At 36.1% G+C, this 72,089-nt stretch overlaps 1 long non-coding RNA gene across 1 annotated transcript; it reads left to right on the top strand.

Moving 5' to 3' along the window:
• The first annotated feature begins 14,666 nt into the window (after positions 1-14,666).
• Positions 14,667-51,011, top strand: LOC131830439 (uncharacterized). The gene is made up of 3 exons (XR_009353164.1): positions 14,667-14,893; positions 50,057-50,199; positions 50,837-51,011. It is a non-coding gene; the product is annotated as an uncharacterized LOC131830439 (long non-coding RNA).
• The last annotated feature ends 21,078 nt before the right edge of the window (positions 51,012-72,089 follow it).

Here is a 72,089-nt window from a genome sequence, read left to right on the forward strand (position 1 = left end):
CTGGGTTTCAACATGGGTTGTCATGACAAAAAAAGGATTGAAGACTTGGCCACAATACTTTTTGGTTATTGAACTATGTTTGTTAACATAGATATGAGACAATTTGTCAACTGGAACAAAAGGACAGCTATCTTAGAGTGATACCATTAAAAGCTTGAGTTATGTAACTCTTCTTCCTCAAATTTCATGGTCTCCAAGCATGTCCATGATTTCCATGTTGATCTATCTACAGCTCATTCAATATATAGAAAGAACAACCTAGCAAGAGAGAATGTATTGATTCTCCTGTATTTCCACACCTCCTGCCTATAATTTCTCTTGATAAATAAAAATAGCAACCACTTATTTTTTTCCAAAGTGCCCAAGAGCAGGGAGTATTGTTGTGAATATTCCCAAAACGTTTATCTGTTTATTCATAATTGGGCTTTCTGGATTCTGCCTCAATGAAATGTGAATCTGATCTGGCCACCCCCCCACATTCTAAAAGAGGAAGTCTTTAGGGTCTTCAAAGCAGTGATTGAGTCCCAAGCACCCTTGTTTGAAATCATAATGCTCCATGAAATCCAAGTTTATTCCTTTATTTATTTGCATGGAATAACATTTCTATGTTATTTACTAGCTGTGTGATTTTAGGAAAGTTATCTAGACTTCGTCAGGCCATTTTTCCTTAATCCTAAATGAAACCAATAATTAGTACCTTGTAGAGATATTGTTTGGATTAATTGTAATACTTAGAAAGTATATATCACATTTCTTTGGGTACATAATAAAAAATAAGTCACAGTAAAAATAAAATATAACAAGTTCAACATAATTAATGTTTTTGTAACAAATCTATCACCTTTCACTGTGAAGACAAATCTAAGAGCATAGCCTCAAAAAAATCTACATTGGAATATCATCTTAAGCAAATACATCTTATTTGCTTTACTGAAGTCATATTTCCCAAGCCTGAACACTGAAAGCAATGTTACTGGTCATCTGGTCCAACTTCATCACAAACCAATCCCTACTAGAAATTCACCTAGATTATTAAAAACCTTTCAGTGATTGAGAATAGACCTCTTTAAAAAATCCATCCCATACTCTAATTTTGGGTAAACCTGCCCATGAAGATGAAATGTGTCTTTGTAACATCTGTCTTTTGATTTCATTAGTCTCTGAGTAACAAATGATACCATAATTCCTCTTTAAAAACTCCTACCCACATTTCTGTTAATTTTTTTCCCAGGTTTAACATTCAAAACTTCTTTATGTTTTGTATTTCATAGTTTCTAAGTTCTTTACCATCTTTATTTTTTAATTTAAATTCAATTAACATATAATGTATTATTAGTTTCAGAGGTAGAGTTCAGTGATTCATTCATATTATACCCAGTGTTCATTACATCATGTGCCCTCCTTAATGTCCATTATCCAAGTACCCCATTCCCCTACTTCCTTCCCTCTAGCAACCCTCAAATACCTTTGTTTCCTGTGATTATGAATCTCTTATGGTTTGTCTCCTTGATTTTATTTTTCCCTCTCTTCCTCTATGATCCTCTGTTTTGTTTCTTTAATTCCACATATGCGTGAGATCATATGATAATTGTCTTTCTCTGGCTGACATATTTCACTTAGCATAATACCCTCTTTTTCCATCCATATCACTGCAAATGGCAAGATTTCATTTTTTTTTTTGATGGCTGAGTAGTATTCTATTGTGTGTGTGTGTATATATTTATCACATCTTCTTTACCCAGTCATCTGTCAAGGAACATCTGGGCTCTTTCCATAGTTTGGCTATTGTGGCCTCCAATCCTATACACACTGGGGTGCAGGTGATCTTCAGATCATTACATTTATATCTTTGTGGTAAATACCTAGTAGTGAAATTGCTGGGTTGTAGGGTAGTTCTATTTTCAACTTTTTGAGGAAACTCCATATTGTTTTCCAAAGTGGCTGTATCAGCTTGCGTTCCCACCAACAGTTCTTTACTATCTTTTAAAATGTAAGATGAACCAACTCCTTGTGAATAGTCCATAAGTGGTCTGACCATGGCAGTGAACAATAGGAAAATGGGCCTATTGTCTTCATAGACCCAAAGACTACTCCTTACTCTTGCAACTTCATAATAAATGAATGTGCATTCCCTTGTTTTAAGCATCCAATCACAATTTTTTTGTTCACACTGAGCTTAGGAATAAACATGGTCTTTTTTTTTTTTTTTTTTTTTTAACAATAACTGCTATCTGAGTAGACCTTCTCCAAGCACATTATCTGAGTATGATAATTTTAAACCATGACTACAGGCCTCCATATTCTTCTTAAACATAATCTTGGGGTTTTTTTGGTCCAATATAATAATCATTTTCAGACTTATTCAGACATAGGTATGATACTCATTGTATTATCAAGCAATTCACAAATATTAAACAGAATAGGAAAGTTGGTGTGATAACCACCAAGCTGTACAACGGGCCCACCATATAACGTTTTGTCTTCCCCACTAGTTGCAACATCTTTAAGGGCAGAGATCCTGAATCATTCATCTTTGTGTCTGTATGGTATAATACAGTGCCCAGCAAGTGAAAGGTGCTTAATGAATCTGAATGAATGGAAAGCAAAATGTGATGTTCAATGGTAAAATCAGAGCACTGGAGAAGTCCAAAAGAGAGAGAAATGAATTGTGAATTTGAAATAGATCTTGAAAGAAAAACCAATTTGGAATGGTACCGTGATATAAGATGAAAGGATTGTGCATTTCAGAAGAGAGATTTAATAAGCCATGACTAAAGATCAAAGAGTTTCATTGCAAGAATGCATCCAAAATTAAATTAATGAAGTAGAACCTGGTAGAGTAAGAGAGAATAAAGTATTCTTTAACTTCTAACATGGATAATAGGTCTCAGAGGATAATCAAGAGGACCTGATTAGCTGAGCAAAAGGATGTTTTTGTGATTGAAAAAGAAACATTATCTTTTGCATTCGTGGAAGACACATAAGAATACTGAATCCAAAAATTCTTCTAGAAGAAAAGATTTTTTAAAGATTATCTATTTATTTATTTATTTGACAGAGATTACAAGTAGGCAGAGAGAGGGGGAAGCAGGCTCCCCGCTGAGCAGAGAACCAGATGTAGGGCTCCATCCCAGGGCCCTGAGATCATGACCTGAGCGGAAGGCAGAGGCTTAACCCACTGAACCACTCAGGTGTCCCAGAAAAGAGTTTTTGAAAAATTTCAAATAATATATTGCAAATATCAGTAGTATTAATTGTATTTTTGTGTTGGTAAACAGATGGATAGATGCATCATGTGTAAATGACTAAAAAATATTAACAAATATGAAGATACTGAAAACTGGGAAATGCTGGTCAAGCAACAGTTATTGAGGTACTTCTTTTTTATTACTTTGGAAGATAGAACTGAAGCAGAAAATAAGACACTTTATCTTACAAAGCTTAAAATCCAATTAGGGGCACCTGGGTGGCTCAGTTGATTGAGCTTTTGGTTTTGTCTCAGGGTCATGAGACTGAGCCCCAGGTTGGGCTCTGCACTTAGCATGGAGTCTGTTTGAGATTGATTCCTATCTGCCCTAACCACTGCCCTGCTCTAATCTTCCCTCTACTTGCACTCTCTCTAAAAATAAATGAAATCTTAAAAAAAAAAAAAAAAGTAGTAAGTATAAAAAAATAGAAAGTAAAAATAATAGATTCTAATAAGTAAAACCTAAAAATCTGATTTTTTTAAAAGGATATTCCCCGAAAAAAGTTATTCCAGGAAAGGCAGAAGTCAACCTGGATTTGAGTTAAAATGCTACCTTTAACAGAGGCATAGATCTTCTGTCATGTATGAGAGATGCACAGAATGGCAAGGATGGCAGAAGAGCTAAAGTGACTAGTCTGTAACAGCAAGTTAGTCACTACAGTGAAGAGAATCAGGAAGAAGACTGCAAGATTCAGAGTATTTTAAATTAATAATGTGAAGGTACTATAAGCTTCTGAAGACAGAAATCACATGAGAAAAATCACACCAGTATCTAAGGTTAACTGGGCCAAACATTAAATAATAATAAAAAGCCCATAGAGTATTGCTAATAACCGTTACTTCATTCCTTTATCCCTGTTCCCTCTTCTCCATACATACCCAAGTGTGCACACTTTTACACAATCATATGTTTTTTACATATTAATTAATTAATTAATGGCCTTACAGTTCATTAATTCCTAGCATCTCTAGTCTAACATATGGGACACAAGGAACTGTCTTAATTTCTTTGTTGTTGGTAACTAAAGCAAAGAAAAACAAAAAAGATAAAGGAAAAAGAGAAGAAGAATTGATAGGTAATACAGTGCAACTACAAACAACAAGTACAATTTATTGATTCACTGCTACATGCCAGACACTCTGAAAAAAACCTTACCCCTTTATTTAACCATCCTAATGATCTTAGAAAATAGGCACATTATTACTCTCAGTTCACAACTGAGGAACCAGGGGATTGAGATGTGAAATAACCCATCAAAGGTCACACTGGCTTCTGGACTTCAAAACCCCTGCTTTCAACTACTACACTAAACTGTCTCAGCCTAGACTTGCGTCTTCTCCAACTCCATCAATCAGCATTTTTAAAGAGTATACAAAACTAAAATTAATCAAAGATTTCCTTTTCAAAATGTTATTTGAATAAAGCTATGAGGGATGCCTGGGTGGCTCAGTTGATTAAGCTTCTGCCTTCAGCTCAGTTCATGAACCCAGGGTTCTGTGTTGCTTAGCAGGGAGCCTTCTTCTCTCTGTGACTATTGCTCCCCCTTCTTGTGCACTCTCTTTGACAAATAAATAAATAAAATAAAAAAATAAAGCTATGAAATTATAATGATTTCCATTGTCTATGTATCTTACAGAAGAGGATAGAGTTAAAAAAAGAAAAAAACCCTCCCAGAAACACTCAAAATATTTTTTTCTGCTTTAAATTGTGTGACGGATATGACAGAAATTTTCAGAAAAGCATTCGGATAGATAAGGATGTTTTGTTTAACCCACTCATTCAAAAGGGCCTTTAGGTCAGGAAAGGAAGGAGGATGAGGAGGGAGGAGAAAAAGAAGTGATGAAGGAGGAGGAGGAGGAAGAGAGGAGAGAAGGAAGGGGGGGGAAGGAAGGACGGAAGGAAAGGAAAAGAAAGAAAAGGAAAGATACAGGAGTGTGGGTAGGAGGGAAGGAAGGGAGGCAGGGAGGGAGGAAGGAAAGACATGGAGAAAAAAAGGGAGCAGGAGGAGAAGGGGAGGGGGAAGGAAGAGGCCTACTTAAAAAGAAATGAATTGGGGGGCGCCTGGGTGGCTCAGTGGGTTAAGCCGCTGCCTTCGGCTCAGGTCATGATCTCAGGGTCCTGGGATCGAGCCCCGCATCGGACTCTCTGCTCAGTGGGAAGCCTGCTTCCCTCTCTCTCTCTCTGCCTGCCTCTCCATCTACTTGTGATTTCTCTCTGTCAAATAAATAAATAAAATCTCTAAAAAAAAAAAAAAAAAAAAAAAAAGAAATGAATTGGTTAAATGACTACATGTAAATAACAAAATAGTATGAGATGAAGATAAACGTAATAGAAAGCTTCAGGAAAAAAATTAAACTCAGAATCATAGCTGATTAAAAAAGAAATAGACCTGTATGAGGAGCAAGAGTCCCCTTCAAAGTCTTTCTAGAACCGGACTAAGAATCAAATTGCCATGAGGCAGATTAACAGTGAGAAAATCAAATTCAATTTTGTATGTACAGAGAATCCACATAGTCATGGAAATTCCAAAGAGAGTCAGACAAAATGAGGTATGTTTGTCATCCTGAACCAAGAACTGGGTATGCATTTCACAGGAAGGAGAAGGATGCATTTCACAGGAAGATGAAAGAGAGTAAATGTTTGGTAAACAATGGGACCAGCAGAAATAATGGGGCTCAGGGGACTTTGATCTAAGAGGCCTCTCTAGATTTCCTCCCTCCCTACCAAGCCAGTTCACAGCAGAACATAGTTTTATACAGTGATAACTCTCTTCTAGGATCAGGTCCCTTATCTAAATTGTTTTCAGGCAATTGTGCGGGGGAGGTAAAGAGCTTTCCGGAACCTGTTGTGCTTTGACTGCTTTTTTCACTCAAAATCATCTTTATGCCAACATGGCTTATCTTGGGATGGCCTGCCCTTGGCCCTTACACATGTGTGGAGCTTTGCAGTATAATGCACTGGGGTATCTGGTATGTTCAGTGAAATGTACTGGGGATAAACAGTAAGATTTCAGAAGAATACAGAATACAGAATAAATAAAATTACTAGAAGCCTGGCCTTTTGCTATTTTCTAACTTTACCAAAGTCTAAATATTCTGAATAAATCTATTTCCCCCATACTTCTCAATAGTCCTTCAGTCAGTCAATAGTTTCCATTTTAGGATAATCTAGCTCGCTTTCCTCTCCCTTTGCTCAAAAAGGTGTGTCCTCCAGGTAGATGGAACAGGAGGGTATTATATGCTAAGTGAAATAAGTCAATTAGAAAAAGAATTGTCATATGATCTTACTGATATGTGGAACTGAAGAAATAGGACAGAGGATCATAGGGGAAGGGAGGAAAAAAAATGAATCAAGGCAAAACGAGAGAGGGAGACACACCTAAGAGACTCGTAATCATAGGAAACAAATGGAGTTGCTTGAGGGAAAGGGTGTGGGGGATGGAATAATTGGGTGATGGACACTGGGGAGAATATGTGTTGTGATGAGCACTGAGAGTTATATAAGACTGATGAATCACAGACCTGTACCCCTGAAACAAATAATATATTATATGTTAATTAACTGAATTTAAATTAAAAATAAATAAAAAATAAATAATATGAAAAATATGAAAGTAAATAATACTAAAATAAATAGCATCTCTAAAAAAAAAAAAAGAAAAAGAAGAAGATGTGTCCTGATTGTACTGACAGGACCTGCTTAAAACTCATGGCCACTGTCCAGTCCAGCAAGAAAGATTGTCTTCCTTGCCAGCTTTGCGTTTTGTATTTACCACCTGAAAGGGTGGGAGCTGTGTGGTGTAGCTGTTTTTCTTTCACTGAGGCCTGGCATATAATATGTAGCAGGAGTTCTACTCTTGAGAATAGGAGGAAGGATGGAAAGTTGCATTATGGCTTTCTTAAAATCCTCAGCAACTCATGGGAATAAGCAAGAGACTAAAAGTGGATGGTACACTTTGCAGGAAATGACTTATATTTTTGTTGAAAGGCTCTGCTGCATAAACAGGGTACAAATGCCCTGGAGAAGCAGAGAAAGACCCCAAAGAGATAACCAGGAATAACAGCCCCAAAGGTTAATTCATGCAGAAGGGCTAGAAAACATCATATTTTGTAATGTCAGTTTCTATTATGTCATAAACTGAATAATGTCAAAATACAGCATAATCAAATAAAAACTCAAAGCTTAAAATTATTTAAATGACACCCAAGTCTAAGTCATTCTAAAATCTCCCAGAAATCGTGTTACTCTCTTGGGTTTTCTATCCTCTTTCTTTTAGAAATCTCAAAATATATTAGTTTCAGAACATTTTGCAAGAAAGTACACAGTGATCCTTTGACCCCATTTAACATGTGGGGAATCTGAATCACAAGGAAATGAAATACTTTATCCAGCCACAACAAAATGTCACCTGATGAACTGAAGACAATTTCAGGATCTGACTTCCTTCTACTGGATTATAAAGTTCATGCAGCATGAAGAGAGCAGGGAATTTCTACAAATTGGAAGACAAACCCTGAGTGAAGTCTCCATTATCGTCAAAATCTATTTCTTTGCCCCAAACCTGTTTCCTCATCCATTTTGAGATGTACTAACTTTTAAAGAAATATTGGGATTGAAAAAATAAATATATATTTCCTGAAAGGAAGTAACTCCTAAACTTTTGGAGCTACAATGCCTTTTCTCTGATTTGTACGACACTCTATATCTTCTTAAAGTTCTGCAGAGATGACATTTGTTTTAAAGGTATGTGTCACCTGTTGGCTGGGGTTCTAGGTTTAAGTAACTTATTCTACAGTTTATATTTCCCCTGGGGCATAATAATTTATTTTTTAACTCATTCACTCTCTTTTTTACCTCCTCCTAACTACTTTTGTTTGACTATTATTCTTGTCCCTAATGCCCCCCAAAGCACAATGTAGACAGTTTATTTTTAGTTTTGAAGCAGACTGATGTTAGCTGAATTTCCTATGACAGTCAGCATTGCATCGTGGTTAATTTGTCCACACTCTGGAGTCAGACTCCCCAAGTCTGATTCCCTGTTTCCCCATTTATTAGCTGGACAACATAAGTCTTGCATAATAAGCAACACCTTTCTTTGCCTCAGTCTCCTCATCTATAAAATGAGTGTAATAACAGTACCAATACCACAGGATTGGGTTTAGAATTAAATCAATTAAGACACAGAAGCCCTTAGAGCAGTGCTTGGAATCTATTATTCACTGTGTAAGTATTAGCTAGTACTGTTTTTGTTTCCCCATTTCATCATCTTGCTAACTGGTTAGGTGTTGTTCAAAAGTGCAAAGCTGCTTATGGTCATCATCTATATTCATGTCATTCACAGAATGATGCCCTACCAGGTTCTAACCCAGAAAATCTGACTCCTTGAGACACGGGTTTTCTGGCAACCAACCACACATGCATGGTCTTGGCTCATCTGAAGACCCCTTGTTGATTTTGCATCTGGACGTAGTGGGCCAACATTGTATGATGTACAAGGTGTCAGTAAAGCCTGCAGGGGGTCCTTCGATCATAAGAAAATGACAAGTCTCATTGTTCCGGTGGTGGAGCAGACACTGAGACCAAATGATTTAACTCTTTCAAGTGAGTGATACCCTAATTTGGATTCTGCCTCGGGAGATGAGCTTCCCTGAGCTACATATAATCAAGTAAAACTTATTTTCAGTAAAAACCCCTTCAGCCCCTCATCTCTTCTCTACCGTAACAAGCAAACAAGCATAACTTTCTCCATGTAGCACCTACATCATGGTTAAGATTACAGTTAAGTCTTTGTTATCCTCACAAAATAAGTTTATATTATTAGCTGCTTTGAAGTTTCTTTTGAATCATTGCCTTAAAATATTTATGTTCTCAGATCACCTTAGAAAGTGATATTCCAAGTCTTTTCTTATTTGTTGTTTGTTTTACCCTATGCCCACTGATGTGTTATATAGAAAAAGCAAATTGTTATTGTATTGGAACAACATTTTTCCATTGATGAAGCTCCAGTGAGAAATTATATGCAGATTTTACCATCCAGATCCATGCAAAAGCATAGGTTTTGGGGGTTTTTTGGTGATTTTTAAAAAGGCACTATCATTATCATAACAAAACAACCAGATAAGTTTCCTATACATATAAAACACAATGATATATGAAGCTTATATTCCATTTTCAAGCAATTTTTATATGCTTAAAAACAAAATAAAAAATGTTTATTTACAGAAGCACCCTCTTCCCTGCAAGAGTTTGTTGAGTCCTCACCAGGACGTAGTTAATAGTACTATTTTGCAAATTTAGGAAAGAGACTCTCATATTCATACTTGTATCTTCAAGAGGAAGTGTCTGAAATAATCTATATGTTCAACAAATGCTTATGAAATAAACAAGTGAATAAATATCTAGGTATTAATATTCAGCTATATTTAGCACCACTGGTCTTAGACACTTAATGCTCTCTCTTACAAATTGTAAGCAACACTCCTGTTAAAAGAATTTCCGTATGTATATTTCTCCTGAAATTAAAAAAAAAACAAACAATTTTTAGAGATATTTTCCAATGACTATATGCTAGATTATACAGAAGCCACTTCCTCAACCAGATCATAGCAAAGCACAATTGTCTATTGTCAGTTCTCATCTGGGAGAGATACAAAAATAATATCTAAGATAAATTAGGGAGAGAAAGATAGCATAAAATGTGCTGCAAGTTAGTTTGTGGATTTAAAAAAGAAAATTGCTTTGTCATGAGTTAGAAACACTTTGGCTTCTTTTAAAAAAAATGATTTGAAACATTTTGACTAATGTCAGAGTTTCCAATGAAGAAGGATCTCATAAATATGCTGATTTAGATGAAAGATAAAAACAGAATAAGAACCACAGGATGAATCATTTGTATCTATAATGCATACTGATTTCTTGTTTTAAACATGTACATGTAGGGGTATCAAGGGAACTCATTTGATATAGAGGAGATAATGTTATTTCTCTCAAGTTCCTGTATCCTGTTTGAAAGAACTATTTTGTATTACATTGTTAAAACCAAATAAACATTTTAATGCCATAATCAAAGCCCCAAATAATGGTAACTGCAAGATAATTTTTGAAGAGCCACTGTAAACTGATATATCTCCTTCAAGAATATGTGTGAACAGAATGAGTAAGGAAAAGGAGATGGAAAGAAAAGGAATCTCTAAATTATAACATCCATATTATAATAAAGGTTTAATTAATTTGCAATACAATCTGCTGGAATTTTTTGAAGTTTTGCTAAAAATTATAAAACCAAGCATTCTCCAGTTTTGGACAACTGCCATCAGTGGCCTGGCCCACATTTTAACTTTGGAAACTTAGTGATTTGTGTTGTGTCATATAAAAACAGATAACTTTCCCAACCTTCTCCAGCTATGAGAGGGTTGGTGGTGGTTTCAGGATACCATGAAGAAATATGGAGGAAGAATGATTGTCAAGTTACTCTTCACCTCCATCTAAGGTGGTGTTCTTGACATTGACTGAATCACATAAAGAGTTTTAAATATTACTGATGATTGAGTCTCATCCTCAAATTTTTCATTTAATTGATCTAGTTGTGGCCTGGGCATAAAAATCTTTCAAAATTCCCCCAAATAATCCTAAGTGCATCCCATTTCAAGAACCAGTAATCCAAAGTAAGTAGGAAGGAAAATGTAAGGAATTTTTCTAACAGTTTCTAACAGTTAAAAAGTTTTCTTTTAGAGGTGCTTCACTGGCTTAGTCTGTAGACATGTGACTCTTGGGTCGTAAGTTCAAAGCCCCACATTGGGTGTAGAGTTTACTTAAAAAAAAAATCTTCTTTAAACAAACTTAAATTATTTGGTTTCTCTTGCATTGGCAGAAGCCAGAATCTGCTTCTTGTGCTCATTTTGGGCTTAAGGCAATAGAATTGAACTAAAAGCAGTGTTTCCGTAACTTATTAAAATGATCTATTCAATTTTATTTAATTCAATTTAATAAAGTGACTAAGTACCTATTAGGTGCAAAGAACTGACCCAGTGTTGTAGACATTCAAAGATGAGTAAGATCCGATCTCCCTTCTCAAATAGCATACAGACAAGTAGAATATTAGCAAAATCGAGTCAGATATTTGCAAATAAATCAGACTTGGTAAAGAGCCTAATGGCTTCTTGAATAGCAAATGAATATCCTATAAGTTCTGACACCAAAATTACAAAATCAATTTTAAAAAGAGCATTAGCCCATAGACATCAGCACTATGTCTGATTATGCCTAAGAGAGTGGAGAAATGAGCCATTAGCTGATGAATTAGAGCTATTTGGGGTTTTTTGTTTTGTTTTGTTTTGTTTTTGCCAACCTGGGAGGCTGAGGGGGTATGTTGTTTCCAAGCACAAAGTTTGAGGTATGAAATACTCACTTAAAAGTCTTAACAATCCACTGGACTTACCTGTGAAAGTGCTTCCTAGGTACTCACTCGATTTTTTTTTTCTCAATTCAAATTAAGGGTGTAATTATGCATAAACAATTGAATAAGTTGTTTTTAGATTTGCCTGGAGCTTGTCAGATGAGTGCTACCCAGGAAAATCTGGCCCTCTTTGTATGCATTATTTTCTGATTTGTAATGCAGAGATCCCTAATGTATGTATGTGTCTATATGCTTGTTTATGTGGCACAAGTTAGCTTGTTTAGTGACACTATATATTGCGAGAGAAAGCAAATGAATGGTCATATGGGTTCCATGTGTGGTGTGTCAGAAGGCAGGGTTATGAAGGGGCATTAATAAACTTTTGGGGCAGATAATATGTTTAATTGTCTTGACTATGGTGTTTCAATTTATTACACACTTTATTATGTGTAGTTTACTATTGATCTATTATACCTCAATAAAACTTTTAAAAAGTCATAAAATATAAACAGGTGTACTTTATTATCATAAAATGCTTCTCTCCTCTAACAACATAGAAATATCTTATACAGAACCTTTATGTTTAAGATCTTAATCTATTTGGGGATATGTTTGGTGCGTGAATGGTGGACTTAAGGATATAATTTTATTTTTTCATATAATGACAATTCTATAGGGCACCTGGGTGGCTCAGTCAGCTAAGCACCTGACTCTTAATTTTGATTCAGGTTGTGGTCTCAGGATCCTGAGATCAAACCCCTGGTTTGGGCTCTGTGGTCAGCAGGGTGTCTGCTTGAGATACTCTCTCTCCATCTCCCTTTGCTCTTCCTCCCACCTCCAGCATTCTCTCCTTTCTTCTCTAAAAATAAATAAATCAACCTTAAAAAACAAAACAAAACAAAATTAACTAAAACAATTCTATCAGTCTCACTTAAAAAAAAAATAACCCAGTTTCCCCCAACAATTTGCCATGCCTCCTCAATCATATATCCAGGTTCCATACATGCTTGAGTCAGTCTTGGGGCTCTTAGTTCCACTTGACTGCTCGATTTGCTTCTCTCTACATCAGAACCACACTCTCACATTGACTACTGATTTAGAGTGAGTCTGTCTGTTGATCAAGTCCCCCTTCCTGTTCTATTTGAGTATTGTCTTTGTTATTCTTGAAGTTTTGCCCTTTGACATGAATATAGAATCTGTGTAAACAAATTCCTTTTGCACTGAGTTTAGAAAAAATTGTGTTGGCTATACTGCTGACAATTATCACCCATAGGATAATACTATCTTTTGCAAAGCTTGTTTTCAAAATACTAAAAATCGTGCCAGTTCTGTGCAATAAGGAATATATCACTGAATGTGTACTAAATGCAAAAGCAGCTCATGGATTCTCCTACAGACTGCAGACCAGGGTGGCAGAAACACCAAAAAAGAAAAACAAAAACGACTTCAGAGCTTTATCAAGGATGAGAAAACAATAGAAAATTTTATTTCAGGTATGCCTCCAAAGAGTATGCTTTCGAAACTGTCAAGAGATAAAATGAAATGATTTTGCTAATTAAGATTGCCCTTTGCCTGTGAAAAGCTTTTTTCCCATTTTGTGATCTCTGGCCCCCATCACACTTCCAAATTTTATGGAAATCACCCATATAAAAGAGATCAAATATGCGCCTGTACCTTTTATTCTTGTCTCACAAGAGAACTGCCAAGGGGATCAGAAGGGTAAGAAAAAAATGGTAATTTGGTGTTTGGAAACCACTCCACCTGCTGCTGATCCAGGGCCTCCGGAAGCGGCTCTGAGAGCTCATGGCCTTGTTTCTTTCACTCCATGAAAAGATTTAGATATTTCTGGCTCTAAAAATACCATAAACAAATCTGTACTCCCTTCCCCTCAGCTAGGAAGTGCTGAGAGACATAATCAGGGGCTTTACAAGTAATTTTAAAATTGTCATGTCTAAATGAGTAAGTTTTCAACAAACAGCAGCTCTTACGAACTTGTTTTCTACGGCAGAAAATGAAAAAGCACAGGAAGCTTTGACAGGGTACTTGCAAGGCTTCATTAGAATATAGGAATATTCTGAATTCTAAGGTCAGATGGATAGCAAGCTGATAGCCAAGTCAAGTAGGTTTGAGTGGAGAAAAGTCCATGGAATCTTCTGCACTCGTTTCCCCTCCACCAAATCAATATATGCAAAAAACCAATGCACTTTCACTATCACCATCACTTGAACATTAAAGAGGTAACACAGTTACTGTACTACAAGGTAGAAATCAGGTAACCATGAGTACAAAAAGTCGGACTGCCTGGATTCAAATTCTAGCTCTAACACTATTAGAATGATTCAGTCTCTCTGTGCCTTCATTCCCTCATTGGTAATACATGAAATCTACATTACAGGGTTATTATAAGTTACTATAAACACTAAATCAGCTAATACATAGAAAGTGTTTAAACAAAGTATGCTTTATGTGTTTGTTTTTATCATGATTATTAGTAGTAATACTATTACAACTATCAGGACTCTTAGGGGTGAAAGGAATGGAAGCCGAGTTTACAATTGTTAACAGTTTTGGATTTAAAATTCATTGAACCTTAACTTACTAGTGATGCTGCAAGCCATATAAGCCACAAGTGATGACAGAATGAAGTTCTCTATGTTATGAGATCAAAACATTAAAAAAAAAGAAAACCAGCACCATACCTATTTCAATAGTTTCATATGGCAACTCTAATTTTTACACTGTGATTAATTTGGGTCCTGATTCATATCTATTTATTCACTCATTTATTCAACAAATAATTCACCCAATATTATTTATTCAGCAAATAGTTACCAGTTGCTTAAAATCCAATATGTGCCAGTCATTGTGTTTGTTTATGTAAAGATATATCCAATACTTCTCTGCTACAGAAGACTTACACAAAAATTTTTATTTATTATGACAGCATAATGGAATGACAAATAGCAAGGGAGACCCGGGACATCTTCATAAGGGCAGTGACATTTGATCTAGATTTTGAAGAGTAGGTAGGGAGAACATTCCATGAAGAAAGCAAAGCAAAGTATGTGATATGGTTCAATAATGAGAGTGTGTCTTACTCTACTCTGGGCACAGACATTTAATGTGCTTGAAGGGAAAGGTTTGTGTTGGGGGAAAAGCTGGAAACAAGGAGGCTGCGAAAGCCATTTGTGACTTCCTGGTGAAGAATCTCACCAAGGACCATTGACTAGATTCTGGAGACAGAGTGAAGGTAAGAGTCCTTCAAGGATGAAATACTTCTACTTCACAGACTGTGTGTTCTTTACTGTGCAACAAATTACCAAAAACTCAACAACTTAAAACAATACAAATAACTCACAGTATCACGGGTCCGGAGTCCAGCATATTTTGGTTAGATCTTCTGTGCCATGCTGAAATCAATAAATCCATTAGATCCATCTTTATCTAAAGCTCAACAAGGGAAACATCCACTTCCATATTCCTTAGGATTGTTGGCAGAATTCATTTCTTGCATGTATGACTGCAATGTTTACTTGCTGGCTTTTGGCTGGAACCACTGCCAGCTGCCAAGGCCTGCCTCAGGTTCTTGTCAACTTGACCCCCTCACGCCACAGAAGCTACTCCTCAAAAACAACAAAAGAATTTCTTTGATGCTTTCAGTTACTTTCATTAGAAAGAACTTAATTCCTTTTAAAGGTACATCTGATTAGATCAGGCCCACTCAAGATTATCTTTTTATTGAGGTGTAACTGGCAAATAGAATTGTTATATATTTGAAGTATTATAATGTGATTTGATATGCCTACATGTTGTGAGAGGATCCCCCACCATGAACTTAATTAACATAGCCATCACTTTACGTATTTACCTTTTTTGGTTTGTTTTTGGTGTGAATGCTTACGTTGTAGTCTCCTACGTGATATCTCCAGCTGTGTTCTTTCACAAGATTGAGTTGGCCATATGGGAGCTTTTGTGATTCCACATGAATTTTAGGATTGTCTATGAAAAATGCCATTAGAATTTTGAAGGGGATTACCTCAGCTTAGTAGATCACTTTAGGTAGTACATTTTAACAATATTGATTTGTGCAATCTATGAACATAGAATATCTATTAGTGTCTTCTTCAATTTCTTTCATCAACATCTGACATTTTTCAGTGTAGACAGCTTTTACTTCTTGGTTAAATGTATTCCTAAGTATTATCTTGTTTTAGATGTTATTGTAAATGGTGTTATTTCCTTAATTTTCCTTTCCAATAGTTATTAGGTATAGAAATATCACAGATTTTTTGTTTGTTGATTTTGTATCCTGCAATATTACTGAATTCATTTATTCTAACAGTGTTTTGATAGAGTCATTAGGATTTTCTATATATAAAATCATGTCATGTGCAAACAGGGATAATTTTGCTCTTTCCTTTTTGATTTGGGTGCCTTTTATTTCTTCTTCTTGCATAATTACTCTAGCTAAGATTCCTAGTACTGTGTTGACTAGAAGTGGTGACAGTGGGCATCCTGGTGTTGTTTCTGATCTTAGAGGAAAACCTTCTGGCTTTTCAACATTGAGTATTATTAGCTGCTGCACATGGCCTTTATTATGCTGAGGTACATTCTTTTTATCAGTTTGCTGAGTTTTTATCATGAAATAATTTTTAATTTTGTCAAATTAATTTTTCTGCACAAATTGAAATGATTGTATGACTTTTATCTTTAATTTTGTTAATGGGGTGCATCACAGTGATTAATTTGTAGATGTTGAACCATTCTTGCCCCTGCAATAAATCCCATTTGGTCACACAGTGTATGATCCTTTTGATGTAATGTAGAATTTGGTTTGCTAATATATTTTTTAAATTTTATTTTATTCTTTCAGTATTCCAAGATTCATTATTTATATACCAATACCCAATTCTCCGTGCAATGGGTCCTCCTTAATACCCACCACCAGGCTCATCCATCCCTGCACGCTCCTCCCTTCTAAACCCTTAGTTTGTTTCTTAGAGTCCACAGTCTCTCATGGTTCATCTCCTCCTCCAATATCCCTCAATTCACTTTTCCTAATGTCGTCCATGTTATTCCTTATGCTCCACACATAAGTGAAAACATGTGATAATTGACTCTCTCTGCTTGTCTTATTTCACTCAGCATAATCTCCTCCAATTCTGTCCATGTTGATACAAAAGTTGAGTATTCATCCTTTCTGATGGCTGAGTAACATTCCATTGTCTATATGGACCACATCTTCTTTATCTATTCATCTGTTGAAGGGCATCTTGGCTCTTTCCACAGTTTGACTATTGTGGACGTTGCTGCTCTGAACATTGGGGTGCATATGGCCCATCTTTTCACTACATCTGTGTCTTTGGGGTAAATACCCTGTAGCGCAATTGCTGCATCATAGGGTAACTCTATTTTTAATTTTCTGAGGAATCTCCACACTGTTTTCCAAAGTGGCTGTACCAACTTGCATTCCCACCAATAGTGTAAGAGGTTTCCCCTTTCTCCACATCCTCTCCAACATTTGTTGTTTCCTGTCTTGTTAATCTTTGCCATTCTAACTGGTGTAAGGTGGTATCTCAATGTGGTTGCTAATATTTTGATGAAGAATTTCTCATTTGTGTTCAACAGGTATACTGGCCTGTAATTTTCTTTCTTTGTAGTGTCTTTGTCTGGTTTTGGTACCAGGGTAATGCTGGCCTTATAAAATGAGTTTGGAAGTGCTCCCTCATCCTCAAATTTTTGGGGAATATTTGAAAAGGTTTGGCATTAATTCTTCTTTATATGTCTGGCAGAATTCACCAGTGAAGCCATCTGGTCCTGCATTTTTCTTTCTTGGGAGACTTTTGATTACTGATTCAAACTCCTTACTAGTGATTGGTATATTCAGATTTTCTATTTCTTTTTAATTCAATCTTGGTAGGTTGCATATTTCTAGGAATTTATCTATTTTTTCTCTAGGTTACCTAATTTGTCAGCATATGATTGTTCATAATAGTTTCTTATGACCTTTAATATTTCTGTGTTATAAGTTGTAATGTTTCCCCCTTTCATTTGTGATTTTATGTATGAGTCATCTCTTTTCTTGTGAGTTTAATCTAAAGATTTGTCAATTTTGTTTATCTTTAAAGAAAACCCACTCTTACTTTCACCCATCTTTTCTACTATCTTTTAAACTTCTATTTCATTGGGGCACCTGGGTGGCTCAGTCTGTTAGGCATCTGCTTTTGACTTGGGTCATGATCCCAGGGTCCTGGGATTGAGTCCCACACACTGGCCTCCCTGCTCCATGGGGAGCCTGCTTCCCCCTCTCCCTCTGCCCCTCATCCCCTGCTTATGCTCACAGGCTGTCTCTTTCTATCAAATAAAGAAATAAAATCTTAAAAAAAATAAATTTCTATTTCATTTATTTCTTCCCTTACCATTGTTATCTTCTACCTTCATTCTGTTTTGATTATCTCAAAGTCAAATGATTTGGGACTTTAATTATATCTTTCAAAAGTCTTTCACATTTATCATCTAGTCTAATCAAGTGAGTGATTATTGTATCATATTCATAGGTCTGCCCACGTACAAGGGGAGAGGAAAACATATATTCTATACATCATAGGCTGGGAAACTTGGGAGTCCATCTTAGAATTCTACCTACAACATAGACTCTCTGCTTTTGTGGGTTAAATGGGATGATTTTGACCTCGATAATGTCTTCTGAAAAGACTTACTTAAGGGGCCTACAGTAATCATTTTTTCTTTTCCTCAATCATTTTCCACACATTTCCATCATGTCAAATAGGATATGTGCTGAACTGACTTGTACCCTGCAGTAAATTTTACTTATATTTTCAGTAGTGATTAGCTGTGATTAGCTATATTACTAAAGTCATTTTCTAGTCATATCAAGAATGCACTAATATGCATGTTGAAATGATTTACTGAGTTAAAGCAAATATAAGTCAAAATTCAAAAAACAAGAACAAAATATTTTAAAACTCCTAATAAGCTCAATGGATAAAACAGCTTTTAATACTGCTCATTAGATACTTTGTTATCTGTGCATGAAACACAAACATGTAGACACATTTTCCTAAGTATTGGGCTGGGGGTTGGGTAGGAAACTCAGTAAAATGTGTTTAAAGATTTATAAGCTGAAGCTGTTTGAAAAGTGGTGGCATCTATTCTTGGCCAGATATAAACCCAGGCACACAATATAGGACAAGGCTAAGCTCTACTGTTCTGACATCAATGAGAATCTTGTGGAGACAGCTTCCCCCAAAGGCAATGGAGCAAAATGAAAATAATCAGCTTCCTTGAGAGCTGCTTTGTGACTTTCTTGTTGCCATTGAAGGGATCTATGTGGGAGTAATTAAGTGTTCCAAAGTAACACAAAGGACTAGAAGAGGCCTGAGCAACATGAGAGAACTTTGGTGTACAAGGCAGACAATTAAATATATTGGTGGGGCATTACATCGTATCTAATAGCTAATCCTCAGAAAACTAAAGTGAAAGAAGAAAGAAAAGATCAGCATTTGTGGATTACTTGCATGAAGACAGAACAAGATTGAGGTCACAAACGTGTTCTGTGTTTCATTCACTGGAGGTGGGGCTCTTCTTCCCAGGCAGCCATTCCTCATAGTTATTACGTCTGCGCGTTTTTCTTAAAGTGAATCAGTTATAAAGACTCCTCCCTGTCCCTTGGCTGTGCTTGCTTGAATTTTATATCAGAGAATCTGGCTTGAAAGAATATAATGTGGTATATACCTTTTGTAGTCATTTCATAATTCTTGGATATTTCGTTTTGAGTTTTCAGTCTTTTTTCACATTCTTCTCAGTTTTATAGATTTTTATTGAGAGATCCTCAAGCTTAGAGGTTTAGTTCTCTGCCCTGTCTTGTCTACTAATAAGTCCATCAAAGGTATTCTTCATTTCTGTTACAGTGTTTTTAAATTCATAATTTAAAAAATTATTTATTGAGATTTCCATTTGCCTATTGACATTATCCATCTGTTCTTGCATGTTGTCTACTTTTTTCTATTAATACCCTTAGCATATTAATTATATTTTTGAAAAATCCCTGGTCTAATAATTCCACATTCCTGCCATATTAGACTCAGGATCTGATGTTTGTTCTATCTCTTCAAACTATAATTTTTGCTTTTTGGTGTATCTTATAATTTTTGTTCTATACTGGATAAAATAATTTGTAGCAAATAGGCCTGTATATAATTTAAGGTTTGCTGGTGGAGAATGTGTTCTATCTGTGATTAGGTCCATCTTTTCGGAAGTCTGTGCTGCTGAACTGCAAATTTCATCGGGTACTTCTCAGAATTTTTTCTTTCATTATGTGGGACAAGTGGGCTACAGAGTGCTGGAGTGGTATATTTTCCTTCCCCCAGATAGGTTAGGCTCTGGGAAGTCATATTATATTAGTCTTCGGTAAAATAGCTTCTCCCGAGATCAGGAAAAACTTATCCTCATTAAGAAGACAAGATTGCCCAGGCAAACATCAAAATGGTTCCTTCTCTTCTCTGACAGAAGTCTGAGGGAATTTTTCTCCAGTACTTACTAGGAAGGTCCTACAGGTGAAATGCATAGAAGTGTGGAGGCTCCCCAGTGACGAAGTTCTGCTGGAGTTGTTAACTTTCAGTCTTGTCCACACTACACAGTGCCTTTAGCAATTCATCAGTTACAGTTTTCTACCCCAGTAGTAATTCCTACAAAGGTGCCTGCTTGAGGTTTTCTACTCCAGCAAGTCCGATTCTCTACCTGATGGTCTCTCCAGTTTGGAGGATAGCAGTTTTCCCTATGACATCATTTTTTTTTTTTAAAGATTTTTACTTATTTACTTGATAGACAGAGAGAGATCACAAGTAGGCAGAGAGGCAGGCAGAGAGAGAGGGGGAAGCAGGCTCCCCGCTGAGCAGAGAGCCCAATGTGGGGCTCCATCCCAGGACCCCGAGATCATGAGCCGAGCTGAAGGCAGAGGCCCAAACCACTAAGCCACCGAGGCGCCCCCCCATGACATCATTTTTTGATGAATCTAAGAAGAATTATTGATTTTTTTTCAGTTTTTGCTGCTATTGTTGTTGTTTAGCTTTTTACTTGTTAAGATGGAGTGGTGACTCCTAAACTCTGAACATGTTGGATCTAAAATGGAAGTTCCCAAATATGCTTTTTAATCAAACATAGTAATTCTTGATCTAGTGTTGCCTTGATGTCCAAAGTTAATTATTATTAATTTCATACAGGATCTATACAAGATTTAAACATATGCTGATTCAAAATTTATTTGATGTTCATAGACTGAGTTATATAAACTTTTATTTTATGTGTATTGTACTCTGGCCAAAATACTACATGTATGCTAATTTTTCTTTTAAGGAGCACAAATGCCAGATGCCCATTTTTATTAGTGAGGCTGCTGATATATGTGCACATCAAAATACTTCTTAGTTTTTAATCTACATTTCCAGAGAACAATTCATATTCTGCCACCTTTTCTCTTAGAAAGAAGCAGACTTGGCCAACTGATATATTATATTGCTCTTCAACTGGAGCCAGTTTTCTTTCTTAAGTACATTTCTGCAACGTATCATTTATGATAAAAAATATTCGAGAGCTATCATTTTGTTATAGAAAGTATTTGTCAATTGCTTCCAGCCTTTATAATTGATTCATGCAAAATTCACGGAGTAAAAAATGTGGTTTTTTTTTTTTCAATTACAGTTTTCCAATAAACAGACACTATAAATAAGGGCCAGGAATGAAATTCCATTTCCTTGCATAAATGCTACAATGTAGTATGTAAGTAGATAACTTATAAAGATGATCAAATCTAGAAACTTAAAATAGAACTTGGAGGATATTTACCCAACCTTTCATACAAATTAAGAATCTTTTCAATGATACCCCTGGCAAATAATCATAATATACTTCCTACTAAGACACTAACGACCTTTTTTGTATACACAGGGATCTTATTCCACAACATTTAAATGTGTTATTAAAGTCTGTTATGGTTGAACATTGGATATGGGTAGTAGGTGATGAAAGGGCGGGATAAGCAGAACTTAAACTACAACTCCTGTTTGCAGACTCCTTGCCAGGTCTTCTTACCATGAATTCAGAATGACAACCAGACTGGCTAGAGACGGCAGAATCCTGGCTGAGGGAACATTAACAGGGACATATTTTTGGCGTTAGTTCATACTTCTCTCATGAAAAAGAAATGTGTTTCTTCTAAAAATAGATAAACTAAAATGTATATCAAAACTCAGAGGTAAGCCTGCCTAGAAAACGGCCTCATAAAGGCAGCATGACACTACAAAGAAAATCATTCTCAGTATGTCATTTTGGTACTATTTCATTTTCTCAAGATGTCTCTAAACAAAGCTCTACAACACTTCCATTTTATTTCCTAAGGAACAAGATCCTACACATTTTATATTCATTATCCCACCTATTAATTTGACTCAGTGAAATCAGCATTAGTTACATAATACATTTTTAAATCCTAGCCTGATTATTCTTACTTTGTTCATGTGTCCTAGCCTATCTCTTCATTTGTATTCATATGCAGCAAAATTTTTACTCATCCAATTTATAAAGGGTCTATTTAGTGTAGGTAGGGTAATGGAAGTACAATATAATAAACCTAAATTTTCTATCAGCATATGCAAAATATTTTTGAAGATTAAATCTATTATCCAAAATAATACAATTCACTCCAAAGTTAAAAACATGCTACACTGGTCACTGTTTTGTTATATTCATTAATGTATCCTACAAATATTTACTGTGTACCCAACGTATTTCAGACTCTGCTTTTGTTTTTTTTTAAAGATTTTATTTATCAGAGAGAGAGATGGAGAGAGTGAGCACAGAAAGACAGAATGGCAGACAGAGGCAGAGGGAGAAGCAGGCTCCCTGCTGAGCAAGGAGACCGATGTGGGACTCCATCCCAGGACGCTGGGATCATGACCAGAGCCAAAGGCAGCTGCTTAACCAACTGAGCCACCCAGGCGTCTGTTTTAAGTTTTGTTGATACAGTTCTGAACAAAAGAGTTAAAACTCAACCTTACATTCTTGTTTTGGGGAGAGACTGACAAAAAACAAAGAAATATGTAGTGTGAAAGATGGTGATGACTGAAATAGGGGCATGAAGCAGGGAGATGAGCCAGAGGACATGTGGAGGTGCAAATTTAAAAGAGATCCAGAGAAGGTGTCACCAAAAATGTGATATTTAAGTAAAGACCTGAGGAGGTAAGAAAATGAGCTTTGTGGGTATCTGGGAAGAAAACATTTCAGACAAAGGGAGAAACAAGTGTGAGGCTCTTGGGGGCGGGGGTGGGAATACACCTGAAGACTTCAAGGAAAATCCAGGAGGCCAGTGTGGCTGGAGGAGAGTTAAAGATATTATAGGAGGGCGCCTGGGTGGCTCAGTTGGTTAAGTGACTGCCTTTGGCTCAGGTCATGATCCTGGAGTCCCAAGATCGAGTCCCATATCGGGCTGCCAGCTCCATGGGGAGTCTGCTTCTCCCTCTGACCTTCTCCTCTCTCATGGTCTCTCTCTCTCTCTCTCTCTCTCAAATAAATAAATAATCTTTTTAAAAAAAGATATTATAGGAGAGCATCCAGGGTAGTCATATCCTAGAGACTTTGAGGTCAAAATAAGAGGCTGTTAGAGAGTTCTGAATGGAGGGGTGAAATGGTTTTACATTTTTACAAGTTCACCAGAGGCATTGTGCAAAATAAGAGAGCAAGGAAAAAAGCAAGACTGTGGAAGGTTTTCGTGATCTAGCTGAAGGATGATGGCAGCTTGGTCAGATCAAGAGCACTGAATGTGTCTTAAAAAGGTAGTTTCTACAGTATGTACTGTTGAAGTGAATGTGAAATATGAGAGCTAAAGTTTGATTTCAAGATTTCTTGGTGTCATCAGCTGGAAGGATGGAGTGTCCATTAACTGAGATGAAGAAGAAAGACTATAGGAGGGGCAAGTTTAGACATTAAGTTTGAGATTTAGATTAGGCAATGGGTAATATTAAGTCTGGCATTCAAAGGAGTTTCAGACAAGTTGTATATACTGAGGCATTGCTGGTTTACTGGAGGGAATTCAGGCAATGAGACTAGATGTAGCGTAAAAGGAAAACAGAAAGAGAGAGAAGTTCAAAGATGGAGTGTTGATCACGCCACTGTTTAGTGGCTGGAGAAATGCGGAGGAGCTAGCAAAAGGAACTGAGGAGAGAAACTCCTGTAAGCCAAAAAGAGTTACTTAAGAAGGGAAGGCTCAATTGTGTCAAAGCTGCAGACATGTCAACCATGCTGCAGACTGAGAGATGGCACTGGACTTAACTACACAGAGATCACTGGTGCCCTTCACAAAAGTCCCTTTAGTGGAGCATTAGAGATAAAAGCTAGTGGGAATGTTTGAGAAAGAACAAAAGGAGAGAAATCAGAGACTGTGAATAGAAAAACTTTTCAAGGAGACTTGATGCAAAGAAAACGAAAGAGAAATGAGAAACAAAAAAGAAAAAACTACTATGTTTGTTTGTTTTAAATGGGTGAAATAAGATGGATTTTCCTCTATTTGTGGGCATTTGAGAATTCATTTAAAGAAAAGGCAATTAATTTAAGAATCTATGTGCCAAAGAGAAACACAATATTATCTTTGAAAGCCTATATTTGGGCTGGGGAGCATTAATATTTGGGGGTAATGGTTGGTGTAATTGCAAGAGCAGTAGTTAATTGTCCACAAACACAAAATGACCTTCTTTCAAACACACTAAGCTTCTTCTATGTTTACAACATTTTAGAAATGAAATGCAAATCCTTAAATGAATCTTAAGAGACAAAAAGACTGAGACTTTAGAAGCAATGTTTTAAGTGCATGAGAAAGTCCAAAGATATTAAAATTCTCTCATTTATGTGTATTTTTATGACACTTTTGAAAATGAAAACATTTGTTTAACTGAGATTTGGCTTGCATTTTGTCTAAAGTTTGCACAAAACTTAAGAGAATAATCTACTTTTGCTATATATTTTAATGAAATAAAATCACCTCTGGGGAAAAAAATCTGAACAGTCTCATGGTATTATTATGAAAATGAAACAAAACTTTTGATAACAAGCAAAGGAAAGAAAACTGATAACTAAGTAATACCATCTAAAGCTATTACTAAGGTCTAGTGCCAAAAAACATTAGCTAAAAAGAATTCTTCTGTGTGTTACTGGAAGTTCAAAGACACTGACACTATCAGGGAATGTCAGACAACTTAATAGTATAGATTAAAGAAGAAATCTTTTTAAAATGTTGACTTATACTGTTGAGAGTGTTAAAATAATTTGATATAACAACATATGCTTCGGTTAGAATTTTTTCATCCTCTTTTTTCAGACGTGCTCATGTGCACACACATGCGCGCACACCCATCCCCCCGCCACACCAAAGTCTCGCTAAAGTAATAATTCTGGCTATGAATGTAGACTGGACAAGAAAGGGAAGAAAGCACATTTATCCCAACACAGAAGAGGGAATTTTTCTATTGTGAAAAAAAGATTAAGACAAAAAAAAAAAAAGAAAGAAAGAAAGAAAGAAAATTACCCAGGCTGCACTAAAAATAGTGTGAATTTTGTTGAGGAGAAAAAGTCACTCATAGCTCAACATTAGCAATGACAATTCTCTCTTGTGTTTATCTTCTCTGAAATAAAATATAGTCTATATGTTCTCAACATGTGGAGAATGATACTCCATCAACAGAATAATAGGAAAATGGAAACAGCATAATTATGCATGGAAGAAGATGGTAGCATTCTAATCATGGTGTATCTTGCACTACCAGATTTTCCACACTACTTTTTCAGCACATAAAAGCCAGTGAAGTGGAGTACAAATACAAAATTCAGCAGTGTAGGGAAGTTCAATTCCTTTAGAATTGGCATGCTGCAGAATAAGCCTGGTTTAGGAAGAGCGAGTCTCTATCACTGACATTTCTGTCAACTTATTTTACAAGTTACAGAAAATTTCCAGATACAAGTGGTCATTTTGAATACCTATAAATATGACTTTCATGCTTTATTATTATTTTTTTTAATTTTTAAAAAAGATTTTATTTGTTTATTTGACAGAGAGAGAGAGAGCAGGAGAGCACAGCAGGGGGAGTGGCAGAGGGAGAAGCAGTCTCCTGCTAAGCAGGGAGCCTGATGTGGGGCTCTAACCTAGGACCCTGGGATCATGACCTGAGTCGAAGGCATATGCTTAACCAACCGAGCCACCCAGGTGCCCCTGACTTTGACACTTCAGATGTCAATCTTTATGATAAAAAAATCAATAATTCTGACCAAAAGGAGAACCATCTCTGGATAATTTTAGAAGAAAAACACAATTTCTTCAGAATGTAAGTTCTTTGTATCGTTTAGTCAGCTTAGCAAGGTGTGGGTGGAAGTAGGATTTAAGTCAATGTCTTGAATTAACAAAATAATACTGTTATATCTTTACACAATATACATGTTATTATTATGGCAGTAAACTGAAAATTAAAAGTTAACTTAAATTAGTATATATTTCTGTTAATAAAAGTAACAGATACCTATTGTAGAATGCATGAAAACTATAGACAACAAAATACAAATCACCTATTAATAACACTCATGAGTAATATCTAACATTTGATATATGTACTTGAAGACATTTTCTATTCATGTTATATCAACTAAATTAAGATCATATGATAATATGTACTATTGTTTCACATCCCATTATTTTAATATGCTCTGCAATGAATATTTCCCCTTATTTAATATTATTTGGAAGAAATCATATACATAAACAATATTTAACAACTCCTTTATTGTTGTATATTAAGATGTTTCCTTTTTTGGAATCCTAAATGGGGCTAAGATTAATATACATATACTGAAGTTTTACTTTGAGTAAAGTGACTTTGTAATTATATTCACTAAATTATTATATATCTAAATACAGTTCACCAATAATGGAATAAACAGTTAAATATTTAATTAGATTTATTATGCCTAACACAACTCCAAAAATTTTATGAGTACTAGAGACTTCAACTGAAAAAGTAAGAAAATTAAAGCAGGAAAAATGAGAATTGAGAGAGGAAATAGAACCTGAGAAAGATATACGCCTGAAATACATGGCCTAAGATCTCACATAGTTAGTAGAAATAAGTCACAATGTTGTTTGGAGTTTCTGAATAGCCAAATCAGAAAGGGAAATATACTGTAATTCCCAATACCTTTAAGTACCAACTCAGGATTGAAATAATAATGTTATTCTCAGGGGTAGCTCACTTTTTCTAGATGCTATGACTTGAGCAGACTTTCTTCTTTGGATTTTCATAAAGATAAGTCAGGTTGATAAAGTGGATTTCATCTCCAATGACATCCCTTCAACTTATTTTGACAGAGCTATTCATTATACTATCTCTCCATGTAGACCAAGGGCATAATGGCAAAATCAAAGAACGTTAAAATACACATTAATGGGTCCTCATTTGTCAGCTTAATTTCTATTTGAAAAATTCTATAAAACAGTGACCACTTGGCTGAATAAAACTAACATGTGTTATATTTCAATTTAATTTTTACTTTAATCACATTTAGCTTTAAAAAGCCAGAGAATGAAAATATTTTGAACTGCTTTTTAACGGTGGGGGAAAATATTTTGACAGTTGGCATAAAAGCTGCCATTATAACAAGGATTTAGAATATATCATCTTGTTTCCAAAGAAGTGATTTTGTTTTTAAATTACATATTTCACCTAATTCCAAATAGAATGAGTTGGCTTACAGTCAAAAGCAAAAGTGCATACATAGAACAACTGACACTGAAATAAAGTACTAAGAGTCATGAAATCATGCTATACAGATTGGAAGGAGATGTTTATACAAAAAAATTGGGCTGAGGAGACCTACTGCATTAAACTCCTTGGCAATAAATGTGGCATAAATCTAATGAAAAAATAATGGGAAGTACTTCAGAACATGAGGAAAAATAGACACATTATTACCAGAAAATTTAAACTCACAAATACTACCTATTTTAATTTAATGCAATTTTATTTTATTTTATTTTATTTTTTAACTTGAATGATGGAAAGTAGTACAGTAAAGTAAAACAGAGCAAAGGGAAAAAGAGCAAAGAGAAAATAGCTCTTGGGAAACAACATAGACTCCAGGTAACCTTCATAAACTGAAAAATGATCTAAAATTCCAAGGTGTGTATACCTCCCCTCCAGCCCCAAAACTCTGATCAACACGTCTGTGAAAGTAGGACTCCTAGTGTCTACCAGATAAGGAAACATTTGTAGAGGAGTCACAAAATTCTCCAAAGAGCCCTTTCCCCTCAACAAAGACTGCATGAAGCTCTCTGGCTGGTGCCTCCTAAACAAGCAACAGAAAAGTAAACAGAACAAAATACCCAAAGCCCCCAAATGCAGCTTGGCTAGAAACACAGACCTGTCAGAGTCAGAGATGGAAAGGAGAGTGAAGAAATCATTCATAATATTTTAGGAGAAATGAACTGTTTAGATCCAGTGAGATTCAAAGAAATGGTCTCACAGACATCCAAAAACACTAAACCACCTTTCCCAAAAAAAATATATATATATATCATATACAAGACAGAACAATTTTGAAAAAGATGTTAGCTCTAAAACAGAGAAAATGTTCCTACTAGTGTTTTACAGCATAGGAGAAATAAGTAAAAATGAGAATTTAATAAATAAAAACACTCAAGCAGGGACTCGTGGATGGTTTAGTCAGCTGAGCATCTGCCTTCAGCTCCAGTCTTGATCCCAGGGTCCTGGGATCAAGCCCCACATGGGGTTCTCTGCTCAGCAGGAGTCTGCCTCTCCCTCTCCCTCAACCTTCTGCTCTGCCTACTTGTGCTCTCTCTCTGTGAAATAAATCTTTAAAAAAAAACACTAAAATACAAGATAATAAAACAAGAGAATGAGATCAAAACTGGAAATGACAGAGTCAATGAAATGATATGAGGCTCAAAATAATACTATTACAGAAGTAAAAAAAAAAAAAAAAAGAAAGTACAGAATAGGTATACTTTAAAACTGAGATAATACCATAGAAGAATGACTCGAGATAAGTGATTGCAGGAAAAAAGCCTAAGCAATCAAAGAAATTTGAAAGAAAATCAGATATCAAGGCAAGGCAAAAATGAACTAATATGAAGATAACAGGGTTCATAAGAGAGAATCCAACCAATTGATCAGAAAAAGAATTTGAATATATAATGTCAACAAAAATCCCTGAGATAAAGGGATGTCTACATTAACAGTTTAACAAAACCCACCTGTATCTCAGAAAAGATGGTTTACAATGATGATTAAGAGCTGGTATAATTTGATGACCTGAGATTCACAACTAAAGATGGAGAAGAAAGCAAAATTCTAAAGTACAGTATTATGGAGGTATATAACAGGCAGATCAAGAGTAACTACCCCCAAACCATCCTAGGTATAAGACCCGGACTAGGATTCTGTAAGCCTGGAATGCTAGTGAGACTTTCCCAAAGGTTGTGAGATATTTAGACAATGGTGACCCAACAGATGGTTTTCAAGATCAGAGTGGAAAGCCATGGGGAATACTGTGGGTAGACCCTTTCAAGTTCCTTTACATCTTCCTTCTTCTTGAAAAGTTGGGCAGCGGGCGCCTGGGTGGCTCAGTTGGTTGGACGACTGCCTTTGGCTCAGGTCATGATCCTGGAGTCCCGGGATCGAGTCCCACATCGGACTTCCAGCTCCATGGGGAGTCTGCTTCTCCCTCTGACCTTCTCCTCGCTCATGTTCTCTCTCACTGTCTCTCTCTCAAATAAATAAATAAAAATTAAAAAAAAAAAGAAAAGTTGGGCAGCTATAAACAACATTCCAGAGGAATTCTATCATGCCCAAGTAACTGGAGCTAGACTTAATGTTCTTGTGATAAACAAATAGAAAACTGAAAAGATTATATAAAACAGTAGTTTTCAGACATTGGACAAGAGGTAGTAGTACCAGACTGTGATACCAGGTAAAAAGAGTAATGAAGGAGTCCTACAATCCTGGTTTTCCACCTCGAGGCAACTTCCTGACTACAGTGCAGGAAGGCGTTCCCAGAATAAGCACAATCACAAAATAAGCATCATCTTCTGCTTCACCTATGAGAAGTGACCTCTAGGAAATCTGGCAGCTCTGAGCTTCAATTTACTGACAAATATAATATCCTGGTCTATAATTGTTGCAAAAATTACACTGTATGTAGAAGTAGACAGATGTATATAGATATACTCCCAAGTCATGATAATTACCAAATAAATCTTCACTATTATTACTCTTGATTAGATATCTCACAGTGTTTTTACTTATGTTGAAGTTACTAAATTGAACTGAAGAAAATTTAGAATTTCATGAAACAGAGTACTTACCATAAGACTATAAAATTGGGAGAAGCCTGTTTGTATCCACATGATGGCAAATCATTAAGTAGAACTTTTAACAATTAGACTTTTTATGGGATAGAAGAAAATGGAAATATTAAAAAGTGTTTGCAGTTGTGTTACAGAATTTATGAGCTGAATAATTAGGGTGTTTGCTTGCAAATGGAGCCTAACAACAACAAAAAAAATTCATACTACATCTTGAAAATAAACTGCATGATTTGGAACAAAACCCAGCAGCTGTGAGTCACTACTTGTAACTGAGAACACCAGCATTGAGGCACTTGTGGAAGATCTGTAAGCGAAGATCTTAGAGACACCATTCCTCTTAATTAGCCCAAGGAAGTGAAAGAAGGTCTTTTATATATTACTCTCAGGTGTTTGATAATGCTTCATAGACTGAAGAATCTAATCACATGAAAACTTTTATCTTCTAGGTGAGATCATTATCCTTCACAAATGGGTTGCTTGAGAGCAATAATTCCACATTTAATTGTGTTTTCTTTATTTCTCCTAAGAGATAAATCTAGAAAAATATGAATTGCATTGTTGTTAAAGTTTCAGCAGACCTTAGTATCAGAATAATGTTCCCAAATGGCATCTTTCCTATTATTAGTCAACAATATGAGCTTTGAGTATTTGAGTGCAATGTTTATGGGACATGGTGCCATAAGGTAGGACAGCTTTAACTCTGTACTCCCCTGTGAGGTATTAACACCTTTGAAGTAGTTCTACTTTCTGGAAGCAGTAGAGCAGGTATATACACATATTCTGTGATGGTGAATATGACCCTAAAACAATCACAGTTGCAAATTGCAAAATGGCTCAAATTCTTCCTGAGTCCAAGCCCTTTCCTAAGTCCATGCCCTTTGCCAAATAGCCTTGCAGGGTCCTCCTGCTTTGACTGTGAGGTCAGGCAAGGGTTTTGCTCAGACAAAAAGGCTTGGATATCAGTTGCCAAATTGGGTTTGTTCTCTTGTTCCCTGACATCCATGAGAAGGACATGCTAAGGCTAGTTTGCTGGAAGATGAGACAGATGTAAAAGAGATGAAGTATCAGTCAGGACCATTAAAAATCACCCCAAATCCAGTCCACCCCAAATATGTGGGAGAGCCTAGGCACTAGTCAAGACCAGAAAATCCTCCCAGCCAACCTATGGATTTGTGACCTAATAATAAATGTTTTTTTTCCTTAAGCCACTGAATTTATGCAGAGGTGTGACATCCAAAATTTAGAGTGGTTAGCTTTCATCAAACCCAATCTCTGGCAACTGAATTAAACAGGAAATGCAAGTCAGTTTCTTGGGGTCTTTTCCATCTTCGAAAACTGTGGTCCTGCATGCCAGCCTTGTTTGCTTAAGGTGCTGGTTGTAACTCAAATATTCTGCAATTAATGATTTGGCAGAACAAACACATACTTCCTTTACGATCTTTCTCCAGCTTGATCTAAAAATGTTTCTATTGGCCTAAGGAAATCTTTTCAAATGGGGTTAAAAAATAAGTTGGATTATACTCAAAGAGAGCAGGGTAAACTAAAGCTGAGCGATGTCAACAAATAATCATCAAAAAACTGTAGAGTAAATCGGATGTCAAAACAATTATATGGGTTTTGGCATTAACTGAAAGACTTTTGTATCTAAAAAAGAAGACTTTCTCATTTATAATGTGAAATTAACTTCATGTCCAAAAATTCTGGGTAAATAATAAATACCCAGAAGCAAGCCACAGAAATTTTGTGAATTTAAAAAATAATATCTCGATTGGGAGTCAAGATGGCGGAGAAGTAGCAGGCTGAGACTACTTCAGCTAGCCGGAGATCAGCTAGATAGCTTATCTAAAGATTGCAAACACCTGCAAATCCATCGGCAGATGGAAGAGAAGAAGAAGAACAATTCTGGAAACAAAAACAACCACTTTCTGAAAGGTAGGACCGGCGGAGAAGTGAATCCAAAGCGACGGGAAGATAGACCCCGGGGAGAGGGGCCGGCTCCCGGCAAGCGGCGGAGCAACGGAGCACAAAATCAGGACTTTTAAAAGTCTGTTCTGCTGAGGGACATCGCTCCAGAGGCTAGACCGGGGCGAAGCCCACGCGGGGTCAGCGTGGCCTCAGGTCCCGCAGGGTCACAGAAGGATCGGGGGTGTCTGAGTGTCGCAGAGCTTGTGCATATTGGAACGGGAAAGCCGGCTACAGAGAAAGAGCCAACAGTAAGCTCACAGCTCGGGGTTACCTTAAACTGGTCACAGGCTCCGTGAGCTCGGAGTGCGGCCGGAGGTCAGGCAGACAGGAGTAACTGGGCACTATTCTCTGAGGACACACTGAGAAGTGGGGCCCCGGGCTCTCAGCTCCTCCAGGCCGGAGACCAGAGGACGCCATTTGTATTCCCGTCCTCCGGAACTCTACGGAAAGCGCTCAGGGAACAAAAGCTCCTGAAAGCAAACCCGAGCGGATTACTCAGCCCGGCCCCTGGTAAGGGCGGTGCAATTCCTCCTGGGGCAAAGACACTTGAGAATCACTACACCAGGCCCCTCCCCCAGAAGATCACAAAGAAATCCAGCTAAGACCAAGTTCACCTACCAAGGAGTGCAGTTTCAATACCAAGGAGAGCAGCAGAATTCCAGAGGAGGAGAAAGCAAAGCACGGAACTCATGGCTTTCTCCCTGTGATTTTTTTTTCTTTTTTCTTTTTTTTTCCCCTGTAATTTTTTTAGTCTTGCAGTTAATTTAATTTTTTTCTTTTTCATTTTTTTCTCTTAATCTAATTTTTTTTAACTTTTACCCTTTTTTAACGTTTTCAAACTAGTTTATCTAATATATATATTTTTTCCTTTTTATATTTTTCTTTATTCGTTTTCCTTTTTAAAATTCTTTTCGTTTTTTTTTTCTTTTTTTCTTTTTTTTTTTTTTATTTCTTTCTTTTTCAACCTCTTTTTATCCCCTTTCTCCCCCCTCACCATTTGGGATCTCTTCTGATTTGGTTAAAGCATATTTTCCTGGGGTTGTTGCCACACTTTTAGTATTTTACTTACTCCTTCATATACTCTTATCTGGACAAAATGACAAGGCGGAAAAATTCACCACAAAAAAAAGAACAAGAGGCAGTACCCAAGGCTAGGGACCTAATCAATACAGACATTGGTAATATGTCAGATCTAGAGTTCAGAATGACAATTCTCAAGGTTCTAGCCGGGCTCGAAAAAGGCATGGAAGATATTAGAGAAACCCTCTTGGGAGATATAAAAGCCCTTTCTGGAGAAATAAAAGAACTAAAATCTAACCAAGTTGAAATCAAAAAAGCTATTAATGAGGTGCAATCAAAAATGGAGGCTCTCACTGCTAGGATAAATGAGGCAGAAGAAAGAATTAGTGATATAGAAGACCAAATGACAGAGAATAAAGAAGCTGAGCAAAAGAGGGACAAACAGCTACTGGACCATGAGGGGAGAATTCGAGAGATAAGTGACAACATAAGATAAAATAACATTAGAATAATTGGGATTCCAGAAGAAGAAGAAAGAGAGAGGGGAGCAGAAGGTATACTGGAGAGAATTATTGGGGAGAATTTCCCCAATATGGCAAAGGGAACAAGCATCAAAATTCAGGAGGTTCAGAGAACGCCTCTCAAAATCAATAAGAATAGGCCCACACCCCGTCACCTAATAGTAAAATTTACAAGTCTTAGTGACAAAGAGAAAATCCTGAAAGCAGCCTGGGAAAAGAGGTCTGTAACATACAAGGGTAAAAATATTAGATTGGCAGCTGACTTATCCACAGAGACCTGGCAGGCCAGAAAAAGCTGGCATGATATTTTCAGAGCACTAAACGAGAAAAACATGCAGCAAGAATACTATATCCAGCTAGGCTATCATTGAAAATAGAAGGAGAGATTAAAAGCTTCCAGGACAAACAAAAACGGAAAGAATTTGCAAACACCAAACCAGCTCTACAGGAAATATGAAAGGGGTCCTCTAAGCAAAGAGAGAGCCTACAAGTGGTTGATCAGTAAGGAACAGAGACAGTATACAGTAACAGTCACCTTACAGGCAATACAATGGCACTAAATTCATATCTCTCAATAGTTACCCTGAATGTTAATGGGCTAAATGCCCCAATCAAAAGACACAGGGTATCAGAATGGATAAAAAAACAAAACCCATCTATATTTTGCCTCCAAGAAACTCATTTTAAGCCCGAAGACACCTCCAGATTTAAAGTGAGGGGGTGGAAAAGAATTTACCATGCTAATGGACATCAGAAGAAGGCAGGAGTGGCAATACTTATATCAGATCAATTAGACTTTAAGCCAAAGACTATAATAAGAGATGAGGAAGGACACTATATCATACTCAAAGGGTCTGTACAACAAGAAGATCTAACAATTTTAAATATCTATGCTCCCAACGTGGGAGCAGCCAACTATATAAACCAATTAATAACAAAATCAAACAAACACATCAATAATAATACAATAATAGTAGGGGACTTTAACACTCGCCTCACTGAAATGGACAGATCGTCCAAGCAAAAGATCAGCAAGGAAATAAAGGCCTTAAACGACACACTGGACCAGATGGACATCACAGATATATTCAGAACATTTCATCCCAAAGCAACAAAATACACATTCTTCTCTAGTGCACATGGAACATTCTCCAGAATAGAACACATCCTCGGTGTTCTACCAGTCTACCAGGACTCAACCGGTATCAAAAGATTGGGATCATTCCCTGCATATTTTCAGACCACAATGCTCTGACTAGAACTCAACCACAAGAGGAAGTTTGGAAAGAACCCAAATACATGGAGACTAAACAGCATCCTTCTAAAGAATGAATGGGTCAACCGGGAAATTACAGAAGAATTGAAAAAAATCATGGAAACAAACGATAATGTAAATACAACGGTTCAAAATCTGTGCGACACAACAAAGGCAGTCCTGAGAGGAAAATATATAGCGGTACAAGCCTTCCTCAAGAAACAAGAAAGGTCTCAGGTACACAACCTAACCCTACACCTTAAGGAGCTGGAGAAAGAACAAGAAAGAAACCCTAAGCCCAGCAGGAGAAGAGAAATCATAAAGATCAGAGAAGAAATCAATGAAATAGAAACCAAAAAGACAATAGAGCAAATCAACGAAACTAGGAGCTGGTTCTTTGAAAGAATTAATAAAATTGTTAACCCCCTGGCCCGACTTACAAAAAGAAAAGAAAAAGGACCCAAATAAATAAAATCATGAACGAAAGAGGAGAGATCACAACTAACAACAAAGAAATACAAACTATTATAAGAACATACTATGAGCAACTCTACGCCAACAAATTTGACAATCTGGAAGAAATGGATGCATTCCTAGAAACATATAAACTACCACAACTGAAACAGGAAGAAATAGAAAGCCTGAACAGACCCATAACCAGTAAGGAGATTGAAACAGTCATTAAAAATCTCCAAACAAACAAAAGCCCAGGGCCTGATGGTTTCCCGGGGGAATTCTACCAAACATTTAAAGAAGAACTAATTCCTATTCTCCTGAAACTGTTCCAAAAAATGGAAATGGAAGGAAAACTTCCAAACTCATTTTATGAGGCCAGCATCACCTTGATCCCAAAACCAGACAAGGATCCCATCAAAAAAGAGAGCTATAGACCAATATCCTTGATGAACACAGATGCGAAAATACTCAACAAAATACTAGCCAATAGGATTCAACAGTACATTAAAAGGATTATTCACCACGACCAAGTGAGATTTATTCCAGGGCTGCAAGGTTGGTTCAACATCCGCAAATCAGTCAATGTGATACAACACATCAATAAAAGAAAGAACAAAAACCATATGATACTCTCAATAGATGCTGAAAAAGCATTTGACATAGTACAGCATCCCTTCCTGATCAAAACTCTTCAAAGTGTAGGGATAGAGGGCACATACCTCAATATCATCAAAGTCATCTATGAAAAACCCACCGCAAATATCATTCTCAATGGAGAAAAACTGAAAGCTTTTCCGCTAAGGTCAGGAACACGGCAGGGATGTCCATTATCACCACTGCTATTCAACATCGTACTAGAAGTCCTAGCCTCAGCAATTAGACAACAAAAGAAAATTAAAGGCGTCCAAATCGGCAAAGAAGAAGTCAAATTATCACTCTTCGCAGATGATATGATACTATATGTGGAAAACCCAAAAGACTCCACTCCAAAACTGCTAGAACTTATACAGGAATTCAGTAAAGTGTCAGGATATAAAATCAATGCACAGAAATCAGTTGCATTTCTCTACACCAACAACAAGACAGAAGAAAGAGAAATTAAGGAGTCAATCCCATTTACAATTGCACCCCAAACCATAAAATACCTAGGAATAAACCTAACCAAAGAGGCACAGAATCTATACTCAGAAAACTATAAAGTACTCATGAAAGAAATCGAGGAAGACACAAAGAAATGGAAAAATGTTCCATGCTCCTGGATTAGAAGAATAAATATTGTGAAAATGTCTATGCTACCTAAAGCAATCTACACATTTAATGCAATTCCTATCAAAGTACCATCCATCTTTTTCAAAGAAATGGAACAAATAATTCTAAAATTTATATGGAACCAGAAAAGACCTCGAATAGCCAAAGGAATATTGAAAAAGAAAGCCAACGTTGGTGGCATCACAATTCCAGACTTCAAGCTCTATTACAAAGCTGTCATCATCAAGATAGCATGGTACTGGCACAAAAACAGACACATAGATCAATGGAACAGAATAGAGAGCCCAGAAATAGACCCTCAACTCTATGGTCAACTAATCTTCGACAAAGCAGGAAAGAATGTCCAATGGAAAAAAGACAGCCTCTTCAATTAATGGTGTTGGGAAAATTGGACAGCCACATGCAGAAAAATGAAATTGGACCATTTCCTTACACCACACATGAAAATAGACTCAAAATGGATGAAGGACCTAAATGTGCGAAAGGAATCCATCAAAATCCTTGAGGAGAACACAGGCAGCAACCTCTTTGACCTCAGCCGCAGCAACATCTTCCTAGGAACATCACCAAAGACAAGGGAAGCAAGGGCAAAAATGAACTATTGGGATTTCATCAAGATCAAAAGCTTTTGCACAGCAAAGGAAACAGTTAACAAAATCAAAAGACAACTGACAGAATGGGAGAAGATATTTGCAAACGACATATCAGATAAAGGACTAGTGTCCAAAATTTATAAAGAATTTAGCAAAGTAAACACCCAAAGAACAAATAATCCAATCAAGAAATGGGCAGAGGTCATGAACAGACATTTCTGCAAAGAAGACATCCAGATGGCCAACAGACACATGAAAAAGTGCTCCATATCACTCGGCATCAGGGAAATACAAATCAAAACCACAATGAGATATCACCTCACACCAGTCAGAATGGCTAAAATCAACAAGTCAGGAAATGACAGATGCTGGCGAGGATGGGGAGAAAGGGGAATCCTCCCTACACTGTTGGTGGGAATGCAAGCTGGTGCAACCTCTCTGGAAAACAGCATGGAGGTTCCTCAAAATGTTGAAAATAGAATTGCCCTGTGACCCAGCAATTGCACTACTGGATATTTACCCTAAAGATACAAACGTAGCGATCCAAAGGGGCACGTGCACCCGAATGTTTATAGCAGCAATGTTCACAATAGCCAAACTATGGAAAGAACCTAGAAGTCCATCCACAGATGAATGGATCAAGAAGATGTGGTATATATACACAATGGAATACTATGCATCCATCAAAAGAAATGAAATTTTGCCATTTGCAACAACATGGATGGAACTAGAGCGTATCATGCTTAGCGAAATAAGTCAAGCAGAGAAAGACAACTATCATATGATCTCCCTGATATGAGGAAGTGGTGATGCAACATGGGGGCTTAAGTGGGTAGGAGAAGAATCAATGAAACAAGATGGGATTGGGAGGGAGACAAACCATAAGTGACTCTTAATCTTACAAAACAAACTGAGGGTTGCTGGGGGGAGGGGGTTGGGAGAAGGGGGTTGGGAGAAGGGGGGGTGGGGTTATGGACATTGGAGAGGGTATGTGCTTTGGTGAGTGCTGTGAAGTGTGTAAACCTGGCGATTCACAGACCTGTACCCCTGGGGATAAAAATACATGTTTATAAAAAATAAGAAATTAAAATAATAATAATAATAATAATAATATCTCAAAATTAAATGCTGTAGTTGAAGCATGTTGAGTGTGCACTGGCCCACAATTTACATAACTTGAATACTTGATCTTATAGTACTTAGAGTTTATTTTTAAAATATTTTTGGGTATTTAACTTTCAAAGATAAGTATGGATGATATGTTCAGCATTAAAGTTAGAATATAGTACTTAGAGTTTATTTTTAAAATATTTTTGGGTATTTAACTTTCAAAGATAAGTATGGATGATATGTTCAGCATTAAAGTTAGAATATGTCTTTAGCAAGTAAAAAACACAAAAATGTTTCTTAGAATTTGCATTCATGTCCTACATATAAATGTTAATCTCATTCACTTTGATAGGCAATTACATTTCTCTAGTTATTGGAAGTCTTATTAATTTTCATTTCCTTGTAACTGCTTCTTTCATCTCTAATATGGAAGTACTAGAATTTTATCATTTTAATTTTTAAATCACAAGGCAATAGTTTACACATGTCCAGAGTCACTAAAGATTCATACAAGAGAAATAATGTTTTTCTCTGGAGGTCAGATCGCAATTAATAAAATTACATACTGAAACCCATAATCTTAGATCACAGCTCTTCAAGATTACTTATCTATTAATAATCATACTTTCTTGCCTTTTATCTTTTTTTATTGGTGTAAAAAAATACCCCTAATACCTCCTTTTCTCTGCCATCATGGTGTGTGTAGTTGACTACTCCTTGCCAACTCTTCTCACAACACTTTCAGGATCAAGAGATTCCTGGCCAAGAAACAGATGCACAAACATTCCATTCCAGTGGATTCAGATGAAAACTGGTAATAAAATCAGATACAACTCCAAGAGGAGGCATTGAAGAAGAACCAATCTGGGTCTATAAGGGATCACACATGAGAAGGCATGGTATTTATGCTGCATGAAAGTCACGTCCAATCACTCATTAGCTTGTACCCAATCATTCTATAAACATCACTACTATCTGAAAAATAGACATTTTTTAAAAAGATTTATTTATTCATTTGAGAGAGAGAGAGAGACAGAGGCAGAGGCAGAGAGAGTACAAGCAGGGGGAGAGACAGAGGGAGAAGGAGAAGTAGACTCCCCGCTGAGCTGGGAGTTGGACATGGGGCTCAATCCGAGGTCCTGGAGATCATGACCTGAGCTGAAGGCAGACACTTAACCATCTGAGCCACTAAGGCACCCCTAGACATGTTTTATAGGGGAAATACTTTTTTTTTTTTCTCTGTTACTATGCTCTTCTACTAGTAGGATGGTTCAGTAAGAAACATGTGAGAACTTAAAACAAAAAATAATTCTAATATATGTTTCATGTTTCCACAGTACAAACAGGGTGCCTGGGTGGCTCAGTCGGTTGAGCGTCTGCCTTCAGCTTGGATTGTGATCCTGGGGTCCTGGGATCAAGTCCCATGATGGGCTCCCTGCTCCAGTCTGTTTCTCCCTCTGCCTCTCTTCCCACTCATTCTCTAAATCTCTTTCTCAAATAATAAATAAAATCTTTTTTAAAAAATGACAAACACAAATTCTTATTCCCATTAGTTTTCATAACCCCACATTTTCAACTACAATTCCTTAAATACAATAGAACCATATGCTAAATAAAAGCAATGTAACTAGTATTTTAGAAAATCTACCATAATAATATTGAATAATATTGAATATTGAATAATTTGAGTCATGGAAAAATATATATATAAGAATATTATTGATCTAGAAGTCAAATTTTAATTTTATGCCTTTATTGGTCAAATGATAATAAAATATAAATGTATATCCAAGAAAAAGCACGTTAAGGAAAGCAATGTTCATTAAACTTAGTTAACCTGTAAACATTACTTTTAACTAGATTTTCAGACAATATAATCAAAATCATTAGAATATATTTGTTGGGTATACGAGCCTTAAAGTTCATCAGAAATTCACCATTTTTATGGAGAAGGTAGTCATCTTTCTTTACACAAAAATTTTTGTGAGACAACTAAATTAGAAAGGTTAAATCCCTGAATTAGGGACCTACAAATATTCCAAAATTTAGGTTTCTCATAGATGTAGGACATTAACCACCACCTACCCAGAGCAACATCACACATTGGGCAACTTATCTTTATAGCTTAAAATGCAAGTTAGAGCAGATATATACGGTGGAGTACGTTCCATCCAAGAGAATGTATGCATTGATATACATGGCCAACATGTCCCATGATGTGACATACTCCACAACTGTCTTTACCATATTGGCCAATACAAACATACAAACCAGAGGTAATTATATGTGAGTCTTCAACATTTCTAAACTAGTTACCTACATTCTATGGGGGCTGCCATAAAAGAAGATCATCAAAGATTATTATTTTTTTTTAGATTATCAAAGATTATTAAAGAGAAAATAAAACTTGGACAGGAGAGAAGCTGGTCCACAAAACATTCTGCTAATGTATATGAGGGAATCTCAATTTTTAGAATTGATAGGAAAAAATCTCTTAACAGAAAATCTAGATATATATCCAAATATTTACAGAAATGAGCCATTTTATAAATTTGGTGATTCAAACTGTTATGTGGGGTAAGAGGAGAAAGGAATAGGCTTTTCAATAAGGGATGTTGGGCCTCGTAGATTCCAGTGAAACCTAATTTGGAAAAATTGTATCTAGATCGAAACCTCCTATTATATGGGGCTATCAATAACCAACGTTATGGCTGGACTGTCCCTTGTGGTTCTTATTATGACTGTAAGACATCCTCAGCAATAACCATCAGAAGACTTCAAAGGAGACAAGGTTAATGACTTACAGAACCTGGAAACTACACCACACCTGGGGCCATACACGTCACAGGGGTGTGGGAGAGAGTGTAGGCCTGGCGTTCAGCTTTTACTGGGGTCCAGGGTGGGGGCCTAGGATTTCACAGGCTAACTCTGTATTGCTGAATTTAAAACAGAAAAAATGATAAATAGTAATAATATTTAGAGAAATATTATGGATGTTGCCCTAATATAAAATGTTCCCATAAACCCATAAGAAAATGACCATAAAGATGAAAAGTGAATAAACATAAGATTCATAAATTAGGTGGGCCTTTAAATTTATTTAAAGATACTCAAACTGATTAATAACTAGAGACATATAAATAAAAACATACTGTGTCAAATTGGAAACAATGAAAAATTTTAATGAAGCATTGTAGTGGAAAACCCATCTTAAATCATGAATGGTTAGTAAATTTGTAAACTGATAACAGCATACATAACAATCTGGCAATGTTTTCAAAATTACAGATGTTCATAACCATTGGCACACCAAGGCACTTGGAATCTGATATATAAATATACATGCAAAGATGTGAAATAGCATGTATAAGGCTATTCACTACATTTAACTGGTAATAGCAAAATGTTAGCAACAAGATAGATGCATAGCAACAGGAGATTCATTAAGTAACTACAGTAGATCTATACATGGAACACTGTAGTGATATAAAAGAATGAAGAACCTTTTATGCATTGATACGGAAGAACACCCAGACATGCATTTTCATGTAAGAAATACAAGTTGAAAGTAACATCAGTGAAAATGGCAGAGTAGAGAACTCCAGGGGCCCATCCTCCCTTAAAAACACTGAGAAATCTGACAAAAACGGTCAGAGTCAACCTTATTGGAAATAAAACTCCAGAGTATTGTCAAAGCAAATAGCAACAGTTGAATGCTCAGCCAGGAAAACAATGAGTGAAATACAGTAGACTTCTGTGGTATTTTGATTTATCCCACCTGCTTCCATAGGTTGGCAACTCACATTCTTGTATCAGTTCTAGTGTTGGAGGGCAGAGAGGATCTGGTTCTCAATGAATTGTTTTTGTCTTATTTGACCACCGTGGAAGCTTCATGAAGGATTTGCACAAAGGACTTGCTTTTTTTTTTTTTTTTTTACTTAACTTAAAACTCTGAGGGCCGAGAGTCCACTATGCCAGGGAATTCCTCAAAAATAATGAAAGGAAAATAAACCAGCTATTGTCACCTAAGACAAAGGATATCAGTTAGGGAAGACAATAAGAAACAATGAAAAGTCTGGTAAGAAAAGCTGCAAAGTGAGATAATTTGGGGAATAAGGACTTTGAGAATACAATACAATACAATACACACAGCATACGCTGGAGAATGTAGAAGGCCACATGCATACAACAAAAAGGCACCAAAATCAGATTTAATTTTTGTGTAATGGGCAACAAGTTAGAGTCATCAGGGTATTTCATTAGGGATTAGTAAAATGTCACTGTCAGAGATCTTGCTTTTTCTGGTTATCCATTTCTTCCAAGAACCTTCTAACCTTACCTGAAAGTCTTTCATGTCTGTGTTTGCCACTAGACTGCAAGGTCCAGCCATATCTCAGCTACAAAGCCACTGTCAAGTATAGTAATTAATTCACACTTCACACACTCATTCTGCAAAACAAACAAAACCAGAAGTATTAAAGAATGAATAAAATAATGTATGTCATTTCCCTTGGTAAACCACATCATACAGTAGTCATGAATGAAGAGACAAAGGGAGAGGCATTCATCTGTTACCTGGCTCAGCTCTTTAATAAAGACCCAAAGGATATTCAGCTACCTTTTAAAGCAAGTGTAGGATGTATGAGAGCCACAAATATAGAGAAATTAAACTGGACCTCATAAAACCACATAAACCTTGGAGTGGAAATAAAAAGCACTTTGTGATAATAAATGGAGAGAAAAAATGTGTAGGTAATTTTTTTATTATCAAAATAAAACTAAAGCTGTACATCTAAACATAAACAGAAGTTAGATTTTTTAAAAACAAGGCATATAGAAACTTAAATATTTTCCCCAAAGACTTATTTATTGAAGAAGAACTTAAAGCTGAAATTAGGGGTTTTTAAATGAAATTATAAGCAAAACATTCAAGACAGGGAAAAAATTGAGAAGAACTTTGAGGAAATGGATGTTAAGAATTATAAAGTTTTAATGTAATCCATTAGTTCAGAACTTCAGAGAACCAGGTTACAGGATAGAAGAAAGTTTAAAATCATAGATAAGTGTTTATCAGACATGGGGAACTGGACTGCTATATCACTTCCCAGGCTCTAATCTTGGATCTGAGGAAGGGATTCAAGCATTCACCTCAATAAGAAAGAATGCAGAACTGAGGGAATATGGAAAAAAAAAAAAACAAACCTCACAGGGTTGAAAAAAGAGAAAAAAATAATGGAGGCTTAAGAAAAATTTCTGCAGGAACAGGGAAACCAAACATCATTCCATAAATTCAGGGGAAATAAAAAATAGACACTTAAGAAATTTAAAACAGTCTGGGTTGTCTTTAATGAATGAAACAGATAGTCATTTAGTGACATAAAAGATTCCAGAAAATAATACTGCTTACATGTTCCTTTTGGAAAGAAAAACATTAAACCTGTATTTCAAAAGATATAAAAACTGCAGCACGCTTTCAATCTGGTATAGGAATTAGTGGAAAAAAATTATGCCGGGGGGGGGGGTTGGGAGAAGGGGGTGGGATTATGGACATTGGGGAGGGTATGTGATTTGGTGTGTGCTGTGAAGTGTGTAAACCTGGTGATTCACAGACCTGTACCCCTGGGGATAAAAATATATGTTTATAAAAAATAAAAATTAAAAAAAAAATTATGTAAGTAATCTCAAAACTGAATTCAAAGATTTTATTTAAAACGTATGTGATAAAAACAGAATTTAATCTCAAAGCACCCAAAGGCCAATTCATACAAAGACTCACTGTAAATCATACCCACATATGTGCTTATGTAAATATAAACAAATTTTTCAATTAAAAATGGTAAATTGGCAAATAGAATAAAAACAGCTCTTATGTATATCTATCTGAGCTATTTATGCTTATATTACTTCACATCAGTAGGGGATTTATAACTGTTTTATAAGTAGTGCTGAGAGAAGTGATTAATAATCTTGAAAGAAAAAAGTAAGCCAGATTCTTATTCACAGCTTAAACAGAAATAGATTCCAGGAGAAAATACTGAAATGCTAAGAAAATATTACAGTACTAACAATAATGTATTGGATATTTTACAATATTGGAGAATAGGAAACAAACTCAAAATGGATGAAAAACCCAAGCGTGAGACAGGAATCCATCAAAATCTTAGAGTAGAACACAAGCAGCAACCTCTTTGACCTCAGCTGCAACAACTTCTTGCTAGGCACATCACCAGAGGCAAGGGAAACAAAAGCAAAACTGAACTATCGGGACTTCATCAGGATAAAAGCTTTTGCACAGCAAAGGAAACAATCAGCAAAACTAAAAGGCAACCTACGGAATGGGAGAAGATATTTGCAAATGACATATCTGATAAAGGGCTAGTATCCAAAATCTATAAAGAACTTATCAAACACCACACCCCAAAACCAAAAACATCCAGTCAAGAAATGGGCAGAAGACATGAACAGACATTTTCTTCAAAAAAGACATATAGATGGCTAACAGACACAGGAGAAAATGCTCAACATCATTTGGTATCAGGTAAATATAAATCAAACCATAATGAGATATCGCCTCACACCAGTCAGGTTGGCTAAAGTTAACAACTCAGGAAATGACAGATGCTGGTGAGGATGCAAAGAAAGCGGAACCCTCCTACACTGTTGGTGGGAATGCAAACTGGTGCAGCCCCTCTGGAGAAGAGTATGGGTGTTCCTTAAAAAGTTAAAAATAGAACTACCCCAAGACCCAGCAACTGCACTTCTAGGTATTTATCCGAAGGATATAAAAAGAGTGATTTGAAAGGGCACATGCACTCCAACATTTATAGCAGCAATCTCCAAAGGAGCCAAACTATGGAAAGAGCCTAGATGTTCATCAACAGACGAACGGATCAAGAAGATGTGGTACACACACACATACACATACACATAGGAATCTAATGCAGCCATCAAAAAACGGAATCCTGCCATTTGCAACAATGTGGATAGAACTAGAGGATATTACGTTAACCAAAATAAATCAGTAAGAGAAAGACAAATACCATATCATTTCACTCATATGTAGAAATTAAGAAACAAAACAGATGAACGTAGGGGAAGGGAAGGAAAAACAAAATAAGATAAAAAGACAGAGGGAGGCAAACCATAAGAAACTCTTAACCATAGGAAACAAATTGAGGGTTGCTGGAGGGGAGGTTGGTGGGGGGATGGCGTAATTGGGTGAAGGGCATTAAGAAGGGCACTAGCGATGAGCACTGGGTGTTATATACAACTGATGAAACACTAAATTCTACCCCTGAAACTAATAATACACTATATGTTAACTAAGTTGGATTTATTTATTTTTATAAAGTTTTTTTTAGTTGCCAGAGAGAGAGAGAGAGAGAGGGAGAGCACGCATGAGAGCACAAGCAAGGGGAGCGGCAGGCAGGGGAGAAATGGGCTCCATGCTGAGCAAGAAGCCAATGGCTGACTAGATCCCAGGAAACTGGGATCATGACCTGAGCTGAACACAGATGCTAAGCTGACTGAGCCACCGAGGTGTCCCCTAAATTGAATTTAAACAGATTTTTTTTTAAAAAAGGAAACATTTCAAAAAACAAGTTGAAAATTTGTTTGTTATTCGGAGATAAATGCTTAATTTCACTAATAGCAAATATATTTTTTAGATCAATACAAAACAGACAATCTATAGAAAACAATAAAGACTGAAGAGGAAATTCACACAAATTCTCATTCTCTCTTTCTCTTTTTCACACACACACACACACACACACACACACACACACACAGTGAAACATAAAACTTCACTGGCAGTTAAAGAAGAAATGCCAATTATAAATCATGACACAACATAACTTTCACTTAAAACAAGGCCAAAATGTCTAAGTGCTCTTGGTAAGAATCTGGGAAAATGTAATTTTATTTTATTAAAGATTTTTAATTTATTTATTTGAGAGAGAGAGAGAGTGAGCGAGAGGGTAAACACGATCTAGGGGAAGAGTAGAGAGAGAGGGAGAAGCAGACTCCCTGCTAATCAGGGAGCCCCAGGACTTGGATCGCGGGATCTGGAATCATGACCTGAGCCTAAAGCAGATGCCTAATCAACTAGGCCACCCAAGTGCCCCAAAAATGTGATTTTATGCCACTAGGAGGGAAAATATGAGTACATTTTCCAAGGAACAAATGAAAAATCTCCACAAAAAGCTTAATATTGTGTATACATACTCTTTGACAAGCAATTCTACCTTTAAGATTTATTCCTAAGAAGATCATTGTGAATGTATACAAAGATTATTATCAAGGATATTCATCACAGTCTACATACCAAAGAGCACAGAAGTAACATAACTAACCCATATCAAGAAATTTCTTTTTTAAGATTAAATCCATGCAAAGGAACACTGTATAGATACTAAAATTATAGTGTAGAAAACTAATAAATGATAGGGTATAATGTTATGACCTATTTTTAATTCTAAAAAATTCTAAAAGATAAAATATGCAGTATAACTCCCTTTTTATATTTTAAATAGGTATATCAAAATATGTGAAATATATGTATACATATTGATAACCTTTCTCTGAGTCATGGACAATAATTTTTTTAACTTCTCAATCTTTCCTGGTATTTCATATATCTTCTAAAATAAAAATATATCTTTTCTTAAAAGAACTATAAATATGGATGCAGCCATATGTATATGTAAATTTATGACTGTTTAATTAATCTCTCCTAGGCATTTATCCAAAAATGTTGAGAATTATTTGGCTGTAATTATTTTTATCCTAAGATTAGTCACTATAGCCAAAATTTGGATATATACTTAATCTAGGAATCTGTTTCATACATTATGCTGAATCCATTTTATGGCAAATCATGCAGCCATTAAAGTTCATATTCTCCTACATTATTTCATAACTTTGGAAATGCTAAAAAAAACTAGGGTATGATAAATTATTTTATATCACATTATTTCAAACTTATATAAGTAAGGAAGAAGTGTGTGTGTATGCATGCACACACACATACAAAACAAAAATTTGACTCTGAGGAGAGATGTGGGAATAGCTAGAGAATATATACAGGCTTTAAGTGAGTCTGGCATTCCAGTCCCAATGATTTATAGTAGTCCTTCCTTATCTGTGGGGGATACATTCCACAATCCGCCAGGAATGCTTGAAACCACAGACAGTACCAAACCCTATTTTTTGCCTATACATACATACCTATGATAAAGTTTAATTTATAAACCAGGCATGTAAGAGATTAATAACAGCAACTAATAATAATATAGAACAACTATAAAAATAGACAATAAAAATTATGTGAATATGGTCTCTCTCTTTTGAAATACCTTATTGTGCTATACTCACCCTTATTTTTGTAATGTTGTGAGATGAAAAAATGCCCATGTGATAAGATGAACTGAGGTGAATGGTGTGGACACTGTGATGAAGTGTTAGACTACTGCTGAACTTCTGACCATATGTTAGAACACAGATCATCTGTTTCCTGACCACAGTTGACTGCAGGTAACTGAAACACTGGAAAGTGAAACCACAGATAAGGGGAACTACTGTCTCTCACAGAATGATGAAGAAACCAGCAGATTCATTCAATAAATCACCCAGTGATTTAGAGTAAATATCAATGATGAGAGAGATAAAATAATGCTAGTGATTAAAGTGTATTGATTATCAGTTAATTTACAACCTGAATAGATGTGTCCAGCATGTCAACGTATGTCAATGTATTAGGCTTTGTCTCAATCTACTTCCTTATCAATAGGGTTGTCATCATTATATAGTGTATATTAAGGTGTACTTGTCAAGTTTTCAGATGTCATAATGTCAAGATCAAATACTAATATATATTATAATAATTATTTACAGTTTCCAATATACTGGAGCAATGACATGAAACTAACAACACAGAATTTGACAGATAAAACTATGAAGTCTTAGAATTAGATTCAAACTACATCAGCACAAGGACACAATGAAGAAACCTATAACTTTTTTTCCAATTAAAAAAAAACAAAAAACAAAAAACCTCAGCTATTGTCATGGAGTTCAAGTCCAGTAGCCAACACGATAGCAAGGCTTTTCCAAAATGAATACAATCTTATGCTGCATTAATGGAAACACAGTGCCCACAAAAGGCAAATCCCATAATTCTTTTTGATATCTAGAATAGTGCATTCTACTCCAAAAACACTTTAAGACACTATGAACAAAGGATAGTGACCAGGATGATACATGTTAAGAAAACAGTCATCAGGAAACCTTGTAGGAACTGGGCAGGTTGAAATGGAAAAGACAAGTTGTATCTGAAATACAATGGCTATTTTAAACCAGAAGATTTGTCCAATGACAAGAATGATTATACATTCCATGCAATCCAAGAGCAGGAGTAGGTAAATTCAAAGGAAGATCTAGAAAAGCTGACTTCACTTCACTATGAGAGCAAACTTGCAGATTGAGGGGTTAGAACAAAACTGAATTCTCCCTCGGCCTCCACAATATTTCATCGTTTCTCAGCTGCCAGATGCCGTGGGCACAATGACATCTGTGATAAGCACAGATTCAGGGGATTAGGCCTCTTCCATATGGAAAAACAACTATTAGAAGATAATATGTTCCATTTCAAGTTAACAAAGATGTGTTCACTAAAGCTTAAGATAATAGGACCTCACCTATGAACTGCTAATTTTAAAGAAAAAAAAAGTGGTAGTTGTTAATAGAAAGCATTTGCTGAGGACAGAGTATGTGTCGGGAACAGTTCTAAATGCTTTACCCAAATTGTCTCATTTACTTCTCACAAGAACTTAATATGCTAAAAATTATCTCCATTTTACAGAGTAGGAAACTAAAACAAAGAAATATTTTAAAAATTGTTTTTAAGAGGTCCCTGGTCACAAAGTTAGTAAGAGGAGTTAACATTCACAGGATTGTGACTTCAGTGCCCATGTCTTTTGTAGTTCAGCATTGTGTCTTACTGGCACAGAGGAAGTGGAATTAGGAAATATTACTGGCATAGGCAAAAATATTAATATGATTTTGAAAGAAGATAATGAAATCTAGAAAACAGATTAGTGATTTACTCTTTGCAAGAAGTTTCTGGAGTTTAAGAAAGTGACCTTGACACTAACACTCCTATCGTCTCTCAGGAATAGCACATATAATTCTATTTATAAAGTACTTTACATTAACATTTTTTCTTACATTTAAAATTAAAGCAAATTTCTCAGAGAATCTGAAAACTCTGTTAACACTTCCACATATTTATCATAACAAGCTGTGTTATTCCTCAGGCTTTTGCATGGTCTTGAATTGCCTTCTGAGTCATCCCTAAAAAGTATGGATTAGGCTTAGAACAGTATTATTGCTAGCTAAATCATGTCCTTATTTCTTGAATGTGTGTGTGCTTGATTTCTTCTGTAACCATTACTCATTTATATAAAATAACACAGACTTGCTTGTAGTACTTTACCCACCAGCAAGCAAACATAACCAAACTCTACTTTAAGAGATAGAAGTGAAAAGCAGATTAAGAAGGAAAAAATGAAAAGCTTAAATAAGCTTAAAAATTACAGAAAAGTTCATAGACAAAAAAAATACATTACGGTATGAGACAAGTCTATTTGAAATACATTTTTTTTAAATTGAGGTGATTGCTTGTAAGGCAGAATGGACACATTCTTGGTCAGAGAAATAAAGCTTGATTGCATAAAACAGCCTGGACATGACTAAGTGGTTTATTCTTATGTTCTTATTTTCTCAGGTACTCTGATATTTGAAGATCGAACCAAATGTCAGGTCCTTCCTACTGACAGACTTAAGGACTGTGGGAACAGCTCTGGGGAACTATCACGTCATGGCTTCCAAAAGCAACACTAAAACAAACAACTATTATTGAGAATTCTTGTAAGTAAGCCGTAAATCCACACAAACTCTTGTGAACACCTCCTTCCTGATCATAGATTTCCCCACTTAAATTGAAGAAGGGTTTTCATAAGTGAAGTCTCAGTTTCAGTTAAGGCCATTAGTTGGAAGAAGATAGGAAAACTTTTTAACTATGTTCAGAGAGTTTCAGAGTAGAATATAGAGATCAGGTCTGGGAGACCATGCAGAGAGGAGTACCTTAAGGATAGATAGGAGGCAGGAAGCCTAAAATATTCTAAAGGTGAGAATGCAGAAAACAGCAGATGATTGGAGGGGCTTGTATATGAGGTGATGACCAGAGATAACAATAGCGTGAACCCTAATGGATTATATTTACCATAGGGTTTCCAAGTGAATTGATTGCTGCAGTCTTTTGGTAGGTGGAATATAGGCATAGGGAGTACCAAGGCTTTTCCAACATCAGCCAGAGGAAATCCCTGCTTCTAGCGGACAGAAACACTCAAGTTTCCTTAGAAAGAGTTAGCAATGATCTGGATTGACACAACTATTAACATACTTACCTCCCTATTTTAGAAATGGTACTGATAACTTCTCTCAACCAAAGGGGTGAGGTCAGGGAATATAATGCATTTATCTTTGTGCCTCTCATGCTTTGTAGGTGCTCACAAGTATTTATTGAATACATCATTGAAGTGAAAAAGAAGACATGGAGAATTCAGAGAACCACAACCACTCATGCCCAGACTTCAAAAAATAATGACACTCAAATATAGGAGCGACTCTGAAATTGTCCCAATAAAGATTTTAAAATAATGGTAGAAGACATAGGTTAAAAAGTTAGGAATAATGGTAAGTATTTTAAGGCATTAGTAGTTACATATATGATTTTGAAGTGAAGATTGTTTTCTCTGGGAGACTCTTCTTTTCTAGAGGAGAACTAATATCAGAGCATGTAAAACGGATCCCAGGTCAAGTTCAAAAATCTCACTAAGTCAGTTAACACTGTGGTTGTGGCTGGTTGAAATGGTGGATAAAGCAAGAGAAAGTAGTTACTTTTTTTCTACCTAATTTGCTTGCCTCCTACCTTTGCCAAGTAGTAACTATTTTGATGGATGCCATCACCCCACGGGACATACTTCCCTAAATGTCTTAACTGCCTACAGTGAAGCACATCTGCCGTATATCTGTTCTCCCGATGGTAGTAAATATTTCTTGCCTCTTCAATTTAGAGATCCATTATAAAATGAGCCTCTGAAATGATTTGGATATGAGTGGGGAAGGGTATATGACTCACTATAAACGACCCTAACTATACCACTAACTAACAAGTGAATTTGAGCAACTGACAGATATTCTATTACCCTAAATTTTTCCTCAAGTATAAAGGAAAGTTAATAAAAATACTTTCCCTGCCCATAGGAGATCATATATGAGAAAACAGCCCAAGAGAGATCACATATGGGAATCACAAGTTAAATTATAAAGATTTTGAATATGTTAGCTACTATTACCTTGCTGTGTACACTTTACCACCTACAGAAATTCCTGTTAATCCCTGTCACTCCATCTGCTAAGGACTCCAGGTACTAACTACAGACATTGACTCTTGACCAAGGGTTTAAAGTGGAAAGCCATTCAGGAAAAAAGCGAAAACAAAAACAAAAACACCCAAAAAATATTAAATACAGCTTTTATAGAACTGTGGGGGACAATAAAAATTTTGTTCCCAGTTACTTGAAGTTTGCCATCTTTGCCACTGGCAAGCATGCGAACATTTAAGAAGTATCTAATGAGAGCAAGTGATTGCACAGACTCTGCACACTGCTCAATTGTTCTCTGATGTGCCCTAAATGTGCTGACACCAGCTTTTCTTCATCCGTGCCCCTCAGGCCAGGAACCTCACAAGGCTCTCTCAATAGAAAGTGCATTGTGCTGATTCTGATTCATTAAAGATGTACAAAGACTACAATTTTGGAAGTAGTAAAAAAGTACCTCTCAAGTGACAAGAAGAACATGGCAGTGGAAATATAAAATGAAAGCCTTGACCAACAATCTTTTGATTGTTTTTTTCTTTTATTAAAATAATATCAACTATGAAACAAATTTCAAGGCAAAAAATTGACAAATCTGAAATGTTTATTTACTTGACCTCATCCTGAGCCTCTCCATCACTGAACCAGTGCATTTATCTCTCCTCCATAGATTTAATTCCATTACTGTGTTCATTTATTCATTAATTTTTATTCATTTGATTTTATGCATTTACATTAGTTGTAGTATCAACATTCATTAAGCAATTACTATATTCCAAGCATCATAATAAGGGCTTTACATTAATTATTTCATTTAATTCTAACAGTTCTGTGGGATAAGCCCTTTAATATGCCCATTTCACAGATGAAGAAACTAAGACTCAGGGAGGTCACATTACTTATCCAACTTGGCCTAAATACGCTGGTAAGTGGTAGGTGAGCAATTCAAACCAGGCCTGTATAACTTCAAAGTCTGAGTTTTTAGCTATTATATTAAACTGCTTAGGTGCTGAGGCTCTAAGCATGAGGGAATATGATCGCACTTGGTAGTTTTAGTGGAGGAACACATAGCAGAGCTGGGAGATATGGGAAGAGTGGCTGAAACTCATCTGAGGTGAAGGATATCAGGAGAAGAGATGAGAGAGGTAGAGAAGGAGGTCAAGAAAAGCCTTAGAAGTTATGATACAGAGTTTTCAGTTTTTACTGAAAATTTGAAGGATTTGGGAAAAACCAAAGGAATAATCTTTTTTTAAGATTACTGTGCCAGATCTATGCTGGATAAACTGGAACAGAGCATGGCAGGAGATGTAGGGAGAATATAAGAAAGCTATTGTGATAATCCAGACAAGAAGTGATAATGATGAAAATGGAGAAGAATGGGATTTGAGAGACATGAAGAAAGCAAAAACATCAGGTTGCAAAGACTGGATACAGGTGATGAGGGAGAGGAAGTAATCTAGAATTCCTCCTCCTTGGAGACACTTGGTGGTATATTTACCTGTAAGATAATACAAGGGCATTACAAATTTGGGGGGAAGTAAGATGTTAGCTGAGGAATCTATGGCACAGTACAGGTGCTCAAAAGAACAGTTAAGGCTTTAAATTTGGGAGCCATTATTATATACACATGACGATGCATAGGATTAATCTCAGATAGCAACTCTGCTCCATTGATACAATGGCTGCCTGAAACTCTGTGTCAATCAAGATGGCAGACAAGATGGAAAGACACAGCCAACAACAAGCACATAAAATTCTGTTTGAAAACAAAGAAATCAATCTGCCTAGAAAAAGAAGCACTTGAAAAACTGTAGGGTTGTAGTATGAAGCCAGTAACATAGGAAGGTGATATGGTAAAGTGGCCCTAGAGTTGGACAGTCTGGGCTTGGATCTCAGTTCCCCAATTACTGTCTACTGTCTACTGACTATGGGTTAGCTACTGAATCTCACTGTGTCTCCAAGTCTTTACCTGGAAAGTGAACATAATTATATAATACCTCAGAGAGTGCTATGGGAATTAGATATCCATGAAAAATGCTTTGTCATGTTAAAAAATATCAATGTTGTTTATTTTATAAACAAAGAAACATATGTATATATGTATTGGGAAATACACAGATATATATAAGAAGATCTTAAGCACCATACAGACATTCAAAAGATATGATAGAAAATGAGACAGTAAATTCATTAACAGGGTAAACTGAAAACACTGGTCACCAAAAAGGAAATTTTTCTTAAAGAAAAAAAAAAAGGCATTTTCTTCCTATGAACTAACACAGAATAATGAGAATTAGAGATTGTTCAATCAATTTTGTTTTCTTCAGACAGTAAATTTGAGGCCCAGAGATGTTCAATAACATAAACAAGGTCACATCCAATCAAGCTAGAACCCAAATCAGTACAATTTCCTAATCTCCACTATGGATGAATTTTTTTACTACATGATGCTAGATAATAATCCCTTTAAAGAAGAATCAGTTAAGTAGAAATCTTTACAACACTCGCGCCTCATTTTTTTAAATCACTTATCAGAAATAGCTTGTGTCAAGTTATTTTTAGAACATAAACTCTCTGAAGCAGAGATTTTTCTACCTTTCTAGAATTGATATTTCCTGATAATGAACAATGTGCTCTGTATGTAGTAGGCAGCTTCAAATATAATAACAAGCATTTTGTTTATGTGCTGAAAGATAGGAAATAGGTATTTGTCCTTTGGTGAAAAATCACATACCGATAAATTTCAGGCTTTTTGTTGCCTGTCTCAAGAAAGTTTGAAATCTCCTGTAGGGTACTCTTTTCAAAGTATGTTTATGAATGGGTTGGCAAGATAGGAACAAAATGATGATGGATTGAGGATGAAGAGGACAAGTGAAAGGGCTGGGAAACCGGTTCTCCCATGTAACTGCCACCCTTCCTTCCCCTTCCCCTGCTGAGATATTTCTATAATTTGTGGTTATATCAGGTTGGAGTGTTTACTAAATACAGAATATGAAACTTCACTTTGATAAAGCTAAAAATTCAGAGGCTCATACTCCTTATGCAAAGATTTAACTGTGTCTAATCAACTGCCATGAATTTTGAGAACATCCTCACTTTCTCCGGGATATGAATTTGTAGAACGGAAAAATGCCTTTTTGCAAAATTTTGTTTCAGACCTCAGTATGTAAACTGACACTTATTCTCACTATACTTTTCCATATTTCATATGTCATTGGTGGGGTTTGCTCTTTTTATTTTTTCACACATTAGATTTATATAGTTCTTTATAGGTTAAAAAAATTCAAGGATATGGGTATAAAGTATTAATTGGACAGTATAAAGAAATAATATCATATATCCCTCCCTTGTTCAACAAAGAATTTGGGGCATTCTTTTTTTTTTTTTTAAGATTTTTTATTTATTCATTTGACAGACAGAGATCACAAGTAGGCAGAGAGGCAGGCAGAGAGAGAGGAAGGGAAGCAGGCTCCCTGCTGAGCAAAGAGCCCATCAGGGGCTCGATTCCAGGACCCTGAGATCATGACCTGAGCTGAAGGCAGAGGTTTTAACCCACTGAGACACCCAGGCACCCCAATTTGGGGCATTCTAATAGGGAAAGAAAAATGTAACCTGGAATCCCAGGACAACCACTCCAAGAAATTCCAACAGCTACTCTAGAGGAATGACCTCTCAACACATAGTGTATTTTAGATGGTGCTTCAAGGAATTATTAAAGGAAAATGAGAAATAATCCAATTATGAAGTAATTCAGAATAAATGATAATGAATAAATAGGACCCATGATAATCTTTAAATGAATGCTTAAATAATGAAACATTTACATTTATAGGAAAAGGTGGATGACTTCAACAAAATTGTTATTAGATAATAACATTACTACATTGCTACATTGTATTTTAAAAGTGTGCTATTGTTATTGTATTCAGAAAAAAGTTTCCAACATTTTATATGAATAACTCTCAGATTATGCATGACTAGAAAGTACATGAAAAAGTTGCAAAAAAATGCTATTGGTAAGTTTCATTTCTTTGCTAAGAAAAAGAAAGATTGTGAATTTAAGAAGCTGAATGTTGATTTTAGAGAACTATGGAATGAGGGCCAGGAGAAGCAAAAACAGATCTTTTCAATTGGATTACAAATAATGATACAGGAACCCATCTGCCTATGTTTTATGGTGAAGAATGCTGTGATTATTTGATGAGTAGGAGGAAAAGTTTGGTGGGATGAAAAGATGGAAGAAAGCCAGGGAAGCTGGCTGCCGCAAGTTCAACAAGAAAATGTCAAATCAAATGTGTGTTCTCTTCCTGAAAAATACCCACTCTCATTATGCATCCATGTGTTGATGACTGATGCAAATGAATTTTTCAAGTGCTATACAAATGAGTTGCTTAACTGATGTTAGCCTAGTGAAAGCAAATCCCTAGTAATATACAGAATCATATTTTTAGCCTTAGATAAAAGCATATAGACATTAAATATTTGCAGGCTCAATCTTCCTTTCCTCTTTACTATGTTCCAATTTAATTAATGAAATACTGGAATTGGGACAGTTGTGGCTTTGGACTGGAAATTATGTGAATTCTGGCTATCAGCTTTATGGGAAAAACTAGGCTACTGGTACTTCCCTAAGGCAAACACATCTGTGATTTAAGCTAATCAGTCCCTGCGTGTCACTGTTGCTTCATACAAACAGTGAAAACAATGTGTCTTACAATTAGAAGCTGTCATTGTAAAGAGAAGTCATATCATTTTGAGTAAAACCCACCTTAATCGATGAAATATGTACATATCAATGAATAATTCTCCAACTGAAAGTGTTTTAGTCAATGAGTATATGGGGACATTTTAATATATTGTTCATTAGATGTGAAGTCTGATTACTGTATTCTACATTTTTATTTTATAAAACTGAAGATGGCTTTTTAAAAAGATTTTATTTATTTACTTTAGTGAGAGAGTGCACAAGCACGAGAGAGGGCTGGGGAGAGGGGCAGAGCAGGAAGGACAGGGTAAGAGAGAGAATGCCAAGCAGACAGTGCACGGAGGTTGGAGCTCAATCCCATGACCCCAGGATCATGACCTGAGGTAAAACAACAGTCAGACACTTAACTGAACCACTCTGGCGCCCTTGAAGATGATTTTTTCTATGCAAACCTGAGGAAAGCTTGAATTCTTTTGTTAAATCAGCAATTAATCTTTATCAAAAAGTAACTGCTATTTTAGTGAATGCTAAGGTAAGCACTGAAATAGTAGCACCATAAAACATTTAATCTTTACTACAATAAAGCATCTATAGCTCAGGCATACCTTGGAGACACCGCAGGTTTGGTTCCAAATCACCTCAACAAAGTCAACAAAGTCAAATGTTGGTTTCCCGGAGCATATAAAAGCTATGTTTACACTATACTATAGACTACTAAGTGTATAGTAACATTATGTCTAAAAGAATATATATACCTTAATTTAAAGATAATTTGTTGCTAAGAAATGTTAACCATCATCTGAGCTTTCAGGGAGTCCTATACTGAGGGCTGCTGACTGATCAGGGTGGTGGTTGCTGAAGTTGGGGTGACTGTGGCAATTTCTTAAAATAAGACAACAAAGAATCTTGCCACATCAGCTGCCTCTTCCTTTCACTAATGATTTCTCTGTAGCATTCAAATGTTGTTTACCTGCAGCAGAACAACTTTCAAGTGGAGTCAATCCTCTAAGACTCTGCCACTGCTTTGTCAACCAAGTCTGTAAGTCCTTTGTTATCATTTCAACAGTCTTCACAGCATTTTCACCAGGAGCAGTAGATTCCATCCCAAGACATATTTGCTCATCTGTGAGAAGCACCTCTCACCTTTCAGAGTGTCACCGTGAGAAGGCAGCTGTTTGTTATCTAGGGGATAGTTGTTCAATTGCATCGTCAGGCTTCACTTCTGATTCTAGTTCTCTTGCTCTTTCCACATATTTGCAGTTACGTTCTCCAGCAAAGCTCTGAACCCCTCCAAGTCATCCATGACTATCTCAGCTAGATCTTCTGGATTAACACTGCAGCTTCCACAGCAGCACTTGGATTGTTACGGAGACAACTCCTTTCCTTACACCGTAGGAACCCACCTCTGCTAGCTTCAAACTTTTCTTCTGCAGCTTCCTCACCTCTCTCAGCCTTAACAGAATTGAAGAGTCAGGCTCTTGGGGCATGTGGGTGGCTCAGTCGGTTGGGCGGCTGCCTTGGGCTCCTGTCATGATCCCAGGGTCCTGAGATCTGGTCCCGCATGGGGCTCCCTGCTCAGCGGGAGCCTGCTTCTTCCTCTCCCTCTGCCCTTCCTCTGTATGTGCTCCCTCTGTCTCTGTCTCTCTCTTAAATAAATAAATAAATAAAATCTTAAAAAAGAAAAAAAAAGAGTCAGGCTCTTGCTCAGAATTAGGTTTTAGCTTAAGGGAATGTTGTGGCTCATTTGGTCTTTTATCCAGACCACTAAAATTTTCTCCATATCAGCAACAAAGCTGTTTTGCTTTCTTATGATGTGTGTATTCACTGGAGTAGCACTTTTAATTTCCTTCAAAATTTTTTCCTTTGCATTCACACCTTGGCTAACCATCTAGCTCAAGAGGTATACCTTTCAGTTTGACTCAGCTTTGGACCCGTCTTCTACACTAAGCTTACTCACTTCCAGATTTTGAGACATGTGACTCTTCCTTTCATTTGAGCACTTAGAGGCCATTATAGGGTAATTAATTACCTAATTTCAATATTGTTGTGTCTCAGGGAATAGGGAGGTCCAAAAAGAGGTAAAGAGGGAATGGCTGGTCAACAGAGCAGTCAGAGCACACATAACATTTATCAATTAAATTCACACTCTCATGCAGGCATGGTTTGTGGAGCTCCCAAACAATTAACAACAGTAACATCAAAGATCACTGATCACAGACCACCAGAAGAAACACAATAATAATGAAAAAGTCTGAAATATTGCAAGAATTACCAAAATATGACACAAAGTGAGCAAATGTTGGAAAAACGGTGCTGATAGACTTGCTTGACACAGGGTTGCTTCAAGCTGTCAATTTGTAAAAAAAGAAATCTATGAAGTGCAACAAAGTGAAAATGCATTAGAAGGAGATATGACTATAGATAGTTCAGTAAGTTAACTGACTTGTCTTCAAATTAATAAATGCTCACAACTGGAGAAAGTAATGAAAACAAATGTAAATGCAAAACTTCAAAGAAAAGGTTTTGGAACATTTCATCCAATATTTTTCTTTAAAATTGGAGTTTGAAATATTTAAAATTTTTTAGTTCCAAATTTACTCATAATTATCCTCATATATTTATTTTTGATAATTTAATTATTGTTCTTCTTAGCCATATATTTATTCCAACTATTAATAAAAATTACACAATAATAAAAATAACCAGTAGCAACTCTAACATCAAATACTAATATAGCACGTTGTTTAATCATAAGAAAAAAAAGTAAACACAAAAAACTGAGGTTGATTTGCCCTGGGTTCTTTTGTCCTTTTCTTCACAAGTATGCAGTTAGTAAAGTCCTATAAATGTAGATACCAATAAAATAGTATCTCATTGTTCTTCATGGAAATTAGTGATGCATGATAATGCATGTCATTACTAGTCATGAAAACCTTTGGAGAAATCATATTGCATTTTAATGAATGAGTTAAATGCCTGGGATTGTCAACTATGTTAGAGGAATAATCATTTGAGAAAAATTAATTCTGACATTTGATAATTAGTAGTAGAAAAATTATAAAGTTCACTGAAAGAACATTTTGTCTAAAATATTTTGTGCTATCTCAAACGCAAAGGCCACAAACTACATTGTTTATAGGAAATATTTTATTACACAGACTATTCTGGGTCAAGGAATTATTTTAAAAGACATAAAAATATTCTTATCCAAGTGATAATAGCACTAATAAAAACAACTACATTCTCTATCAGAAGTAAATATTCATAACAATGATAAGATTACTTGGACAATTATTTTTTATGTACACGGTTTAAAAATATATGTGATAGAACATGAATTAAAACTTTGCTGATTTTTTTTCTGAAGATATGAGGCCAGTAAATTGGCATTTTGAAAGTTTACTCATCACAGATTTTCTTTTAAGCAGATTAATATTACCAAATATATGCAAAAAATTTTTAGTTTTTTAGTATTTTGACATTGGCAGCAATTATGTAAAATCAGTGATGGACAAAACTGCTGGTGTCTTTGGAATCAAGGCAGTGCCCCTGAAATGTACCAGCAGTAGTTGTGTTCTTCACTGACACCTACACTTAACAACAACAACTAAAAAGCCAGTATCTCTAAAGAATGTCCTAATAAAGCAGCAAAATTTACTAAATTTATTAAATCATGACCCTTGAGGCGCCTGGGTGGCTCAAATGGTTAAGATCTGCCTTCAGGTCAGGTCATGATTCCTAGGTCCTGAGATCAAGCCTCTTGTCTGGCTCCCAACTCAGCAGGGAGTCTGCCCCCCCCCCCCGCTTTTACCCCGCTTTTGTTCTCTCTCTCTCAAATGAATAAATAAAATCTTTAAAAAAATAAATCTTGACCCTTGAGTATACATCCTTTAATATTTTGCATGATAAACTGAGAAGCATGCATAAAGCATTTCTGCTATATGCTATAAAGTACAATGGTTGTCTTGAGAAAGGTACTTGTGTGATTGAGCTGAGAGCAGAACAAGACACTTTTAACATAGAACATAATTTTTCCCCCAAAACAACCAAAAAACAAACCATAGTTACTCACAGGTAGATATTTGAAGAACCAAAACAATTTTGAAAAGGAACAAAGTTGGAGGATTCACCCCCTTGATTTCAAAACTTACTGCAAATTTATAGTCATCATGGCAGTGTGGTACCAGTATAAGTACAGGCAATAGTTCAATGAAACAACTGAGAAGCCAAAGATAATCCACCCAAGTACAGTCATTTGATTTTGATAAGGGTGCCAAGGAGGAAGAAGAATCTTTTCAACAAATGGGGCTAGGAGAACTGGGTATCCAGATACAAGAATGAATCTGAAACTGTGTCTCATATCACACACAAAAATTTGCTTGAAATAGCTCACACACTTGAATGTAAAAGCTAGAACTGATATACCTGGAATAAAATATAGCAGTAAATCTTTGTGATCACAGGTTAGGAAAGGTTTCTTAGCTATGACACCAAAACCACAATTGACAAAAGAAAAAAACAGATACATCAGGCTTCATTACAATAAAATAACTTCGTGCTTTAGACGATATCATATAAAAAAGTGAAAAGACAACTCATAGAAGGGGAGTAAATATTTGAAAATCATATATCTAAATAGGGTATAGTATCCAGAATATATAAAGAACTCTAAACTAAACAACAAAAAGACAAATATCCCAGTTTAAAAAGGGGTAAAGCTTCTGATTAGACATATCTCAAAGGAAGATATGTAAATGTCAATAATGTCCATTTAGGGAAATGCAGACCCAAACCACAATGGCCACTTCATACATACTAGAATAGCTACAATAAAAGATAGGCAATAACAACTGTTGGCAAAGAGATAGAGAAATTGAACCCTTTCGTGTTGCTTCCGGGAATGGAATATAAAATGGCACAGACAAGGTGGAAAACATCTAGGAAGTTTCTCAAAATTTTAAATATAGAATTCCTATAAGATCCAGCATTCCATTCCAATCCATTCCATTCCATTCCACTTCTGTGTGCCCAAGAAAATTGAAAATATCTGCCCACACACAAAAATATATAGACAAATGTTCAAAGCAGCATTATGCAAAATAGCCCAAAGTGGAAACAACCAAATGTCCATCAGCTGACATATAAACAAAATGTGGAATACTCATAAGATGAAATATTATTCAGCCGTAAAAAAATGATGTACTAGATACGTGCTACAACATGGATGAATCTTGAAAACACTGTACTACATAAAGAAGCCAGCCACAAAAGACAATGTATTATATGACTCCATTTATATTACATGTTCAGAATAGACAAATTCATAGAGACAGAAAGTAGATCAGTGGTTATATAGGATTTGGGTATTGTGCTGAAATGTGGAGGGACTGCTAATGGATGTGAGGTTTCTTTCTGGGGTGATGAAGTGTTCTAAAATTTACTGTAGTGGTTTCTCACTGTGAATGTATTGCAAACCACTGAATTCTAAAATTTAAGTAGTAACTTTTATCATAGGTGAATTATATCTCAATAAAACTCCTTGGAAAAAACGTATTTGGCACTTTTCAAAAACGAATGAAGTGACTCTGTCACTTTAAGGAAAACAACTGACAGTATTTGTTGCCAGTGATATAATTAAAACTTTCAAGAAAAATTTAAATCAAACTTTTATTGCCACCAAGTGCTGAACAGTTTCCTGGTGTTAGATTAGGGGGGATATTAGCAAATGCGGTTTTCAATGTTTTTAAAATGTGTTAATACTTTGAAGGTCTGCACAGTGAGCCAATATTTTTCAAATGGCTAATGAATGAGGTTACAAAGTCATGCATGCATGGATAAAAGATTCACTTAAAATTCAAAAGAATTCATTGGATTTAAAAGCTATAGAGTAAGAAAAGTTTACTGACAGAGTATAAAAAGCTGATTAAAAGATATGGCTTCACATCCACATTGCAATTAATCTTTAAGAAACTATCACTGGGTTTTAGTATAGTTTTAAAGAGGGATTATCTGAAAAGGCAGTTCATATACTTCTCTTCCCAATTTCATGTCTGCCTATGGCTGGATTTCTTTTTTATACTTTGAACAAAACAGCATATTGTAATGGATTGGCTGCAGACCAGATATAAGAATCTAGCTGTCATCTAATAAGCCAAACATTAATGAAATTAAAAAGTAAAACAACACAATTCTCCCTACCAATAACTTTATTCTTGGAAAAGTTATTTTTCATTAAAAGTACATTAATTATATTAATATATAATATTATATAATAATGGGTTTAATATTATTAATTTAATTAAAATAAAGTTAATTAATTTTCTCAGTTTAATTTCTAGTATAGTAAATATTGATAGATACAACAAACCTAAACATAAGCTCTTTGAGATAGTAATTTGTAAGAGGGTAATGGGACCCTAAAACTAAAAAGCTTAAGAGTTGCTACTCTCGGGGCACCTGGGTGGCACAGTTAGTTAAGCATCCAACTGTTGGTTTTGGCTCAGATCGTGATCTCAGAGTCATGAGATTGAGACCCACACTGGGCTCTGTACTTACCACAGTCTGCTTGAGATTCTCTCTCCCTCTAACTGCCTCATGGGCTTGTGGACATGCTCTCTCTTTCTCTTACTCTCTCAAATAAATAAATAAATCTTTTTAAAAAATTGCTGCTCTAAAGCTTCCCATCACTTTCTAGAAGGGTAAACTTCACTCCAGGTGGTCTGAGGAGTTTAAAATGAAGGTGGGGCATTGGATAAACAGATTATGGAATACCTGGAAATATGGAGTTTCTACAAAAGTTTTTAAGTTCAGTATAATAAAAGAAACCCAGATGTCTTGACTGATAATAAATAACAAAAACAGAAAAAACTCTGCTGTTACAGACAGCTGGACATGTGGTTATAAACACCCAGCCTGGGAGCCCAGCAAAAAGAGAAAAGGATCACTATAGAGACATTTTTAAAAGAATTCTGGAAAAAATAAAAAAGAATTTTGATAGCATGTTAACAGGAATTGAGAATTGGCTAGATATGAGCAAAAAGATGAAATCTTGGAAAAACCTTTAGTACCACTTACAAATAGCTTGTAAGGAAGAAGGACTGTCTTATAATTGTGAGTTTCAATTTGGCAGAAGTTCTAATTGAAAATGGGATATTCATTCAAAAGGGTAGGAGTAGATAATTTAGTGAGCTTGGACTAATAAGATAGATTGGATTGACATCAGCTTTATACATATATATTTATATATAATATAAATTATAGGCTTTACATAAATTTATAGGCTTTATAAAATTTATATAAATACCATAGGCTTTATATATATAAGACATACATATAAGTTTACATGATATGTATGTGTATACATATATAGATAGATAGATATGTATGTGTGTGTGTGTATATATATATATGTATAAACTCTGAAAGTTTCATTACAAAATACCAGATTTATTAAAAATATACTACTTAACAGTCAGGACCTGAGATGAAAACAGGCCACATACAATGGTAAAGCAGAAAAGACCTAGCATGAGTCTAAAAATAAGATCAAATAAGTTGATGTAAAACTTTTGGAAATTTTCAGAAAATGTTCTACTGATATTTGGACCTTAGGCATTTTTGGAGGACAAAAGTAAGTCTCTAGTTTCTTTATATGGAGAATTGGAATATTGATTTGGCCAGCTTCATGTTTGCAAAGGTGTGAGGTGAGTAACTTAATCTTTTTGTAACCTAATCTTAAGAGTGACAGCTCATTACTGTAGTCATATTCTGTTTGTCAAAAACAAGTCACAAAATCCACATATATGCCACAACAGGTCACAAATACTAGGGATTATTGAGAACCATCTCAGAACCTACCTCCCACAGAGTTTGAGTCTAGGTTCAAATGATTGTTAAGATTTTTAACCTACATTTTTTTTAAATCTAATTTTTTCAGTGTTTCAAGATTTATTGTTTATGCACCACACTCAGTGCTCCATGCAATACATGCCCTCCTTAATACCCACCACCAAGCTCACCTAGCCCCCCACCTCCCCTCTCCTCCAAAACCCTCACTTTGTTTCTCAGAGTCCATAATCTCTTCATGGTTCATCTCCATTCCGATTTCCCCCAATTCACTTTTCCTTTCCTTCTCCTAATGTTCTCCATGTTATTCCTTATGCTCCACAAGTAAGTGAAACCATATAATTGACTTTCTCTGCTTGACTTATTTTACTCAGCATAATCTCCTCCAGTCCCATCTATGCTGATACAAAGAAATTTAAAAAACAGAGTTATCCTATGACCCTGCAATTGCACTACTGGGTAGTTATCTCAAAGATACCATATGTACCAGGGCCATATGTACCCCAATTTTCATAGCAGCAATGGCCACAATCGCCAAACTGTGGAAAGAGCCAAGAGGCCCTTCAACAGAAGGATGGATAAAGAAGATATACAATGGAATATTATACCTCTATCATAAAAGAGTTTTCACCTGGATTATGTTACAAAAAAATGGCAGAAGACTGAAGAAGGTATTCAGAGTAGAGGAGACTAATGAAATTTGATGACTAAATGCAGTATGTGAGGTTGGATTAAATCCTGCACTAAATGGAAAGAAGTACTATAAAGATAAAATTAGGTCAGTTGACAAATCTGGATTATGGATTGTAGATTAGGTAAACTGTAACAGTATCAGATTTTCTGACGTTACTAACTGTACTGTAGTTACTTATCTTAGAAAATGTCCTTGTTCTTTGGAAGTATACACTGAAATATCCAAGGTTGAAGAGGCATAATGTATTTAACTTTTACTCTAATGGTTCAATATCATACTACATGTATATCATACCTACACATGACACACATATAGGTGTATATTATAGGGAGAGAGCACATGTAATAAAGCAAATGAAGCGAAATATTTTTTAAAAGTTGGTGATTCTGGGTAAATGGCATATGGAAATCCTTTGTACTAACATTGCAACTTCTTGGTAAGCTAGACATTTTTATTTTCTTTCCAAATAAAAGATTAACTAATAATACTCAAAGTTATATGGAGGGGTTACAAATAGCCTAGTAAGTGAAGGAACTGTTCTTTAATAATTTAAAGCATTTATTTTAGTACAAACCACATAGTGAAGATAGTTAAATATACTGTTTTTTATGGGCCATGTACTGTATAAAATGCTATATTATGCTATTCGATTCAAATTTAACCACATTCTTATGAAGTGAGAATTACCATCAATTCATAGCTTATTTCATAAGTAAGGAAACTTAGGCTAGAGAAGTTAAGTAACTTGTGGGAAACTGTAAAGTTTTTAAGTGGACCAGCCTGGATTCAAACCTAGAAGGAGCTAACTATAACCAGTAAGATAATGATTTATATAAATAGAAAACTAGGATTCAAACTGAGATGATTTATATTTATATATTATTGGTTCATTAAAGATCAGCTAGTATTACCAGCTAAAAGTAGGTTAGAAGTTAGTTCATGTGGCTTTTGCAAATAAAAATGTTATTTTCTTACAAATATTTTAAACTCAGGAATTTGGTAATTTAAACATAATTACCAGTATTTTAGCAGAATTTGATGTCTTCGAGCAAAATCTTTAAAATTCTCTACTGTATCGTTTCAAAAGCATTTGATTTCAAACACTGTGAAAAAAATCACCCTAAATAATCAACTTGAAGATTAGTGTCCAAAAGCAAAGAACAAAGAATTCTCTCAAAGGCTGAAAAGGGCAGCTTCTCTTTAAATCTGTGCTCTTCCATTTTGACCAACAAATCTTTATAATTCCCTTCAAGCCTAGGACCAAAGAAAAATCAGCCATTCAAGCCTGGTGCTGCAAACAGTGGGTTCTGGCATGGGAACACAGTAGATGGCAGGAGGGCAGGAAACCACATGCTTTGAGGATGTGGGGTTATCTTTACCAAGGAAGAGCTTTCAGGATGACCTGCTGTTGGTCCTGCCTGTGACTAAGTTTCAAGTCCTTTTTTTGACATTCTGCCCCAAACTCCATTTTTCATTGATGGAGAGAGAGGTGAATATAGATAAAGAATTCCTGCCCTGAGAAAGAACAAGCTTCTTTCTATGACAGTCTTGGAGAATATTTGCTGATCTTATTCTTTCAATAAAACAGTATGGTCTTTTGCTTGTGTATCAAAAACGGTTATGAAAATCTGCCTAAGAAAACCCTGACCTTCTCTCATTAGCGCTTACAAATAGCTAGCATTTGCTGGGCACTTGCTAAGTACCTGGCATTGTGCTAATCAATTACCTAGGTAGTAATTCAAGAGGCTAGGATTTAAACCCAATGCTGTTGATTGTCTGCCTAATAATTAATTTATATTTCTTCATTGTGAGAAGAGCCAGGAATTTTAGGGGCACCTGGGTGGCTCAGTGGGTTAAAGTCTCTGCCTTCAGCTCGGGTCATGATCCCAGGGGCCTGGGATCGAGCCCCACATTGGGTTCTTTGCTCTGCAGGGAGCCTGTTTCCTCCCCTTTCTCTCTCTCTCTCTTTCTCTGCCTGTCTCTCTGCCTACTTGTGACCTCTGTCAAATAAATAAACAAAATCTTAAAAAAAAAAAAAAAAGAAAGTTAAATCAGACATGAACAGCAGTCTCAGATTACAATCAGGTAGTGGACTTAATGTACATAAATAGTGAAGATGTACAGTAAAATGTACCAGATGTCATAAAAAGGATTATGAGATTTCATGAGCACAAGGGGCGTCAATTTCTATGAATGCAGTTAAGACTTTATAGAGGGGGGAGTATGTGAGATATTTTGATATCAGACATAAGTAAGTAAATGAATGAAATGTCATTCTCATTTAAAAAAATCTTAAGAAAAAATGAGGTTGCTGGAAAATAGATAAATTTGAGAACAGCAAATATTTCACTTTGGATGAAATATTTATTTTGCATGAAAGGCAAAGTTTGAGAACAGTTTATAGAATTTCTTGAATACTAGTTGAAGGTATTTTAATGGTAAATTTTAGGCAGAGCAAACCTATTTAAAGTTTTGAGCAGAGGAGGGACACCATCAAGGTTGTGCTTGAGAACTGTAATATTCAATGCTGACTCCAGCAACATATGTAATTACCTAAGTTTAAATTTAAATTAATCAAAATTAAAGAAAATGAAAAAATCAGCTCTCAATTGCATTAGCCATATTTCAAATGCTCAGTAGTGCCCAATACCTAGTAACTTCCATATTGGATAGAAAAGGTATAGAACATCTCCATCATCACAGTTCATTCTACTGGACAGAGCTGTTTTGAAAGATTAATCTGGTAGTGCATTACAAATGGATCAGACAGGGGAGGAAACTAGAAATGGGAACTTGATTTTAACAATCAGGGTTAGAAGTCCTAGCTGTAGTAGAGAATAGTATTTAATCTATAAAATGCACAATGTTACCCTGTACTCTCCTGGGTTTTCTGTAGATATTCACAAAAAGGACATTTACTATATACTCCAGGGACACCAGGCAGAATTTAGAACCCTATATTCTTCAGCAGAAATTTCCTTTGGCACACATAAGAAAAGAAAAAAGATGAAATGACTCACCAGATTATGAATAGCTGGAGATCCTAACTTCCATGTGGAAATGGGTAATTCAAGCAGATGGGCTTTCTGATTTTCATCTCATGTGGGGATTATGGGTAACCACCGTCTGGCTTCTAATTTGTTTTGAATTTCAAGAGAGGTCCAAAATCATTCAGTTGCTCTTTAAAGTCTGTTTATACACAGAAAAATACTATTAAGAATTTGCACTCTTGGTTTTCTCTTTTTAGTTTTGTCTTGGAGTTTTTCTGTAATCATTACGATCTAGAATGGGGGACTTTCGCATTTTACGTGTAAGGAAACTGAGGCCAAAAATAAGTGATTTGGCGGATTATACAATTAGTTAGCTGCATAGCCAAGGCAATAACTGGTGTTATGGGACTTTTCCCTTGCTCCTTTGTATTATCAGAGTAACTTAGAACTTGGACTGTCCATTAATTTCCTTTTCATATACTCACGGACTACCAGTAATGGTAGCTCTGTAATTTAGCTTGTGGTCTAAATACTGTCAGATTCAATAGCTATTGTGTTGAGCATTTGCTTGAAATTGGAAGCATGAGGAATTAAATCTTGCTCATGGCCAAATGTGTCCATAGGGCAAAAAAGTTTAATGACCCATGTTCTATACAGACATGACTACTCTTTCTCCATCACTGACTTCTTCAGAGTCCCCATAACACTTTATGGCCCTTCCTTGTTTTCCTGCCTGTCATCCTCCACTAGAACAGGATCCACATCACTCTTGCTTTTGTTTCCCCATGCTTATGCCAGCTCTCAGCACACAGAAGCATTGATAAATAATGTATGAATGATATATGAGTAAAGAGGTAATTTGGAAACTCTTTTTATGTCTATCCATATTAATCTCACTTCTGACCTTTTCAAGTACACTGGTTCATCAGAGGCACAGAGGAAAATCAGACCTGTCTTTCTTCTAGCACCCTGAGCAGCCAATTCAAAAGTGAACAGTGCAGCAGGAGGAGACGCTGCAGAACCCTCTTCTTTTGTGCCCACAGAAGTTGACCAAAGCAATCTTCAGCATGTCTGGGTCTCTTGAATATAAGCTGATTTTTTTTTTTTTCCAGAACTCATTTAATTGATTCTTTTTCCCTGGAACCAAAAGCCAGCCTACCTAAGGCTCACAAAGCTGAGTCTGAGAACCTCAGTGGGATCCTCCGGAATCCTAGAACCTGCCACGTTGCATGAAGGGAGGCTGGCTGTGTTCGCCACAGATGTACAGCTCCATGCTTGTATTGGTCAAGAGATGAGTCAGAAAACAAAACTTAGTCCTACCATTCCCATTTGTACCCAGAAAGAGCAGGTAGAAATTTCATCATGTTGAATCAAATGGTTTGACATTTAAAATACATTTTCATGGGGCGCCTGGGTGGCTCAGTGGGTTAAGCCGCTGCCTTCGGCTCATGTCATGATCTCAGGGTCCTGGGATCGAGTCCCGCATCGGGCTCTCTGCTCAGCAGGGAGCCTGCTTCCCTCTCTCTCTCTCTGCCTGCTTCTCCATCTACTTGTGATTTCTCTCTGTCAAATAAATAAATAAAATATTTAAAAAAAAATAAATAAAATAAAATACATTTTCATGAACACTAACACCTGAACCCAAAGAAGACAAAAATCATTTGTCTTATTCATCTCAAGCATCAAATCATGAGGCCTAATATAGTGTCCCACTTTGCCTCTTGTACCAACATGGCAAAGGGTTAATGTGCATCGTAGATTCCCTGAACAGTGATCCAGATACAAAGAGACAATGTTATCCTTTGTTTTAGGCACTGCCATCTCATCAGTACTCCCCACTTCCCTCCTTCCAACACAATCAGATTTCTGGTGACATCTCAGTAATTAGATGCAAAAGACACTAGGGCTCCCCAAGCTCCTTTTCAATTCTGTGTCCAGTCATTACTGTTGTTAGTGTTATGCTAACAGAGGTGGGGTGCAGACATTATGTTTTTTTAACAAGACAGGCCTTTGTGGCAATCACTGTTATATAAAGGCTGTTCTAAAAAAATGTTGTTCTTAATCACCATGTTCCCATCAGATGACATAAAAGAGCTCGTAGCATAGAGAACTCATTCTTCATAAAAGAATATTTCTCAAATACCTAATTAAAAACATTTATCTACCCATCCCAAAGCAGTCAAGTTTTGCACCACTGCCTTAAAACTACCATTTTGCTCCTAGGAGAGTAGTATATTCTTTATCTGTATTACTGTATTCTAGGCAGTTCTAAATCCCACTTACTAACATCCATGTCACCACACTTCAGTACAGGCTGCCACGTTGTGTCATCACCAAAAAGAAGGGGGAAGATTTTGTTAGAAGTGACATGACTTGACTAACTTAAGTTCAATACACTTAACACAATTTTCTGTTTGCCAGAAAGATGCACAGAAAGCCAATAATTGCTTTAAGCTCTGTAATATGTTTTATGCAAAGAGCAGTGCTACACATGGCAAAAGCATATTCTGAGAGTAAAAGAATCCCTAAATACATGTGAATATGAGTTCAAAGCCACATATCTAGTAACTTCTAGATTCTTATTTTATTTCTAAATGAAGTGCAGCCATCATCTCAAATGGCTTGAAATAAATTTTACACACAAAAGCCCTGACTGACTTTTAGTGAATTTTATGTACAGTTTTGCTATAATACAATATACATATTCCTGAAAATTCTTATACTATGGGGAAAATCTCACAGTAAAAATAACAGGACTTCTAAGGAGGTAGTTTAGAGTACAACAATCACAAACTTCACCTCTGACACATATATGAAAAAATAGGAGTCTAACAGCTTTATATAAATTAAATGATAGGAAATTCATGAATTAGCATAATAAATATGACACTTAACTTTGAAAGTTATCTGAAGCTTGCTGTGGAAACTGGAGGGGTCCCAGGTCGTGAGTTTTTATAAAGTTGAATAGGGATTATCTGAAATTGGAAAGAAAATTCAGTACCAGATGTGGGGGCCTGTGCGCCATAGCACAGAGAGAACGGAGAAATGATGTGTGTGCATATATGAGTTTTCTGAATTTGTGCACAACTTACTTCAGCTGCATTTAGTTTTCTGTTCTTACCTAGTGTGCATCCCAGATGAAATTCCAAAAAAGCCAACATAAAATCTGAAATTTGCATTATGCTCAAATCTGTCCCCAGTATATCAATAGCACTGGAATAAATCTGTGTTTCAAAGCAAGTGTTAGAGCAGAGCTGACTGTACCAAAGTTTCTGGAGTCAGTAGCATTCCTTGGGAGCTCTCTAATAGTATCACTCTCCAGGTTCCTATAGATAAACAGTGAAGAGTGTCTTGGAGCAGGAGAGAACATCACATTCTGGGTCAGTGGTTTAGAGACTCTGAACTTACAAAACCAGACTTGGAATGTTCACTTCTCATCTGTCATTCAGACAAGTTCACTCAGCAGTTGAACATTTAATCAGATCCTAGAGTTCATTTTGTTTCTCTTGGGCACAACATTTCACTGATTTCAAAGATAGACCTTGGAAGGTAAGTCTGACTTAATGGAAATGGAAACATTGAAAATCTTTTGAAAAAGTTTTGAAAAGGTTTCAAGCGCATTGCGTGTTCATCTTAGAATCTGCCCTTCAGTGACTGACATGATTTTTTTTTAGCTGGGGAGACTGAGAAAGACAAGACCCCACATTATTTGAGACAAACCTGAAGTTAATTCTATGTCTGCACAGTCACTTTCCCAAGTTCATAAACCTCCCTTATGTGGGTTTGAGCTGGATTTCTGTCACTTACCACCGATGGACTGACACACTGCTCTAGCCTGCTATAATATGCAGAGAATGAAGACAAAAGCCTCCCAGTGGCTCAGCCTGGTGTTTCTGATAGGTTCACTCATGATTCCTATACATTCAGCACCTGCTCCCTGAGAGTTCAAATAGGCAAGCCCCATACCAGCAATTTCCAGTAGTGTTTGGGATCCAATGGCCACACTTTCTGGGCAACCTGAGCAGGGCTTTGTGGGGGGTGGACTGTTTTCCACGCACTCTTCTCCCCCTCAAGCTCACTCTCATAGTGGCACTCAAGGTTCACTCTAATTCTGTACTCCCCAGCTCTCTAGCCAGAACACCTCC

This window comes from Mustela lutreola, chromosome 4 (genome assembly GCF_030435805.1).
Source record: "Mustela lutreola isolate mMusLut2 chromosome 4, mMusLut2.pri, whole genome shotgun sequence".
Taxonomy (NCBI): Eukaryota; Metazoa; Chordata; class Mammalia; order Carnivora; family Mustelidae; genus Mustela; species Mustela lutreola.